This window comes from Lactuca sativa, chromosome 4 (genome assembly GCF_002870075.4).
Source record: "Lactuca sativa cultivar Salinas chromosome 4, Lsat_Salinas_v11, whole genome shotgun sequence".
NCBI classification, from domain to species: Eukaryota; Viridiplantae; Streptophyta; class Magnoliopsida; order Asterales; family Asteraceae; genus Lactuca; species Lactuca sativa.
Window position 1 is genome coordinate 319,134,745 of NC_056626.2, and position 72,089 is coordinate 319,206,833.

General features: G+C 36.9%; 1 protein-coding gene across 1 annotated transcript; it reads left to right on the plus strand.

Annotated features, from left to right (window-relative positions):
* The first annotated feature begins 29,338 nt into the window (after positions 1-29,338).
* On the plus strand, positions 29,339-31,548 carry LOC111899172 (protein EXPRESSION OF TERPENOIDS 1). The gene is made up of 2 exons (XM_023895056.3): positions 29,339-30,513; positions 31,044-31,548. The coding sequence occupies exons 1-2, from the start codon at positions 29,841-29,843 to the stop codon at positions 31,409-31,411; spliced, it is 1,041 nt and encodes a 346-aa protein (XP_023750824.1). The 5' UTR covers positions 29,339-29,840; the 3' UTR covers positions 31,412-31,548.
* Positions 31,549-72,089: the final 40,541 nt, after the last annotated feature.

The following is a 72,089-nucleotide window of genomic DNA, read 5'->3' on the forward strand; positions in this document are numbered from 1 at the left end:
CACAAATAGGAAACCCTAATATGTACCTAACATTTTCGAAAATCACATATGAAAGATTAGATCACATACCTTTTTTCTATATAGTAATAACAACTCAAACTTGAAGATCCTTGCTTTTGAGAACAAGTACCAAAATTGTAGTACCTCTAATCGCTCACAAACACACTAGGGAAAGAGGATCAATATGAGAGAGAATAAAGGGAGTGACTTGCTCCAAAAATTGACTCTTCTAGGGTTTCACAAGGTCTGGGACGAAATCAAGAGCCAAGGGGCCTATTTATACTTGAGGCTAGCTAGGGTTTTAAGGTGGAAACCCTAAATCCTTAGCTTAGGGCCTAAGCAAATCCATGGACTCCTATACCTTAGGGCTTGGATGGAAATACCTAGAACCTTCTAAGGATTTTTAGCCCTCCCTAATAAGGGTGATCCAATGGCCCAAAGCCTCAACTATCAAATAATTACAAGACAGCCCCTACACTTTTAGTCTGTTCCTTTAATCCCAAAATTAATTCCAAATTAATTTCTAACTAATTACTTATTAACAATATGAGTTCTAATTAATACATTATTCTTATAATTGATGAGTTTATAAAACTCTTTGATTGATTAGATCTTTAAAACAGGCGAATAAAGAAAGAAATAACAGTTAAACAAAAACACAAGTATGGATCTGAAAGAGTTGAATGATTCAATTAACTCAATCCCCAGCAGAGCTCGATAAAGAACTTCCGCTGTCGAGGATTCTAGGGTTACAGATCATAAGAACGTGTATGCTATAAAATCTCTATCAAAAACATTACGTTCCAGAATGCATGCAAGCATCTTTATATAATAAACCCTATACGAAACTCACGGATGGACAGGCCCCTACCGGAGACAAAACTTGGACTAGCTAACGAGCCCAAAGACGCAACACTAAATTGGACCTAACAATCTCCCCCTTTGCGTCAATTTGGAGTGAGACTATCATTTCTTCTTGCTCGGACCAGCTGCCGGAACCTTCTTAGTTGCATCAAACAGACGAGAGATAAGTGCGAGAATTGTCTGTCTGAAGCGAATGTACCATTGAATCATATCATCAAAGTACTTCTTGTCATCTGCTGAATTCTACTTGCACCGATGAATGATCCCTAAGACGTGTTCCAGACATGCAGTGGTGTAGAGATGTTTGTCAGCCAAAGCGAATAGGCATTTTTGGCCTTCGTTTCTGGTAAACATAATTGAATTTCTCTTCGGTTCTATCTTCCCCATCTGCATCATGTTGAGATCACTGGCAGAGCCAACAGGAGATATAGTAGGCTTCTTCTTGAATACACTCGCTATCTCCTGATCCATCTTGGCGACTTCCATGATGTAACAAGCAAGCATCCTCTTGAAGTGGTCGATGATCGGACCATATTCTGCTTCATTAGTAAGAAGGATGTTGTGCAAAATAATCTAGTCGTGTGGATTCAAGTTGGGAAGATCAGCAAGTGAGATGGCATGTTCAGTCTTGGCAGATCCTCTCAGCACCTTAAACCGAACGTTGGTGAAGTTTCCTTCCCTATACGGCTTTAAAACCCGAACATTGACAATCTTCTGAGCGCTCCATGTTTGATACTGTGGTTGAGCGGCCCTCAGATAGAATTCGACTAAGTCCCTGTCAACCTTTGGATGAGGATGAGGGAACTCAGGAATGTTGTCAAAGGCATTAAAGACAAACGCCTTTCGGGTCAGTGGCATGTCAAACTGAGAATCGACAGAATTATCACGATCAAGTGAGATCACCGGTTCTAGCCACAAGATGCTTGGAGTTTCTATGGCTTCTTTCAGCAACTTCTCAAGAGTCCAAGGAGGAAAAAGAGTTTTCCTGCTCTCGAGAAGGTCGTGAGCTTCTTTCTGTTTTCTCTCGGCTTCTTCAGCCTCTCTAGCCACACGAGCGCTGATGTCAGCATCGTTGTCTCGACCCTGTTTCTTCAAAAGATCGGCAATGGTCTATTTGTCATCATCGCTCTCTTCAGCAATTTTCTTGCCCTTGTATTTAACACCCGAACCTAAGGCTTGGCCTGTAGGAGGAGGTTCGGTTGTTTTGGTTGTTGTTGAAGTAGGAGGCGGTTGAGACACATTTTATTTTTCTCCCCCTTGTTTCGGAATGGACACGAAAGCAAGGAGCCCTTCAATCTTGCTCAGGAGAGAAAGGGCAGGAGCAAGCTTTTTTGCAAGATCACGCCTCACAGAATAGTTGAGTATCAGGTCATGTGCTTCCAGGATGTTTGAAATGGTTGCGTGGACATCCGAAACACACGAAGACACAATCTCTCTTTCAGATCGAAGAGACACAATCTCCTTTTGAGAATTGGAGAGTTGAAGACTCTTGACCTTTAGAGCAGTGCTCTTTCTGGCAAGAGCATCCATAAGAGATTTTTCAGCAGCAAGATCCTCTTGGAGCTTGGTCAGTCGTTCCTCAAGCGTCGCCTTAAACGCTGAATTGTCATCTGAGACAATTTGACGAAGAGCGGAAAATGACTTCAGTTCAGAGGCAACTGAGGTAGCCAGCTGGTGGACAATTGGTTCCAGCTTTGTTTTAGTGCTATCAGCAGTCTCCTATAAAGACTTCAACAAAGAGGAAGCGTCAGTAAATAGTTTTTCGACTTTTTCGGTGGCAGCCTCACAGGCTTTGGTGGATGCAGCAATGGCGGCAGTAGGTGAGCTAACGGAGGCGTCATGAGCCTTAGTAAAAGCATCGACTATCCTCTGAATAGCAGCTTCAGAGATAGAGGACTGTGATGAAGAAGAGGAGGCGATGAGCGAATCTATCTTTTCGTGAAGCTCCTTGAGATGCTTCTTGGTAATGGGAGCATCATCATCGTCATCACTCTGTACCTGAAATGGACTGTAATAGACCGAATTAAATGTCATATCCTCCCTGCCGAGGAATGGTTCTTCGTCCTCTGCTGCCTGAGCAGGAGATGAGGGTGGTGGTGAGGGTGTAGGCTCGATAGTTGTAGTAGGTTCGGGTTGGGAAGTAGGTTTGGTAGTTGGAGTGGATTCAGGTGTTGTAGTAGGAGCCCCCGTATCAGATACATTGGTTCTTACTTCAGCGGTTGTGGTGGTTGCTTCTGTAAAGATGGGTGGGGGTACTGGGATGGAGGTAGGTGGTATTTGAGTGGTGGAGGTTATGGGGGGAATGGAAAAAGGAATGGTAATGGGTGGAGAAGAGATAGGTCAAGTGGAAAAGTGAACTTCTGGGGTAGGCGATCGTGGAGGAGTGTTGCCACGAGGAGACTCATCAGAGTCTGAATTATCTTCCTCAGATTCTCTTGAGGAGGAAGCGATTATCAGCTTTCGCCTTGGTTGGGTTTTTCTCTTCTTCAGCGGAGGAGACTGAACAGTCTGTGTAGTTTTACGCTTCTTGGGAGAAGGGCCTTTCGCTCCCTTGCCAACCTGCTTGTCTTTGCCTTTGTCATTCTTCTTTCCCCTTGGAGCAGGCTTGTCGGCTTCATGGATGGACTTGAGCATCTCAGGAATAAGCTCTTGAGGACCAAAGCGACGAAACTCATTGTAGGTTTTAATGATCCGGCTGTCGGCAGGAACATCTCCATACATCGACTCAGGGATAGAGCCAATGAATTGAAACTTGGATGCGTCGGAGACAATGATCTTTGTGGTATGGAAATTACCAATCGAAGACATAGGAAAACCAACAACAATAGGGACGTGGTACTTGTCCATCACCCATTTTGTGACGAGAGTCCAGAAACGAGCATAGGAGATCTCGGAATGCCGAGAAGTAGAAGCCAGGCTCTGAATAAGCTGCTGCCATAGGACCGACCAATAGTCCAGGTTGATACCATTGTAGATCCCATAGAGAAGCGTGATGAACAGACAACTTGCACCGTCTGACCCAGCACTGCGTTCAGATAGACCCTTGAACAGTACAGTAAACAACCCATTCCACTGAGGAGGCAGGCACGATTTCTTGAACTTCGTGACTGTTGTCAGCACCTCAGTATACCCCATGTTGTAGAACATAGAGAACATGTGACCCACCGGAATCGATTCAGGGTTAACCCTAGATGAATCAGGTTCAAACCCTAAAATTGAGCAGAATCGCTGCTTGGAGATTGACGCCTTGTGATCAAGCACGTCGAAGAAGATCCTGTCGACTGACTTGTCGTAATGAGCAGTGGCGAAAATCTGAGATAAGAACTCCATAGGAACTGCTTCAGCTTTGGTGAGTGTAGGAGCAAGTGGCGAGTAATTAAGGCATTCGATTATCGGGAACATGAAGGCATCATAGACCTAAGGAGTAAGATCGATGATCAAACTCTGTTGGGGACGAATCAGCAGGATGTGGGAAGTGGCATGAACTGATGATGAATCTGCCATTGTTGTGAAGAAGTTGGGAGAGATGATGAACAGTAGAATACGTGAAGAATTTCATGCTCTCTGATTGTAGGGTGCAGTAAAGAGGTAAACAAGGGTTGAAGTTACCTTTTATACTGTGGGTAGAGGAGAGAGAAGAATTTGTCCCAAATCTTCGAGGGAAATACGAAGGGTTTTTCAGAAGTGATTGATGCGTGACAGTTGGTAGCACCGATGATTACGCATGAGAGAGAGTGTCAGTCCCGATTCACACGCCTTCCCATCAGACGCCGTTTGAAAATCAAATCGATTGGACTCCCACCTGAGTCAGTATCTTATCCTTTTAGATTAAACGTCATCTTAAAGCAAAATTGACCACGTGGATCAATATTAACCACAACTCCCTTATAACTGCAAATCCCATTTAAAAATTATGCCTTGTAACTAACGAAACCAGAATTTTGGAAAATCAAAAAGATTTTCGTGCTTAGTGTGTAAAAGAAAAAGAAATAAAGCAACACATATGAGGGATTTTGTGATGTCAGTAAAGACACGAAACAAAGGATCCCGGACACGAATCTCTTCCTTCAAAGTCAAGAGAGACTTTAAAGTGTTTTTATGGTTTCCCGTTGAATAACGATCAGACACTTATTGAGAAGTGTTAAAAGGCTTTTTTTAATCAGGCTAATTTGGGTGGCTTTCGCTTCAATTCAGAATTCCTGATCTTGATATAAGACAGAAATCGAACGAAGTACTTGTGAGACCAATGCAGTCTGTTGAACAAGTAGGTTGGAAATAATTTAAGTGGCTAGATAAAATAGTTTATGTAAAATATCAAAAAAAAATTAAAACTAGATTCCAAGGGAAGAAATGTTATAGGACTTAACAATTTCATAGGAATCACACAAAAGAAAATTAGAGATTTGACTTTCCATCCTCATTGATAAATCCGTCAATTCGTTAGTGAAAGCTTAGAGCAAAATTGATTGTTCACCGTCAATGCATAGTAGGTATTGAATTGTGGGTTTCACTTAGTATGTAGTGGCACGAAGCTAAGATCATAAACACAGAAATTGTGTAACCATAAACCTCAGTGGTAATTTCTGAGAGTCTCAAGGGTTACGTTGATGAAACGAATCAGATGGAGAAAAGTAGTGTAGATGGTGTAAAGAAACCAAAGTACCTCTGCTGTTAAAATAAGGACCAAGCAGAAAACTCTTATCTCATGTGAGAAGAGAGTCAGGTACCTCATGATTAGAATAAATATGAAAGCCTAATTAGGAAGACAATGTTTGTATGTACCAAGTCAGTAAGGCTATTATTCAGAATCAGGTGAGGCTTTGGACACATACAGCAACATGCTTCTAGGGACACTTAACTAATGAAATAATTCCCCACAAATATACACATAAAAATATAAGACACAAAAAAAAAATTATCGAACTAATAATAAAAATAAAAAAAATGTTTTTAGAGTTTTTGAAAAAAAAAAATAAAAAGATTTTAGAATTTTTGATTTAAAAAAAATTGAGACACAAAAAAAATTTTGGATCCGAACCCGAGCGTTCGGTCTATTTCGGTTGCAAAAAAAAATAAGTTTGAAAAAGAAAAGAACTTTGAAAATAAGTGAAATGAATTTGATAAAATGATACAAAAGGTTTACAACCCAAGAAACTACCTTTGAGTGATAAGCGAAAATCAGATCATAGGACCGAACCCGAGCGTTCGGTTCATTTCGGCACACATGTGAACCGAACCCGAACGTTCGGTTTATTTCGCTTCCGACTTTTAATTTTGAGAAGTAGTTTTTGGTACTGACTCTGATTCCATCATACCTAGCCCTTGTAGAATTTTATTGAAAGATGCTTCAGGAAGAGCATTGGTGAAGATGTCAGCCAGTTGATCAGTGGTTCGAACAAAGTGAATTTCGAAGTTCCCATCTTCCCCATGATCTTTAATGAAGTGATACCTCAGTGCTATAAGCTTTGTCTTGGAAAGTTGCATTGGGTTATGACAGATCCTAATTGCACTTTCTGAATTGCAATATAGTGGGATCTTTTTCATATTGAGTCGATAGTCCTGGAGCTGGCTTTGGATCCAAATCACTTGAGATGTACAGGAAACTGCTGCGATGTACTCTGCTTCGGTTGTAGACAGAGAAACACATGTCTGTTTCTTTGATTGCCAGCTAACCAACTTCCCGTCTAGGAATTGGCAGCCTCCGGTGGTGCTTTTCCTGTCTAAACCACAACCTCCAAGGTCTGCATCTGAGTAGGCTTGAACGAAGAAACCTGAGTTTGATGGATACCATAAACCGAGAGAGGTAGTTCATTTCAGATACCGAAGTATGTTTTTCACTGCAAGCATATGTTAATCACGAGGATTCGCCTGAAACCTAGCACAGTAACACACAGAAAACATTATATCAGGCCTGCTAGCATTAAGGTACATTAAAGACCCAATCATTTGTCGGTATAGCGTAATATCGACAGCAGGTTTTTCCAAGGAGGATGTGAGCTTGGTGCCGAATGCCATTGGAACTTTAACCTTTGAGTCTTCCATCATGCCGAATTTAGCAAGAAGAGTCTTCGTGTATGCTTCCTGGTTGATAAAGATGCCTTCAGGTCCCTGTCTAATATTTAAACCAAGGAAAAAGTTAATCGGACCCATTGAGCTCATTTCAAATTTAGTCTCCATCAGCTTTCTGAATTCAGCGGTTAAGCTAGGATTCGTTAAGCCAAAGATGATATCATCGACATAGATTTGAACAATCATAAGGTGGTTACCTTCCTTCTTACGAAAGAAGGTTGGGTCAACCGAACCTTGTTTGAATTTTGACATCTTTAAAAACTTGGTTAGCGTTTCATACCATGCCCTAGGTGCTTGTTTCAGACCGTAAACTGCCTTGTCCAGAATATAACAGTGATTTGGGTACTTTTCATTGACAAAACTAGGAGGTTGCTCCACGTAGACCGTTTCTTCAAGTTCTCCATTCAGAAAGGCGCATTTCACGTCCATTTGGTAGACCTCAAAGTTCTTGTATGCAGCATAGGCCAGAAATATTCAAACAGATTCCAGCCTCGCTACCGGAGCAAAAGTTTCCTCATAATCTATTCCTTCTTCCTGGCAATATCCTTTCACCACGAGACGAGCTTTGTTTCGAATCACATTGCCTTCCTTGTCCATTTTATTTCTGAACACCCATTTGAGACCGACAACTGAGGCATCTTTAGGAGTTGGAATGAGGCGCCATACTTTGTTTCTTTCGAACTCGTTGAGTTCATCTTGCATAGCTTGAACCCAGTCAGAATGATCAAGAGCCGTATTTACTGTCTTCGGTTCAACTTTTGATACGAAAGAATTATACATGCAGAACTCTACTTTGGAGAATAGAGATGCTTGCTTTGCCTTCAGTTGAGATCGGGTGAGGACCTTTTCAGAGATATTACCCACTATCTGAGATACAGGATGATCTATGGTCCATTTAACAAGAGGAGGGTAATTTGGATCATAGGATTGATCCAATTCAGCGTTGACCATTTCTTCCAATTCAGATTGACTATCGTCGTCGTAGAACATATCGGAGTTCTCCCCCTCGACTGATGAGCTTTCAGGTGTAGCTGGACTTTCTGGTGTTGTTGAGCTTTCGGGTGCTGAAGGGCTTTCGGGTGCAGTTGAGCTTTCAGGTGGAACTGGGATAGAATTCTCCCCCTCAATTTGTGAGCTCGGTTGTTTTGAAGAAGGTGGATTCTCCCCCTCAACTGAAGCACCTTGCTCAGGAGGTTCGTTTGGAACTTGTTCTCCTTCACCCATTCGTTTGGCGGTATCTTCGACAATTTGCTTCAGATGGTCGACTTTGTTGTCAGCTGCCTTGGCTTCCGAGAGAGTAGCTTTCTCAGGTTCATCGAATAATTCTACAAACTGATCGAACAGATTAGCAATTGAGGCCGTGACATGACCTGTTTGAGTGAAAATCTCTCCAATTGTTTCCTTAGTAGCTTTTAGCTTTTTGATGTAGTTATCATCGAAAGTCACATAATATGTTTCTTCGATCCTCCTAGAGCGCTTATTTAACACTCGGTAAGCTTTTGAAGTAAGAGAATATCCCAGAAAAATTCCTTCATCAGCTTTAACGTCAAACTTGTTACGATGTTCTTTGGAGTTGAAGATGAAGCATCGTGAGCCGAACACATGGAAGAATTTTACGTTCAGATTCTTGTTATTGATGATCTCATATGGAGTAAGAGAGAAACGCTTGTTGAGATAAGACCGGTTCTGTGTAAAACATGCTGCAGCAATAGCATCAGCCCAGAAATATAACGGAAGAGAAGCGAAACTTAGCATCGTTCAGGCTGCCTCACACAAGGATCGGTTTCGTCATTCGACAATTCCGTTCTGTTGAGGCGTATAGGGAGTTGAGAAGTTGTGACTGGTTCCTTTTTCTGCCAAAAAGTCTTCAAATTCTTTGTTCTTGAACTCGAGTCCATTATCGCGCCTGATGTTGCGAACGACTTCTCTCAGTTGCACTTCAACCTGCTTAATAAACATCTTTAGCTTAGGAGTAGCCTCAGATTTGTGCTTCAGAAAGAATACCCATGTAAAACGTGAGAAATCATCAACAATAACAAGAATATACTTGCTACCGCCAATGCTTTCGATAGATGATGGACCACACAAGTCAATGTGAAGCAACTCAAGTGGTTCAACAACTTTTGTGTTTATAATGGATGGGTGACTTTGACGACTTTGCTTCCCCATTTCACACACAGCACACAAATGTTCTCGATCAAACTTGAGCAATGGGAGACCCCGAACATGACCTCCTGTGACAAGCTTGTTGATGTCTTTGAAGTTGAGATGTGAGAGCCTTTGGTGCCACAACCAGCTTTCGTCAGAATGAGCTTTGGATAATAGGCATATAGCTGGATTTCCTTTGATTGGTTTGAGATTGAGAGGAAACATTTCGCCTTTGCGTTCTGATTTGAGAATTACCCTTTTTGATTTCTTCTCTATGATTTCTGAACCTTCATCATCAAATGAAACTTTGAGACCGGTGCCGCCTACCAGTTGAGACACACTGATGAGATTATGCTGTAGACCTTCAACATACGCCACCTTTCTTATTGTGAAGTCTCCATTGTTATCATCCCATAGCCCTTTATCGTTCCATAAGAATTGTTGCCGAACTTGACATTCCCACCATTCTGAAGAGATCAAAACTCCCTTAGCTCCTCCTTCCTCCCTGTCATGTGACGTGAGCAGCCACTGTCAATGTACCATTCTTCGTCGAACTGCTCGTCACTTATAACTTGCAAAAATTAAGCAGATTTAGGAACCCAAAATTTCTTGGGTCCACGTGAGCCTTTCACAGGAACAGGAATAGTAAGAGAAACATCAATAAGATATGTTCTTTTTATTAATGTTGTTTCATCTTTTCTTTTAATGGTAAACACTTTGATTTTGTTAGGATTAGCAACAATGGGTTTGGTTTCAGGTTTTGGTGTTTGGGCTTTAGACTGCTTCCGGTCTTCATGGACAGAGGAAATCTTCGATTTTCCTTTCAGGTTTGTTGACGATTTAGAATTTTGTGCATGAACAGAATTGGGTTTAGAAGAGAATTGAGAACTAGAAGAATTAGAATGGGAATTTCTTCTGACTTGCGGTTCGATATGACCCTTTTGTTTTTGGTCATTCGAGGGACCGAATCTGGACGTTCGGTAGCTATTGCTTTCGGGACTGAACCTGTCCTTTCGGTTGCTATTTGAACCGAACCTGTCCTTTCGGTTGTTGTTGCTCTATGAACCGAACCTGTCCTTTCGGTTATGTTCCTCATGTGGCCCGAAAGCCTTTTTCTCTGACTTTGAATTTCTATCATGATAAGAGAAATGATTGTTTTGAGAGCACCAAAACTGATTTCGCTCAGAGAGATTCTTTTTGTATCTTAGGTTTCTTTGCTGCTTCTGATCTTTCACTTGTTTCGGCTGTCTGTGGATGTTGGCCTTTTGTTTCAGCTTCTTGTCAGCCGGTTCACTTTTCACAGATGATGTTTCGCTTGTGGAAGTGACTTCTTCTATAGGTATTTCTTTTGTACCACTTGTGCTTGGCACGTCAAAGTTGCCAGGCTTGTTCAGCGGCTCTGGTACATATCTTCCTTTAGTTTTCTAGGATGTTCGCTCTGACAAACCAACTGTTTCGTCGGCATTGTCTATAGGAGCAGACCAAAAGAACTCATCACAGCCATCTGCGTTATCTTCGTTCACTATGGCAATGAGTTTGGCTGTTTGATGCTCGGTTACTCCTGTGACCTTATACACCTGATTTGGTGTTGTTCTCACCTTTTGGTACACAACAACCTTTTCTTCAAGAATCGGGGACTTATTTTGGGACAAACGAGCGAACTCCACAGAATTTTCAGAAATAAGATTTTTGTGGTTTTTGGGTTCGCTCTTGACAAACTAAGAACAGTCGACTACATCCTCTACAGAAATTTCACTCATATCATCGTCCTCATTAAGTTTAGATGCATTTTCAACATCAATTTTATCTTCTGAACTTAAATTAGCACTCAATGAGTCGAATTTTTGTATGGTTTCGGTCCTTAGTTTCAGCTTATCGTTTTCATCAAAAAGATTTTTCAGCATGTCCTTATGGTCTTTGGACTTTATGAAAGATTCTATTTTGTCCAGACCATACATGTAAGTGGGATTCACATCATCAGATGATACAACACTTTCACAGTTGTATGCCTCAGCATCGATTTCATCCTCCTTAAACTCAAGGAAGGGTAAAATCATGCGATGTATTTTCTGCCCTATTTCACAATTCAGATGCAGTTGAGTAATGTTAGCATAAAGTCTTTTAGCAATCAAACAGAAAACATTTCTTTGTTTTAAAAGTTTCAAATTGTCTCCTTGTAAATAAATGTTTTCATCCTTAGACTTAATCAGCTCCGATTCCTTCTGCTCAATCCACATCCTTCGCTCCTCACTCTTGGATGACACCCTGCTTATTTGGTCAGTTAGGTTAGAATTGGTTACCCGTGTTTGAGTTAAACAACTATCCAGATTTGAGATTCTTGAATTTAAGTTATTTAATTCCTTTTCATATGATTTCTGTGGAACTTTGAACAACATAAAAAGAGATTGTACCTTCTTGATCAATTCATCAAGCTCATTGATCTGCACACTGAGAGGTTTTGCTGTGAAGCATAAGTCCTCTCGCTCCTTGGTGTCCTCATTTCCACCATCTGTATTGTATCCCCTCATGTGAGATACGTCAGTCACCATCAAACACTTTTCGCCGCTTTCACCACCTCTTGCCACATACGCCTTTCCATGCGAAGGCTTTCTCACCTCATCATCTTCTGAGTCGGTTGACCACACCTGCACACCACCGAACTCGTCATCCTCTGTCAAACCCTGTATAATAAGAGCATTCATAGAAGGGTTAGTAGCAGCTTTCTTCCTCTTAACCTCTTCCAGCTTTTTCATCAAGAAAGCCTCTTCATCTTTCTCCTCATCCTTCTCTTCCATTTTCTTCAGAACACAATCTTTGGCATAATGGTTCTCTCCTCCACAGTAGTAGCAGTTCACACCAGAATCTCCATCAACCTTCGCCTCTTTCTTTGGTTCCTCAGTCTTCGGCTCCTCCCTTACCTTTTCTGAACTGTAGCTTCCCTGCCAATTTCGGTTCTTATTGGTAGGAAACCTCTTCTTGATGAACCTTTTTGGATTGGACACCATCATAGCATAATCTTCTGAAGTAAGATCGTAGTCCTCCAAGTTCAGATCTTCATCTTCTACTACATTCTTGCTTTTGGACAGGAATGCCAAGGACCCCAAACTTGAGACCACATTCTTCTCTTGCATGACAATCTTTTCTTGGGATTTTAGAATCCCCACCAGTTTAGCCAATGAATATGGCTTGAACTGCTCATGAGCTTTAACTATAGAAACGACAGCTCTCCATTCAGATCTTAGGCCATTCAAAAAGGTGACCTTCTGTTCAATCAGCTTCCTTTCGATATCATGTTTGATCATCTTGCTAAGAAGATGATTGAAGCGATCAAACGTCTATGTGACGGTCTCATCAGAATTTTGCTTGAATTCTCCAAACTCAAACAAAAGCAACGTCTGAATAGAGTGCTCTAAATCTTCATCTGTGGAATACAGCTCTCGCAACCTATCCCAGATTTCTTTAGCAGTACTGCAGGAACTCACCAACCTAAACGTGTCCGATTGAAGAGCGAATCGGATCAGTCTCAATGCTTTGATGTTGCATTGAAACTTCTCCTTTTCGTCTTGAGCAACGTCTTTTACATCTTTTAACAGATCATTATATTCTTTCTGAGTTTTAATGATCTTGGATGTTCTTGAGTGAGCAAATGGTCCAGACACAATGGCTTCCCAAATAAGATACCCATTATCTTCAGATCCGATGACATAGTCTTCAAAATGATGAGCCCAAACTTCGTAATCCTGGTTGTATAGAATAGGAATCTTCGTCGTTGATCCAATACTGTTTGAGATGTTGATAGGATTAGATTGAGAATCGTCCATGCTTGATCGTTTAACCTGTTTGAAAGATCAGACTTGTAATATGTAATATTAGGGAAAACGAATAAATAAAGAGATACGTCAATTATGGAGTGACGGCTCAATAAATATCAGTTAATGCGGAATAACCCTATCGCTTCTTTCACAGAAGAGATGTGTATGAATTACACAGCCTCCTGCTCTGATACCAATTGATGAGTTTATAAAACTCTTTGATCGATTAGATCTTTAAAACAGGAGAATAAAGAAAGCAATAACAGTTAAACAAAAACACAAGTATGGATCTGAAAGAGTTGAATGATTCAATTAACTCAATCCTCAGCAGAGCTCGATAAAGAACTTCCGTTGTCGAGGATTCTAGGGTTACAGATGATAAGAACGTGTACGCTATAAAATCTCTATCAAAAACATTACGTTCCAGAATGCATGCAAGCATCTTTATATAATAAATCCTATACGAAACTCATGGATGGACAGGCCCATACCGGAGACAAAACTTGGACTAGCTAACGAGCCCAAAGACGCAACACTAAACTGGACCTAACAATATTATATTAATAAATCATATTTATGCCCCAGTTTATTATTCTAAATAATAAACTCAATATCTCTCTCCAATAGCCATCCTGTTTAGTTGCTAGTGTGAAGGCAACCCAAAAGGACCATGCTACCATCAAATCAAGTACATACCAATTACAGTTATGGGCTTAGACACCTAATCCAACACACTTCCTGCCCTTAAAGTATCTAATTTAAGGGACCTATCCTAAGGATCATCATCGGGATACACAATACTGCTTAGGGGATTCCTCAGCAATATATATTAGTAAGGCAACCATGAGGGGGATGGAGTACACTGGTGAACACATCGTTCAGAAACACCTACAGGTTGCGAGCCAGCTAGCGTTCCACTAAACTGTCTAGAATAGTCCATGGTTATCATTTATACTCCACTAGATGATTGGGTTAGCTTTCAACATCGAGGCCTCTCATCATTTTATTTCATCTTTCATCATCTATTTCATCTACCCATCTTTTCCCAACATATTGATAGGTATAAAATACATATACAGTTTAAATCAAGTAAATCATGTATACATCATTCATCCAACATAAATATCAAGAACACATATAATATGTACGTATAGCACATAATATATATTAAATACTTCATACTTATGTGTAAGATGAAAGTAATTATGCACTCACTTGTAAAAGTAACGACTAGTAATTCGGGCAATGCTTCGCTTCTAACAATCGTCTTTTCCATTGACGAAACCTAGTATTATTATTACTAGATTTTAGTCTAATATTTATTGTAAATAATTATTAGTCTAGATTCATCATTAACTCAAAGTCTATGTCATGATCTATCAAGTAAGGATCAGCCAGGCAGGACAATTGGGAGGCAAGACCATTTTGGCATATAGCTTTTTTGAAATCTAAAGACCAAGCCCAATGTGACCATTCTAGACACCTCTCCCATAAGTAGTTCGATCGGTACAACAAATTTGAATCATTGATAAATCTGAGTTATAGGTTCATAATAACGATACTGAACTTAAACATAAACTCACTTACAAGGGGGTTTAGCGAGGAATCGGGCTCTGCTCAAGTAGAACTTCTGAGTCGAAAGTTCTTCTTCTTGGAGCCTTCTAGGGCTCCAGGACTCGCTCCTAACTCCTAAGAAGGGCTAGATAAAATACTTAAGGCTTTGGGGATTTGGGAGAGAATAGTTACAAAGGTGTGAAGAAATGGGGTGATTTGCGCCTCTATTTATAGGCTGGGAACTGACCAACACAGCGTGTTCTAAGCCTCTACACGTCTTGTTGAGGTGCCAAGTGTCACCATCTGGTGGCATGGCATGGGGAAGAAGTAGTGGCTTAGATCGAGCCACATGTCACTCGTTGGTCACTCCAAAACCTAATTGTCTTCTAAAATCTGTAACTTTCGCATATGAGCTCCGTTTTTGACGTTATTTATGTAGGTAGCAACGTGATCTACAACTTTCGTTTAGACTCTGTTGGCTAATTTTGAGTTTATTTTTAAAGTTATATTTTAAAAGGCTTAGACAGATAAAGTCCGTTAAAAGTTCATAAATTTGTCATCCGACGTCCATTTTCATCTGTCTTTATATCATTAAGTTCCCATTAATGAGATCTTCAACTCTAATTAAAGTTGTGTCAGCTAGAATTGGTCGCTCTAAAATTCAATTTCTAGGTTGTGCATTGCTATGCTAAATCTAAGAAAATCATAACTTCCTCAAACAAAGTCAGATTTGGACGTTCTTTTTATGCACGTTCTCTGTTTAACGTATACTATGACTTTTCTTTAGGTTATTAAGGCTAAAAAGTAGTTTACTTTTTACGATATACAGTGTCGTGCCGGTATTGTCACAAAACTTCGACGTGTCATAGCTTATTTGTTATAAGTCGGATTCCAACGTTCCTTATGTCCCCGAAATCCTTGTTACGACTACTTCAACTTTCTTTAAAGATATTGGATCAAATCTTCATTCTATTTTTTACGCATATTTTTTATTATTATTTTATTATATTGTTATAAGCACGTATATTGCACATAAATCACATAATACACAAATAATTCCTCTTCATTGCATCAGAGTAGGTTACAATTGTTGAGCCAAACTATTACATAATTATAATAATGTTTATATTAGAAACACGGGCATTACAAAACGTGATGCTTGATGTGGCGTCCTCGAATAGCCAACATCAATCCAGTCCCAATACACCAATGTGTACCCCAACCATGTTTCGATATGGTTATCTAAAAGACTATTTCACATCAACTTGGATTAAGCTCTTTTTCTCTAACAGTGTCCTTCCATTGCGATATCCTATAAGGGTATACAACTAAGTTAGGCTACTACCTTTTATCCCCACTATGTGTATTCCCCTTATATCTTATTAATTTGTATAATTAAATAATCCTCTCACATGGGCAAACACACGCCTGATTGGTATCATTATGTAGTCATGCTAGTGAATTATTGCCATAGTTAATCCATGACATACTACATCTAAAGTCACACATTAAATTTATATTCACATAAATACTACATAGTATTCAAGTTTAACAAAACATAAATATAACATGCATATCATCACAATTTAACCACACAAATAATCCTCACTTCTATCATGGTCCTAACTTTTCTTATTTTGCATCAAATGATTTATTTAAGAATTCTATCATACCATATATTACTAAAATCAATTGCATCAATATAAATTCACATGTCCACATTGCAACTATCTCATAACATGCAGTTTATAATATTACACAAAATCAATTAGATGAGAACATCATTATAGGTGCATGCTATATTTCCATACAAGTGCTTAACCACCACAAAAAATGACTCACCTCTAGTCTAAGTTATGTTGACTCACCTTTAGTCTAAGTTATGTGGAGCTATGAACAAAGGAAGAACACCTTTAAACCAGTAATCTAACAGTCCTAAAAAAACAAAGAGTTGATCAGAAATAGAACATGAAATAAAGATGATTTTGTCCAGAAAATTCCTCCATCGTGTCCGAAAGGGTGCCACGTCGTGCGCCAAGCATTCAACATGATCTGACCGATCATGTTTTGTCGTCATTTTGTGACACTTAGATGTCCATGTCGCAGTAAATTAGCAGTATGATTTAACCGGTCCACTCTCTTTCATCATCACGTGGCAACTTGACGTCCATATCATAGCTGAAGTTCAGATGCCTATTAGTCGATCAATGTCCCATCGCCACGATATGGAAAATGGATGCTCACGTCGTGCAAATTGATCAGTTTTTATAGATGATTATCGATTTATAACCCTAATTTACTTGGTTTGGGTCTAATCAAAACTTCTATTGGGATGATCGTAACCCCTTAAGACCATTTCCAAGTGACCAAATTGATTGGGAAAAGAAAGGGACTAACTAACACACCAAGAACCAAGGATTTCGCATCATCCAAGGTTCCTTCTTGTGTGTGACCCATAGGCAGCAAATGTACTAATAGAAATAGTTCATACATTTTGGAAATTCCAAAAGCAATCCCAAGAATAGGATTGCTAGGAGAGAGGCTTCAAGAGATTCACCAAAGTGTGTAAAAACAACTGTATGATCTATATGCATGATCAAATAACCATTTCTTACACTTAAACCGCAAGAGTTAACTTAAATGAATAGAAAACTAAGCTAACATGAAAAATATAATGAAACTAACCTCAATTGATGAGTGAGAAATTTCGGGTTGTTACACTATATTAAGTTATGATTTTAATGAATTGTTTGTTAAAATATGAATGCTTTATATATGACTATCTGTATTAATTTTGTTGTGAATATATTTTCTACTTTATAAATATATAACATGTATTAGTTTTTATAGTATATAAGCTATCAATTAATGATTTTATATACATATCTGATTTGTAATAAATAATGATTATAACGGTGTCACATATATGTTGTGGTGACATTAGGTAGTTAGTTTGGCTGTGTTAGAGTTTGGATTTGACTTATTTAAATATATGAATTAGTGTATAATATAATGTATTTTGTTATGTTGTGAATTTTATGTATTAAACTGAAAAAAAAATTGTATTTAGTTGTGTATTTTATATAAGTTTGTGTTCATATAAGAATAATAGTATGCATGAAAATATTAAATTTTGTATTAATTAATAAACTAATATGTTTATTACATTTTGAATGTATCTTATACACTGTATATTTTTTAAAGAAAAATCTACGATTTAAAAATAAATTAGGGAAGAATCCCCGCTTACGGGGTTCGATACGCAAAAAAAATGGACAAAACAGGAAAAACGACGGCAGGTAGAGATGAAATAATAGGCATTAATGGAGATTATTGAAATGTAGGGAAGTATTTGAGTTGGTGGTTATGAAAAGATTACAGAAGTGAAGCATCAATAGTTCACTATTTCACCATGTTGATGCAAATGTTTTTGTCATTCAATCCCACTTCAACAGGAACTGCTTCAAATTCAGCAAGTTCCTTTTCTTGAGCTCTTTCTTTGACAACTTCATATCAATGCCCTTTGGAGGCAAAACTTCTACAGGCTTTTCATACACGAACCCCTTTTTTTCCTCTATTAAACAGATGACTCCACAACCTCCTTCACATTTGACAACATTTGCTCTTCTGTATTCCCATCTATAACTCCATAACTGACCTGTATGTCATTACATTTATTTATTTTTATTTTTTAACCACCAAATTAAACCAACCGCATTTTCAATTGATCAATAAATATAAAACAAACCTCAATAGGCAGCTCAAATAGGAATAAGTTTATGCTACTGGGATTAAAATTGAAACCACTGCACAAGTAACAAGCTTGATTTTAAAAATTAGAATACAGAAAGTGGAAATTATGTGTGTTTTTTTTTTTAATTTACTGAATAAAAAAATATGGTTATATAGATAGATAGGCATACCTAATTGGGAGGGCGATCCTCCCGGTGAACCCTGGGGCCACGAGACCCTAACTCAAATACCTCAGCCGGTGCTGCTTAGCCTGTAGCCGGTCAAGCAAGCACTACTCCAAAAGCAGTGAGCTCCGCAACAAAAGCGAAGCGAGCCGCGGTAGCCTATTCGAGAGATTAGCGACTTCCAGACATATGGAATGAAAAAGTCTTATGGGTGGCTTTCTTGTTCATATGTGAAGAGCAAGTGGGTGGACATCTAAATTTACAACCTAACTTAAGCTACTCCACCTCACAATCAAGAAAAATTCCATGAAAAATGTATAAACAGAAAAAGCTTTAAGCACTTAAGCATATATTCACCTAGACATGTAGAATACAATCCCGACCGAAACATCAGACATTGGCTATAGAACTTGGATAGAAATAAGTGACCGTCTGCTTGAATTTAGAAAATTTAAGTAGAAGAGCAAATAAATATGAGTTAAACATCTAATATTGATAGCAAAACATTGTTATTTCTTTTTTACCTAATCAACATAGAATGTCTAATAGGTTATACAAACAAAAAGTTTAATGTATTCCGACACCAAACTTTACATATCCGGTCTCCGTTTTTCTCCCAGCTACTTTTACATGTGGGTAACATATGATTTCCAAGTGTAACACCAAAAAATAATGGAGTTAACATTGAAAGTAAATGTGAGAAACATATAATTTGCAAGTGTAAAACCAAAAACTATATACGTTCCTATCTCAGTTTTCCAAACAGTTTCGTACATAACTATAGATCCACGTGTTGCCCATAAAATCAATTGAACTACTCCTACAAAAATAAAAAAATTGAGATAAAGGTGAGTCACCTGATTAACTCCTTTTTGATCTTTAATTTCTCGAGTATGAGGTTTCTTGATATTCTTCCCAAATTTGTCCTACACGAGTAAAAACCTTGAAAAGTTAACAATGACATTGTTATTTTAGAGAAATATTAATTACAATTCTTAAAATTATTCCAATAACTTTAGATATTGTTGAAAACTCACAGCCATTTCAAATATTGTTCAAAAGTGTCAACTATTTCATAAAACATAAAGTCAACAAAAAATCACAAATTTAGATATTATGCATAATGTGTGTCTTTGTGTGTGTGTGTGTTTGAGAAATGGCAAATAAGAGTTGAGAAAAGACTAAAGTAACCTTGCGAACACCTGGTGCTTCCTAGCCACTGTTTGCGGTTTATCTTGAAAAAGAACTTTGTCGTTAATAATCTCTATATAAATCTCCACGGAAAATTATCAATTCAAATTCAAAAACCATCTTGTATGTAATGTTCTTTGCATTTGTTTAAGTTCCTATGACAAATAAAAATGCTCTGTCTATAATACATTTTCAAAACTATAATAAAATAGGAATGTTTTATAAATCGAACATAAATAATTAAACAAACAAAAAAGGAAATCATGCTTACAACGATCGTGAACCATTCATGTTCTATGCTACATTTTGTTAATATGTTCACATGATGTCACACCCCTGAACCAAGGATGGCGGAAACGTCCAGGGATGGAGGACTTCATGTGTAGTATCATAACAACAATGGTAATAGTGAAGAAAGTAAACACAACCAACATATATATAATTGAAAAAGTTACATCATTGTATGTATTACATGTTTCAAATTCAATTACAATATGTTGACAAAATAAGATAAGTTTGACGCCTCAACGTCCCATCCTCAAAAGTATTTGGTTACCTGTTTAGCGATTTCCTGAGAATACAAGCAGTTTGAAAAAAAATGTCAACACAATGGTTGGTGAGTTCATAAGAGATTTTATTGGAGAATTAGACCGTTTTCCTTGTAAAAATGATATGATATGTATTCAGAAAATCCGATATTTTCTTTATAAAGTTTATGTAATGTAGTCACATAACCAATGACCAAAATGTATAAGTAACCTTTCTTATTAAAGGAAAATGAAATGTGCTTAAATTGACATAAACGCACTTGAATTAAATGATGTTCCTGAAACTTCTATTGTTTGTTAATACTTGATGTATATGTAGTCCTAAGTCTTAGGACCGAGAAAATAACAAGTATCGTCTATACTTAAAGCTATAAATGTGGTTTCAAATGATGTGTAGCCATAAATACCAAAAACCGAGTGTAGACAGTAATATCGGTACTTATTGAGATCAAAGTGATTTTTTAAAAACCGACGTAAAAACCCATTAAAGTTTTATAGAAATCCCGTAAACTTTATGTATTGTTATATCCTTATGTGAGCCGCTATAATCATACTTAAGACTAAATGAACCTGCCACGACGTTTCTCAGGCGTCGAAGAACTGAAATGACAATTATCACCCGTAGACCTGCAGGTCCAACTGTAGCTAGCAGCAAGGTGTGGGGTGTCAAGCCCAATATAGATCTATATACAACTATCACGTTCTCCCTCCAGGAGACTCTGATTATAACGTACAGGATTTTATATTCCGCACTCGGACGTACGGAAAGAGAATGTCTCACAATTTAGGTTAACAAGTTTACAAGTTGTATGCGGGAGTGTAAACCCTTTCCGTATGAATGTACCCTTCTCGTACGTGTGTATTATGTGATGTATTGAAAACTATACCTATTATAGTTTTATCCAAAACGTTTGTAATATATAAGAACTTCTTTTATGAAAAGGTGTTAGGATTATAAAATCCATTAAACTATGCTTATTATAGTTTATATGTATGTATACGTGTTCTAAATGAATGAATAATCTTATCATGAGTGACTTATTTTCAGTTTAGGATGATAAAATTTACAACATATCACATTCAATACTTAGAACTTGACATTATACACTTTGCTCAACACAATACAAAGTGTAGTAAAAATTACAAGCTGTTAACAAATTTTCAGCCTTTCTACACTGTTTTTGAAAATTCATAGAAAAATCATACGAAGTAGAAAACTAAATCCGTAAATGTTGGGAGTTCCCAAAATGTGTCTAGTTTACCCATAATTTTTATCATGATTTTTAATGACCTGCAACTTAGGTAAAAAAGTCCATAATCACAGACTGGTTCGGATTGGTGTTTGAAATGATGGGCAGTTTTGTAAAAATCACCATAAATTGTAGAAAAATCGTATGGAGATGTGCAAGTAGTCATTTTAAAGCTAAGAAGTGGAACTACATGCACCTAAAACAGTTTTGAAAACTAAAATGTTTAAGATGTCCAAAACAGTCCGTGAATGGAGACCAACTTTTCTGATGAAAGCTGTTAGAAGAATTTAGATATGTTCTTGGTGTTTTGGCTTGTATCCCCCCCCCCCTAAAAACTTGAGAAAACATGAAAATGTAGGGGTATGAACTCACCTTGTGTGATTTCAGTAGATAAGTGTTGAAGAAAAGAAGTGTTCAATCCAAGAACACTAGAAGGATCGCTTGGAGATTCGAAGCTCTAACACAAATATAATGGAGTTTGTGTAAGACACTATGATTTGAGTGGAAATAATTGAGATAATCATAAAGGAAATGGATTATGCTTACCAAAGGTGGAGGAAACTCTCAAGATCAGCCCTTGAATCTCGGATTTCTAGAGAGAGAGAGAGTGAAAGAGAAAGGAGTTTGATCTTCTTGTGAAATGAGAACAAATGAGAGAAAATGAGGAGAGAGGGTGAATATCCAGCTCTCAAAGCATGGAGATGGCTTGTGAGGGAGGTAAAAAGTACAAGGTATGGTGGGGAGGAGTGTGGGTTGTCATGGAGTGGACATGGGGTTGCTTGCGTCATAACTAAGGTAAGGTCAACACTCTTCTTTTTGTACTTTACCAACTCCTTTTTAAATAAGATTTTATCCTTAAAATGTGATTAAATCATTAATTTAGGGGTCTTATAATTAAAAATAAAGTTTTGGGTGAAAATCCCATGTTAAAATAATGAAAAATGGGTTTAAAACGCAAAAACACGCAAAAATGGGCGAAATCCGAACTGCCCCAGCGAGACCCTTCGGATCTCAGCCGAGGCTCGGTCTCTGGGCCGAAGTTCGGTCAGATGGGGGCTCGGCTCGGACGCGGTAGGCTGAGGCGGGGAGGCGAAAGGCGAAGCGAGCTCGGTCCGAGGTGATGCAGTCCGAAGCGAAGTGGGAAGCGAAAGCAGGTTCGGTCCGAAGGGAAGCCAGAACCGAAGGTACTGTTATGAACAGTGATGAACAGTACTTTCGGTTCGGACCTTTCTTCCTTGCATGGTTCGGTTCGGACCTTTCTTCCTTGCAGGGTTCGGTTCGGATCTCCTCCATGGCCGGGTTCGGTTCGGATGAACAGTAACTTCGGTCCAGCTCATGAACAGTACTTTCGGTTCGAACCCTCATGAATAGTGCTTTCGGTTCGGTTCATGAATAGTACTTTCGGTTCAGAGGGTTCGTTTCCTTAAGTCCGTTTTTCGCGTAGACTTCCGTTCTTGGGCTATTTTTCGCCAAATTCGAGGGTCGGGATGCCCCGAGTGATTATAGAAACTTGGGGGAGATTTCGAGAGAGATTTGAGAGAGATTCCTCGTTCTCAGAGAGATTTGGGAGAGATTTGACGTACTCGGAGAGATTTCGCATACGAAGAGATACATGAGAGAGATTTCACATACTTAGAGAGATTTGGGAGAGATTTGACATACTTGGAGAGATTTGACATACTTGGAGAGATTTCACATACAAAGAGATATGTGGGAGAGATTTCACATTCTTAGAGAGATTTGGGAGAGATTTGACATACTTGGAGAGATTTGGGAGAGATTTGACATACTTGGAGAGATTTGGGAGAGATTTGACATACTTGGAGAGATTTCACATACAAAGAGATATGTGAGAGAGATTTCACATACTTAGAGAGATTTGGGAGAGATTTGACATACTTGGAGAGATCTGGGAGAGATTTGACATACTTGGAGAGATTTCACATACAAAGAGATATGTGGGAGAGATTTCACATTCTTAGAGAGATTTGGGAGAGATTTGACATACTTGGAGAGATTTGGGAGAGATTTGACATACTTGGAGAGATTTGGGAGAGATTTGACATACTTGGAGAGATTTCACATACAAAGAGATATGCGGGAGAGATTTCACATACTTAGAGAGATTTGGGAGAGATTTGACATACTTGGAGAGATTTGGGAGAGATTTGACATACTTGGAGAGATTTCACATACAAAGAGATATGTGAGAGAGATTTCACATTCTTAGAGAGATTTGGGAGAGATTTGACATACTTGGAGAGATTTGGGAGAGATTTGACATACTTGGAGAGATTTGGGAGAGATTTGACATACTTGGAGAGATTTCACATACAAAGAGATATGTGAGAGAGATTTCACATTCTTAGAGAGATTTGGGAGAGATTTGACATACTTGGAGAGATTTGGGAGAGATTTGACATACTTGGAGAGATTTGGGAGAGATTTCACATACAAAGAGATATGCGGGAGAGATTTCACATACTTAGAGAGATTTGGGAGAGATTTCACATACAGGGAGATAGAGTGAAAACGATTGAGAGTGTTTTTCGTGTGTGATGAATGAGAGTGTCCGGCTTCGCAATGCAAGGTCCTTAGACCCCGTTGTGCCATGTTTTAGGATCTTACGCACTCCCTATGAGTATGCAACATTGTTTTATTGTTTTTGTTCATTGTTTAGCACTAATGCTAAGGAAATTTAAACACATGAACTTTCCAAGTGGTGTTTTCTCATTAAAATAGTGAGTTATACAGTAATTACATAATATAAACCCTATCATACAAGGTTTTAATCGAGTTGACCGGTTTGACTCGTTGACCTTGTTCGGTTTAGACTTGACCCGAATTTGACTATTGTCACACATGATGTATGTCATTGTATCCAAAAAGAGGAGATGTTTTTTCATTATAGTTTATAGTGAATTATTGTTTTTTATAATTTAATAATGTATACTGATTTATCTACTACGGTATAACAGTATCCTGTTAAAGCTGGATCATGAGGATTTGTAGAAATCCATTTGTGATACATCTATTCCTCAATAATTTTGAATTTTGTCCCCAAGTTTTAATTAATATAAGTTGGTGCAGATGAATATGTTGAATTTCTAGAAGATTAGAAAGCTTCATGGGTATTTCTCTTTTAAAGTTATTGAAACCTAAGTAGCTCTAGACATATAGGTAAAGAATCCAATTGAAAGGTGTAATGCCCGCGTTTCTGGGCTTGCCATTTTTAGCAATGTAATAGTATGCGTTAACCTTTGTAACCCAATTTGAAATAATAAAAATGTATTATTTGTGAATTTTGCGAATTATGTGAGTTATGTGTTTATTTGCTTAATTATGTGATATAATTGAATTAAGAATAAAATGAGCGTCAAAATTTAAGTATAAAATAAACTTGATATCATTGGATAATGTTGTAGTAGTTGAAACGAGGTTTCCGAATATATATAGAACGCCTAAATCTGACTTCGTATGAGGAAGTTATGATTTTCTGAAGTTTCGACTGGGTAGTATGCAGCCCGAATACTCAATTTGAGATCGAGCGGTTTTTAGCCGAAGCAATCTAAACGAGAATCGAAGATCTCGTTGTTAGTAGTGAAACGATGAAAAGTTAGGCGAGAACGGACGTCGGACGCAGAAGTTATGAATTTATAACGAAGTTTTTCTGTCCCGGCCTCCTAAAAATAATTAATAAAAATAAAGACCAAATTAGCCGACGGAGTCTAAACGAAAGTTGTAGAGCGTAGTCTCACCTACGCGTGGATATAAAGAACGTTGAAAACGGAGTTCGTATGAGGGAGATATGAATTTTCAAAGTTTATTAAATATTTAATATTTAAATTTTAATTCAATTTTCGATATTATCCGAAGAGGAGTCAGCAGGCTCATCCGAAGTACGCCCAGTGTACCACTCGAGTGCTCCGGAGTCGTAAGCGATGACGTAAAGGGTCGGATGACGCAAGGGATGACGGCAACCGAGGCATTACGCCCCGCGTAACCCCGAAGTTACGCCCAGCGTAACCCCGAGGATCAGCCTATAAAAGGGGATGCGAAGACAGCTTCTTTTCTTTTACAACTTCTTCCATTTTCTCTCTAGTTTTTCCTTGTTTAGCGTGTTGTTTATACCCCGAAGCCCCGATAATATTCCCGAGCCCCGAAGCAAGATCCGAAGCCCCGAGGATCCCGAAGAGCGTTATTTCCGAGCCGAAGTTCTGCCCGCGAGGAGCCCGGTTTTTATGAAGATCTTCCAGATCTACGGAGAAACACTACTTCTGCAAGCCGTAGTGCTACCCGATCGTCTTCCGATCAAGTGAGTGTATAGTCCCTTTTCAATAAGCGATATTATACAAGTAATCGTTGAATGTATTTGAGAATACGGGAAGTGAGTGTGTAGTCATTTTCATTCCAACGCAATATTATGAAGTATTCTATATAAAATACGTGTTATGTGTACATATTTTGCTGTTATATGTGTGAATGTATATTCACTCTTTTCTATCTCATAGATCTGATATATTCTCTATGAAATACGTGTTATGTGTGTATGCCTCATCTGTTATGTGGAATATGTATTGATTAAAGTATGCTATACATGTTTTTAAACAATGTATAAAAATGTATATTTTTATCTACTAATATGTTGGGTAGAACATGGGTAGATAATTGGTGTGAAATAAACAGATGAGAGGCCTCGGTGTTATTGGTGTTATTCTAGTCATTCAGCAGAGTATGGATGACGACCACGGACTATTCTAGACTGTCCTGTGAAACACTAGCAGGCTCATTACCTGTAGGTGTTGTGAATGACGTGTTCACCGGTGTACTCTATCCCCCACATGGTTGCCTTTAGGGCACTTATTGTTGAGGAAGCCCCTCTGCAGTAATGTCCGTCCCGATGAAAATCCTGAATTAGGTTCCTTATAATAGATGTTATTTTAGGGACGTAAAGTGAGGATAACGGGAATGGTTAATCGGGTTTATTGTGGATTGTTGAAATTAAATATAATTATTGTGGGTTGAAAACCCTATATGCTCACCAGGCTCCCAAGCCTGACCCACTCAGTTTATTTGTATTACAGGAAGTGGCGCAAAGAGCTTAAGATGGGAGAATCATCAAGTTGTTTTGTTTACAAGTCTGTATATGTATATATTTGTTGAATGACTTGTAATGTTATCGTTTATGCTTTATGATCTGTATCGGAACATGACATCCCGACTTTTGATTATGAAATGAAATCATATTTCTATATGAAATGTTTTGATAAATATCTATTTTATCATGTTTTGTTTTTGGGAACAAATTCCGTATCTCTTTTAAAATTAAAAGGATTTACTCTGAAAATATTTTAAAAAGCATAAATGAAATCGGTCTTTTCTGGCCGAGATTTTGGGGATGTCACAAAAGTTCATCTCATACTTAGTTTATACAAAAACATATATCTTAAAAGGATAAAGAAAATACTTACATGTGTTTTAATTCCTCTTCCCTTAGCATGTGTAAGCAAAATGTTATTTTAGAAATTTGGAAAGTTGATGCCTTTGCTCACTTCATCATCTCATCAACAGCTGCAGCCAGTCTAAAGTCTAAGGTGTTCATTGTATGCAGGAATGATCAACATAATATATATTTTCGAAAAATCATATATAAGGACATTCAACCTCCAATAAATTTCTCAAGTGGAGTTAGTAGCTATTTTCAAATTACAATAAACATTGAAACATATGTAAGTGTGGATTTTCAATGAAATTGTAAGTATGAATTGAATAAGGAAATTAGGAAAAGGTAGGAGGTGGCTTCAAATGCCTTATATGTACGGTGGTTCATTTTCAAATGAGACGAACCAACAATTAACTATAGAAGCAATCTATCAAATACCTGGTGGACAAGGAAAATAGAACCCACTTTAGTGCTTGATTTAGCATCTCGAATCCCACATACATCTCCACCAATTCAATAATTCAAATTATTGCATAATACAGTAAGTAAACTCCAATAGGTGAAAGTTTCATTCAAAAATAAAACCAGAACAACAATCAATGAAAGCAATCTACAGTTCATATAAAGTTAAAAACGTACCTTTTAATGGTGATTGCATACACCACTCTAAAGGTAGGAGTTGTAACACTCTTAGCCATGTGCAAATAATAATTCAATTCTTTCCCAAGATTTTTTGCACAGGAAGACGCACCAATCCCCTTGCCTCCATTGGCGTGACTGACCAAGACCAACAACAACATAGTTGTTGTCTTCATTTCAATTTCATGGCCTCTTACTGATAGGTTTGGATGAGGAGCGGTGGAAGGAAGAAAGAGAAGAGAAGGCGGTGTAGAGGTGTTATCTGATTGAATAGGAGGATTCCAGAATCGGGAAGGTTCAAGAGAGAAACGGTGTCTTCTAGATAGGTTGAAGAGAGCATGACACAAATAAAGCAAAAGTGGCAGAGGCAAACACGTATACACTGATAGTGGATATCATAACACATAGAAACTATCAGCTCACATATACAAAAACAACCAAAAAAAAATCCACCAATGGGAACCATTTACTGCTCACAAAAGGGTATTAGAATTTATATATATATATATATATATATATATATATATATATATATATATATATATATATATATATATATATATATATATATATATATATATATATATATATATATATATATATATATAAGTGGCAACTAGTTTTCAGAAAAAAAAAAAAAAAAAAAACATTAAATATTGAATTAATGCGATAGAGGTTTGATAAAGATCCTACACCATTAAACAATAAAATAAGTGGCAACTAGTTTTCAATAAAAATAATTTTTTTTAATTAATAGTTTGATTTATTCAAAATTGCCTTAATAAAAAATAGATTTTAGAGTTTTAAAAATTTATGATATATATATATATATATATATATATATATATATATATATATATATATATATATATATATATATATATATATATATATATATATATATATATATATAAAAGAAGGAAAATTTTGGTAGGAAGGTAAGAAATTTTTTATATACATATTTTTTTAGGAAAAAAAAGAAATGAATCATTAGATGATTCAAAAATAAGATGATTCATAAGAAAAAAATCTGGAAAAACACTTTCATGATTCATTTTTAGGTAAATCAAGAAAAAAAATCATTTTTATGACAATTTTAGTGAATATCAACAAAATCATCGTAAAATGAATTATCGAAATGTTTTTTCGGGATTCTTTTTTGTGAATCATGTTATTATTAATTCATCTAATAATTCATTTGTTTTGTTCGTCAAAAAAATAAGTCGAAAAAAAATTTTCTTACATTCCTACCAAATTTTTTTTTACCGCTTATATATATATATATATATATATATATATATATATATATATATATATATATATATATATATATATATAGAGAGAGAGAGAGAGAGAGAGAGAGCGAGAGAGAGAGAGAGTAAATTACACGTATGGTCCCTATGGTTTTGGGTAATTTGCGCATTTGATCCTTAACTTATTCTTTTAACATGGAAAGTCCCTAATGTTTGTTTTTGTTACGCGCTTGGTTCCTACTTTTTGTTTTTGTTTCACGCTTGGTCCATGTCTTACCTAAAAAGATTATTATTTTAATAGAGAAAAATTGTATGTTAGGTAGGGTAATGTGAGGGACTTGGGTTTGGGGATGTATTTATTTAAATAAGTTAAAAAATCAAGGGCAAAATAGTCTTTATAGGTGAGATAGGGACCAAGCGTGTAACAAAAACAAATAGTAGGAACCTTCCGAATTAAAAAAATAAGTTAGAGCCCAAACACGTAAATTACTCTAAACCATAGGGATCATTCGTGTAATTTACTTTTATATATATATATATATATATATATATATATATATATATATATATATATATATAGAGAGAGAGAGAGAGAGAGAGAGAGAGAGAGAGAGAGAGAGAGAGAGAGAGAGAGAGAGAGAGAGAGAGAGAGAGAGAGAGAGAGAGAGAGAGAGAGAGAGAGAGAGAGAGAGAGAGAGATATGAAAGCCCCCAAAACAAACAGCGCCTATCAATGAAAGAATTAAAGGAAAGAAGAAACAGCAGTAACAGCAGCAGAGAAAGAAAGGGTTGCTTTAATGGCTATGGCGGCGTGGCAGACCTGAAAATTTTGGCTTCTTTAATGCTCACGTACAACCACACAATTGAATGACAGCTTCTTCTTTCGCTTCTTCAAACCAGATTTTCGAATTGAAGTATATCGGATTTCAATCAAACCCAGGAGTGAAAAGTCACAAAGCATTTATACTAACACAATTATCTGTTTTTTTCTGTATTTATCTTTAATAATTAAGCTATCTAGAAATAGGGTTAGGAGGGACGACATAAATAAAGTTTAGGTTTCATTTTCTTTTGCTATGGATTATTGTGAGTCACAATTGGTGTGTTGTAGGAGTACTTGTCATCCCACAAGCTTAAAGCTGCTGCAGAAGCTATGGCCGGCTTCTTCTCTTTAGGATCTGCAACTTACCATAGCCAACAAGACCCTATCTCTACCTCAAATCTCCCTTCAAATCCAACTCCTAATTCTAATCCTACTGAATCCAGCAGCTGGTTCTTATACGGTTCCACAAGAAGCACCCATGACCGCCCTTCCACCACCACCACCACCACCACTACCAAAGATTTCGAACTATGGCAGCAACCCACCCAAGCTGATGTTTCTCATAATTTGTTAGCTGGAGCTGCTTCTATGGGTGGCGGTGGTGGTGGTGGTGATGGTAGGCTCATAAATTTCTCAGACGAATCCACCTGGGGATCTGCGGCTTTTGTTATGATGGGGCATGGTGTCATCGGCGGCGGAAGTAGTGGTGGTAGCGGTGGTGTGAGCTGCCAGGATTGTGGAAACCAAGCCAAGAAAGATTGTCCTCATATGAGATGTAGAACTTGTTGCAAGAGCAGAGGGTTCCATTGCCAAACACACGTGAAAAGCACATGGGTTCCGGCCGCCAAACGCCGGGAGAGACAACAATATAGCTCCGGCACACAAGATCAGAGCCGCCGTCGTGTTCATCAAAACACCAAAAGAACAAGATCAACCCAAGATCATGAGAACCCTAATATGCTTAATCCGATTACTGGTGCTATTGCTTACAATTCCTCATCAGGTATACATAAATTATATATATCTGAATAAGCAACTACCTTTTTTATACAAAAATCAGGATCCTTTAGATTTGTTTTCTATAATTTTTGCTTCTTTGGTGCATTAGATTCTCATATTTCTTTTCAAGAAAACAAATTCTTTAACTCAGATCTTTTAATAAAATTTTATAATTTCATGAGCAGACTCTCTGAATCTTTAAAATTCTTGTGCTTTACTTTCTTTATTATTGATTGTTGTCTACACAATTAATTACAATATTATATTGTTTATCTAATAAGTGAACATCAATATTATATGAATGATTGAGTTCTTCGTTAATTGGACAACTTCCTATCCTAGCTATATATGTCCTCGTGAAGGAAAGTTGATGGTGATGATTAAGAATTTTAATATATTTTACACTTATAGTAGCAATTTTTTTTAATAAAAAAATACTTAAACGTGCATATAATATAATCACTACACCCTAATTCGAAATGTTCTTGAAAAATGAAATCTTTATTAATGATTATTTGTGTGTTGTGAAACTAGGGTTAGAGGTAGGTAATTTTCCCTCCGAAGTGACAACACAAGCGAATTTCAGATGTGTAAGAGTGAGTTCAATTGATGAAACCGATGACCAATTTGCATATCAAGCTGCAGTGAACATAGGAGGACATTTGTTTAAAGGAATTCTTTATGATCAAGGCCCTGAAGGGCAGCAATACATGGGCGGAGACACCTCTTCCGGTGGCAGTGCCGGCGGAATCCCACAACTAAATCTCACAACCACCACCACCACCTCCCCTGGTAATTCAACGGCGGCTGCAAATTATATCGGGCACTCGCTATACCCATCTCTTGGTGGCAACGATTACATGAGTAGTACGCAATTCTTCCATCAAATTTCAAGAGATTAATTAATTAAACCATCAAATTATTACGTAATAATTTCGATACACGAATTCATTCGCGACTTGTTAATTATTGTTGTTCTTATGTTACACTCCTACAATTACCTTGAAATTTTGAAGGTTGTGAGTTTGCTTTTTTTGCATTTTAGTTATGGTACACATTTCGATGCAAAGTTGAATTTAAGGTCCAATATTATATACTAATGTTCTAAAATTTTCTTTGATTTGCATAGGGTAATGGGTTGAGTAGGAGACAATACCTAGGAATTCTGTCCATATTGTTCTTTTTTTCCCTCTTGGTGTTTTCTTTGTTTCTTGTCTAATAAAATATTAATTTATTTGTTTTTTAATTCTAAAAATCTCTTCTTTTTCTTCCTTCATTTACGCCTTAAAGCTGGAAACCTCTCTCATTGTCACTTTGAGCCCTCCAGCCATGCAAGAAAAGTGTAACCCCAAAATTCTCTCTTTCTCTCTCTCTCTCTATCTCACTCACTCTCTCTCTCTACAGTTTTGTCCCATTACAGTTTGTAGAACTTACTTAGTATATGTGTACTTTTACAAAACAGATATTAACCAAGATTTTTCTTAAATACATTCTGAGCTACCCTTGTTACAATAAGACGAGCTTCTTTTAATCGTCTAAACGCCTTTTGTAAAGCTTACTCAACCGTGTTTAAAAGTTTGACTTTTTTTATCGAGCCACAAAAGAACAGCATCTCTCCTCGTGTTTTTGAGTTCTTAAAAGGATTAAATATACATTTTGCAAACGGAATATCACCTTATAGGGTTTCAGAGTTTGACTTCTCTTGATCTTAACAATGGTGGGTCGTGTCCTAAACATAAAAGTACACTGGAGAATATAGTAGGTTGTTGTTAATGTGCTCATAAATTTGTGATGAATTATTAACTTGACTTAATAACATACAAGAGTCGTCATTAATTTACAAAAATAATTTATATCGTTATTACACTTATTAAACTTCATACTGGTTGATATATATATAGTTACTGCTGTTCCCATATCAAGAAACACCCGGAATAGCATTCAAATCACCAATTTAGCTTATGAATCACATGTATTTGCTTTTTATAGTATTGATCATATAGGGATCTACTATTTTATACCGCTTTAGTTTCTAGGTTTGGTAATTTATTTATTTATTTTAACCATCCATTAAAGATTTGAAAAAGGAAATGAAACCTACAGAAAATAATGAGCCTTGGATCTTTATACTCCATATATTGAACCCTATATCTTTAGGTCAATATCTCAAAAGAGATTAGTTGTGGCTAAATTTAGCTTATGAATTGATTGAATTCTATAACCTACATTTACATCATGTAAAACTGATATTTTGAGAAACGAATTTATCTAATCTACTGTTCTTGTGGAGTTCTTACTTCTAATTTGAGATATTTTTTAATGTATATGCGTTAATCCTTGTAATATCAACTCGCAAAGTTACTTTAAGTTTTATAGTATTACTGTTGGTCTTATTTGTATTTACTTCTTCATAGGCTTTAGGTCAGGGAAAGCGACTATCACTGATCAACATGCACTTTGTCTCCATCGCTAGCTAAATTAATTTGTCAACGAGGTTGACATGCCCATAACAATTGTGAAACATGAGGTTTCATGACAATTATATATATCTATATTTATTTTCACTAAAATGAAAGCATTGCATATTAAGGAGCTAAATAAATTTTATCATGATTGATTGACAAGATATGTTGTGGACCGGTCTTTCATCACAACAAAATCATCTACAGTTGTGCACTGTTCTTTGGACATGAAATTTCATCTTTAACATATATCTCCTCCTGTGCCATATCCATATTTATGTAAGGGTCTGGATAATTCTAACAAAATCGTGCATTAATGTTTTATTTTTTCAAGTATTTTATTTAAAAAGATGATTTTAGACACGGATTATACAATCGTACTTTAATTTATTATCAAAGTATGCAACATTTTCGTTATAAATTTCCTTATGTGCTCCATGTCTTATTTTTTGTCATCTTCATCTTACGTGTGGGTAAATCGATGTGGACCTAATCACCAAGGGATAAAAAAAGAGATGGGTTACCCTGCGACAACTCACTAGAAAAAAGTTTCGAGTGATTATTGACTTCTAGTGGTTGTTTGTGGTTGAGGTGGGGGAGACGGATTCGAATAAGGTGGTGTTTGTTAGAAAGAGTAAATGCCATCGCAATAGCATCCCAAACAACCGGTCTTTTTGAACAATGGGGGTGGTGTCGATACTAATGAACATCTGAAAAATGGATAATAGTACTTGGGAGAACACGAACGGAAAGATTTTAAAATCGGGTTAAGTTAGTAGTCTATTCATTCTTCTTCACAAATTTCTCAACCGAGGAAAAACTCTCATGGTTTTTCGGAAAATATGGTGAAGTAGTGGAATTTTACATACCAAGAAGGAAAACAGGAATGAAAGAAATATGGTTTCATTAGATTTACAAAAGGTTGTATCGGTGTATAAAATCTTATCAAGAGTTAAAGGTGTGTGGCTAGGATCTTTCACGATATTTGTAAGCTTAGCTAGATTTAAGAGGGAAAAAAAACCTTGTTATAGCCCCGAAAGTTCGAAAAGAAGCCGAACATACAAGGAATAAAAACAGGCAGGAGTATGGCAACGTATATCACCCATTTCAAAGAAGGAATGAATACTCATATACAGATGGAGTTGTACATGTGAAAAAAGACGATTATACTACACACCTCTCCTCAGCTCATGGAAAACATGGATAAATATTTGATTAATGAGGCATCCTCTTTCCAAATTATACAAAACATTAATGCCATGAATTTTAGAATTAAATGGCCTAACACAAAAATCAACTTTTGGGTGCATTTCACATTTTTAATGAGTTCAACTCTACATCTAGAAGCCTCCAATTTAAATGGAACTAAAGGAATGCTAGAAACACAATTTGAATCGATCCTTTGGAAATATACACTACAAAAAAAATTTCATTAGCGACGATAAAACACACTGCTAAACCATCGAAAATCGTGGCTAAAGATAATAACAACGACAAATCGCCGGTAATGAGTTGCCGCTATTGCCCAAATCATCGCCGCTAAAGATATTTGTTGCCGGTAATAATGTTGTTGCCGCTAAAGGATGATATCGCCGGTAATAATGCAGGTTGCCGCCACTTTCAGGTACATAATGATACAGAATATAAAAATACATGAAACATTTAATGTAGAAAAATCGAAAGATAACAATATGTTAGCTTAAGTGCCAAAAGTGTTATAATTCCAAACATGCCAAAATATGTACCATATTCGTACCATAAGTGTTTAAATTCATATAAAGTCTAACAAAATATAAACCGGTCGATAGTGTCATCATCTTCGATCCCATCGTTTCCTCTTTGATCATCATTTGGTGGTTTCCTCGAATGAATAAATTCATAAAATTCTGCACTACACGTTGGGTCGTTGAACATTTCTGTAAGATTCTTCAACCACATACACAAAACTATCAAACTATCAAACTACCAAATTACAAAGTACCAAAAAAACCAATTATCAAAGTTTTCAACATCAATCATCACAAAATGAAATTACCAAATCAATAGGCATTTATTGTGTGTGTATATATATATATATATATATATATATATATATATATATATATATATATATAGAGAGAGAGAGAGAGAGAGAGAGAGAGAGAGGTGGGTTCAACATACAACCTATAATATTTATAGAACAATAAACCATTTTCTTGACCATTAGATCAATTTAAGACAAAATGTGTCTGATAATAAATTAAATATTTTAATTAAAAAAGAAAATAATAGTTTATTAATTATGTTATTAAATTATAGCATTTATGAACTTAATACCTTCATTTATGAACAATTTTACAAAAAACCATAAATTGAACTAATGTACACCTTAATGTTTATTGATGAATATTTATATACATTTCTCAAGTGTTCATAACTTAGTTACGTTCATACATGTTCATGACCGAATATTTATACAAAATTTCAGAAATTAGTAATGTTCATAACTGAATCATACATATTTATAACTGAACATTTATATAAAAATTATACATGTTGATACAAAATCATACATTTTCATAACTAAACATTTATAAAAAATCATAATTAAAACCACATTTGGAAACTATGTTCATCATTATTCATATGTTCAAAAATGAATAATGGTCGTACATTAAGACATGTTGAATCAACTGTTCTACACATCCTAAAAACATTACACATCAATCTACATCAATATATCAACATATGTTAAAAAAACAGTGAACATTAGGATTGCCATAAGGTTTTCTTATCGCTTTGTGGTTGCCACATTTCTCTCTTCACAGAGGATAAGGTTTATAAATCATCGTTGTTTTGTTACTATAGTGAACTTCAAGTGATATTGATGTTTCAATTCAACCCAAATGTCACAACACTATAGATCAACTGAGATCTCAGATGCTTCCAAATTGGGATAACACACTCTGGAGGAATGAATTGTAGTTATTACATTCGTAATTCTAGCTATTATCTCTACAACTTGCGTTAGACATGAATAATACATTTAGGTCTCCCATGAACTAACACCTGATGATTCTATCTTTTCAGATGAAATGTAAAATGTTTAATGTTCTGACCTCATGAAGTGGAAACTCTATAAACCTAAAATAGAAACGATCTGAATAAAAATTTCAAACGATTTGAATCTAATTTGAAAAAAAAAATGGAAATAGAACTATAACACTCAATGAGACCAAAAACAATCATGAAAACCGGTTACGGTTTTAGATTTAAGAACCCTAAGTCAGACACGATGAATAAGAGGGAAAAAAGAGACGAACATACCGAAGCCACCACAAATTATCATTGATTAATCAAGCCGTCAAAAGACCAAAACTGAGGTGGAAAGCTCCGTCAATGCGACAAAGAACTGTGTAGCTCAGTAAATGTTTCACTCACAGCCCCCAAAATCACGATTCCAAATATCACATCTGAGTTGTCGTCCACAACAATGGTTCAGGTGGTGGTGGTGACGAGAGAGAGAATGAGCAATGGTGACAAAAGTCTTGTTTGAGGTGGAACTAGTTTAATTTCAGACTAATCGATTTTGTTGAAGGGGAAGAATTTGGTGAGGGTGACAACAACTAGAAGATGACGTGATCTCGATCTCACGATAAGGCTTTAAGTCAAACCCATAATTATATAAATGAGCTAATTTTTTTTATTTAAATTAATTTTATTAAACAAAATATATGTAAAATCTTTATTATATCCCTTAATGTATTTGATTTTGTGGAGAAAGGTATACAATATTACTATGCACCATTTTGATCTAAATCATTGATTGATAAATCTAAAGGCTAAAACATTGGTTCTATAGTTCTATACATTTCTCATGGTTCTACATTTATCCTTCTTCTATATACATGAGACTTTGAAATTAAATATTCATGTTTCAAATGTGATGGCTGTGACTGTGGTGGTGGTTGTGATAACTGTGCAGTCGCTAGAAATGCAGAAGGTTTTCGTCTAATACCTCTAATATGGCTGTTAGATTAAGGTGTCTAAGCTCATAACTAAATCGGTAGAAACTTGCAAATAGAAGCAAAGTGCTTTTTGGGTTGCCCACATAACCAGAAATAGCTAGAAATGATATTAGGATAGAGAGAAAAAAATTAGTTAATATATTATGTGATTAATATATTAATTAGAAATAGATAATTGATCTGTTAATTTGTTATGCGGTTTCTAAATTAAAATGAGATCAATAGTTAAATAATTTATATGGTTAATAAATTAATAGGAAATCAATTAAAATTAATTAATTATTAATTAGAATTAATTTGGGATTAATTAGAATTAATTAAAGGTGCAATGGGTGAATTGTAATTGTTCAATAGTTGAACAAAAGAAGGCAATTCTAGAACCATCCAAGGGTGGACAGTTTTGGAGGCTGTTCTAGGGTTTCTGGAATCCCCCTGGATACAGATAAGAAAATTATTTGAATTAGGATTAAATCTATTATTTAATTTGAAACATCACAAAAACCACGATAAAATTTTCATTTTTCATTTAGATAAAAACCATTATTTTCATGAAACCTAAGTCACAAAACATAAGTGTTAAATACAAGCATCCCAAAATCAGCCTACCCAAAATAGGCCTAAATCACAAACTGCAAAGAATGTGTATGGCCAAGCCTTCACCTTTCCCCGATCATCTTAAATACCTAAAATAAGAAATCCACAACTATAAGCCCAAACTTAGTGAGTTTCCCAAAATAACCAACACAACGGAAATACAATTACATTGCATGCATATAGGCTTTTTGTTGGCCCATGGACTCAACCCAACCATCCTAGGTTTTTTTACATAGAGTCTCAACCTAACCATCCAGGTTGTTTGACATACACTCTCAAACCCAACCATCCGGGTTTGTTGGTCCACCACATGAAGCAGTACCTCAAACCAACCATCCGGTTTGTTCGCTTTCCACCTCAACCCAACCATCCAAATATGTCGACATATGCAAATAATAATTAATCATATTCTGGTCCTACATCAAGTACATAGGCATGAAAAAACTCATAGGCATAATGAAAAAACTCACCTCAAAACCAAGATGATAGTTGAAAAGAACGCAACGACAAATATCGACTCTATAGGTCACCTATATAACAAAATAAGGACAAACCTCAATACACAACCCAAATACTACCTAAATTACCCCAAATGACCTAAATTTAATCTTCGTCAAAATCAACGGTCAGCGGTCGAAGTCAATGGTCATGACCGGACCGAGTATGCCCTGCGTACTCCAACTCTACGCCCAGCGTAGAGGGTGGCTTGGCTTTTACTGGACACTTCAGGGCTATATGGTACATATTTAATCCAAAAACAAACCCTTTATTAAACACTTAACCCCGTAAGGCCTTTCACCCGAAACTCAGATCTAACCCCAAAATAGCATCCAAATTCATAAAATTTCAAGCTTTGTGATTTTGCATGGTTAGAAATTCTCGAAGTCCAAAACTCTTACTTATCACAAGATTCTAAGACCCATAACTCATGCATGGATGGAGAGAAAGGATCAAGATTGCATTTTTATGAATCCATGCACTCCAGAACGTCTAAAAAAGCTACTCATAAGGTCTGGAATAGCTTATACTCAACTAGACCAAGATTATGGGACCAAAATCCACAAGAAAACCTAGAACTAACAAGATCTAGCAAAGCATTCATCAATTTCAGAACTTTATACCTCATGGAGGATGCTAAGGAGATGTAAGGTCCAGATCCACAAGCATTGAAGCTTTCCAAGCACCACCACCAACTTCTTCTTCCTTCAAAAGAACTCAAAAACACACTCTTATGCTCACTATGCTAAAATATGGGATTATGGTTTCAATGTTGTTGTTTGGTGAAATGGAGGCTAAGAATGAAAATGCTTTATGACGGTTAAGGTGTTTAAATAGGGCACAAAACCCCGATTTTGGATTTTGGACCCTGGCCGAGAACCCCTTGTGTACTTCTTAGCTACTCCCTGCGTAGCTTATTAAGTCCTTGCAACATCTTTCCGTCTACGTAGATCGTAGTGGCCATCTACGACATATATAGAATTAAGTACCATATTTGATTTACAAATTAAGGAAAGGGAATTTTACTTGAAATGACTGGGTGCTACATAATTAATTCGAATCTTGCTTTACCTACAAGTTACTAAAACTAAAAATAAGACCCACTGGCTCATTATTTTCATTCATGACCTTTCTAAGAAGCATAAGAACGAAATTTCTATCTCTCCTCTCTCTCTCTCTCTCTCTCTCCTCATCATTCAAGGATTTCTAGGGTTTTGGCTACAAACCATTAGAGACATTAAACTTTTGGTGCTTGCTTTCTAATGTTTTCAAGAGGGAATTTTGTTTGGTTATTTAGTATAATAATAAAAATTTATGTAAAACCTAACTATGTGTTTATTTCGATTATTATCGAGTTCATTTAGGGTTTGTGATGTTCAAAGTTTATTGCTATCAATGGTGAAAACATAGATCCAAATAGGTTGCATGTGAACTTAGAGTTGATTATTTTTCCTCCACATGTATAGATTTATAACCTATAAAACCCATCACTGGTATCAGTATGACAACAGGCAAACTTGGAGACAAACCAAATCAAAAGATGTATTATGTATAAGTGAAAACCACATTGTAACTTTGTTACATTAAATCACCATTAGCCATGAGGGCATGTTTAGATATATGTTATCATGAATATATAAATTGAAAAACATGCTTATATAAGTTATATATAGGTACATATTGAAAACCATGCTGAAATAAACTAATACAAGTCAACACAAGTCAAGGAAGTAAATTAAAAACATGATTTACACCACATCATGGTGATTTCGGTTCTTGGAATCTTGGAACACTTTAGGACCGAAATCAATTGCTTTTAGGATTGCTAGGCCCGAAATCAAGTGCTTTATGGACGCTAGGACCAAAATCTCTTTCTTTGGATGAGGTTAAGACCGAAATCACCTTGCCTAAAGCCCAATAAAGCCGAAACCCTTCCTTAGTTGAAATCTAGGACCGAAAACTCCCTTGTGTTTGCTACCAAGGCCGAAAACTCTTTGATTTTGGCTAATCTATGGTCGAAATCACCATTAAAGTTGGCAAGTGGTGTCACTTGATTGGCAGATTTCATTTCCCAAGGTGATAAGTACACATTTCAATGTAAACATCAACTCATAACCTTATCATACCCTTCATATATAATACACAAATTGGATCCATTTCTCATTTACAGTTAACATATTCACTTCTATTATCTCTCAAATATCAAACCCCAAACTCAAAGAGCAAACATTCCCTGGAACTTATACTTCAAGCTTCTTCCTTAGGATACATTATAAGTTCTTATTATCTACTTTTCTTCTAATACTTTTCAACTCTAGTTTCATATTTTCACACATTAATATGTGTTTAAACAATTATGATACAATTAGCTTCCCGTATTCTAGCTCGAAGATCATCGTTTTCATCTCGTTATCTAGTCGCAAACGCAAATAAGGTGAGTTCATACCCCCACATTATCATGACTTTTTTTATGTTTTAGGGGGGAATACAAGTAACATACAAGAATATTTATGTTAAAACGCGAACCTTGAAATACGTTACTATACTATTTTACGAAAAGCTTAAAACACACAAAACAATTTTACTATCAATCGCGTATGATTTCACGAACAACCTTCTGATAAACATTACATTATTCATACAAATAAATATAAAACTATATATATTTCAAATACAAAACGTTCATTTCATTAAAGCTTTACAAATATAGTTTATGAAACTTTACCCCCTTTGTAACCCGTTTAGGAAAGGGTAAAATCATATAAAGTGCATATATATATAATTGTTTTACGACATTTTCGACGTTATCCTGGAAATATGGGGTAATGTCATTTACAAACGTTTTCATTTCAAAAACACGTACACTGGTTGAATGAATTTTTGAGACATTGTCTTCGTCGTACCTAACTGAGGTATATAGAAACTCTTGTATTTATAAGCAGAATCTACGATACAAGAGCATAATACTTGTGTATAGATCTATACAGGACTGATGATCCCATACCCTGACTACTAGTTATAGTCAGACCGGCAGGTTATGGGTGACAAATGTCATAAATAACTTGGCGCCTGAAGAACTAAGAGGCAGGCACTGCATCATAAAAGCACGGTTATGAAAACTCACATGGGTAAAGGATTATACGTTTATTTTACACGAAAACACATTCCTTGAAACGGTTTTATACATGATTAAAAATACATATTACTACTTTAACGTATGGAAAACACTGGTATATTTCGGAACATATACGGCTTACATTACATTTATTAGAAAACATAAGATTTTTTTGGAACAAACATTATCATTTTACAAGTGAACGGCGTACATTTCAATTATTAGAAAATATCGGATGTTCCGGAAATGAACACGATATCTTTTCATGAAAAGGCTTACTATTTTTCGTAACAAATTCTTATGAACTCACCAACTTAATTGTTGACACTTTTTCAAACAACTTGTATTATTAGGAAATCAGTAAAACAGGTAATCAACAGCTTTTGAGGATGGGGTGTTAAGGCGTCAAACAAATCTTTTGTCATCATATCTTAATTGACTTTTTGAAACATGTAACACTTACAATGATGTAACTTTTTCAATTATATATATATATATATATATATATATATATATATATATATATATATATATATATATATATATATATTGATGCGTGAAAATAGCTACACCTAATTTGTATTTATAACCTAACTAACTTAACTAACTAAATTGCACCTAGGCAGTGTACCTAGTCAAATTATAGAATAGTTGGGTAAGTCGTGTGTCGATCACAGGGAACGGTTTTGACTAATTAATCTATCTACTACTAAATTAACCTAATTACTAAAAAAGAAATGGGATTTAGATAATTTTGCAAGTTTAGATAAACTTAATTCTTTAACACAAATTCAATCAGTAAACAAAAAATTTCTGTTAGTTCGAATCCACTTTCCCTCAATGGTTTATAAATTAGCTATGACAAATACTGTTGGTTACCAATTAAGATAGTATTAGCAATTTAGTTCTAAATCTACTAACATTAATTAATTCATGTAAATCAAAGTATGTTCACACTTAATTAACACAGAATCAATTATTTAATGGATTGGAGCTATGTAAGATTGATTAATTAAACACACTTATGGTCATAATATGAGTTCTCTAGCATAGCCTAATTTAGTAGTTAATTGATTAACTAATATTAGTTTGATCCTGGCTCTAATAATTTAATGTTCACTAAATTACCAGGTATTCTAGTTCATGCAAATTAATGGTCATCAACTACACAGAATAAGAAATCAAAGCAATCAAATACTAAATCAAATATGCTAGGTTCAATCAATGTAACACAAGTCTTAACCAACAAGTAAATCAAAGCTAAAGTATTACACCATGAGTTCCAGCTTCATCTAGTTAACAGAAGCAGCTAGATTTAGCTGGACATCCTAGCTAACAAACACAAATAACTCGTATTCAAAGACATATTTAAGGTGTACCAAATTCTTAAATTAATATGAACTTCTCCTCTCCTTAGATTCTAATAGCCAATTCCAGAACTTTCTCCTTCTGAAAATGGTCTCCAGGAACCCTCTAGGCTGCCAAAAAGTCCCTTAAATCATAATGAGCAAGAGTATATATAATTGTCGATTTTTCCATACTCATGTCATGAATAAATAAGACTCACGACGTGAATAGTAGGTTTCCGTGTTGGCTAAGGACTCTTCTTCGCGATGTCTATATTCTGGAAGATTCGTGTTCACGTTGGGAATCTATAAGCCTCGCGACGTGAAGTCAGCAGATTATGTAAGCTGCTTCTTCTTTTAATCTCCAAGCCTCCAAAGTTCCATGTTTTGACATTTTTAGTCATTTTCTCCAAAAATGATTCTCTTTGGCTGCAAAATATAATTTAAGCTTGTAAGTACCTTTATTCAATGCAAATATCCAAAATACTAACAAAAATATAAGTAAATATTGCCTAAAAACATGTATAACTATGGCAATATCATATATATATATATATATATATATATATATATATATATATATGATGGTTATGTTTGCTTTCTTTACTATTATCCAATTTTATGATACAACACATGAAAGTCATCCACTCCCGGACGTTTTCGCCATCCTGGTTTGAAGTTGTGACAGATTGGTACTGGAGCATTGTTTATAGTAAACTAAGTATATCAAACTAGATAAGATATACAAAATATAAATACAATGGGACAAAAACTCTCTAACGTAACATTCTCGTACAAGTATACTTTAAAATATTATGATATTTTTATAAAAGTATAAGTACAAGCATACTTACTAGTTTGGTGTCGTAACAATAATAAAACAATAAGTATTAAGATAAGTTGAACACTATCAGTAAGGCTCGGGGTATGTAATCAGATCTAGGATGAATATTGCCTGATCAACTATATTTATCCAGGATGTGACTAATGTATGCCGAGGAATGGTTGTAGTGAACGACGAGTCTAAACTTACCAAAAAAACATACAAAGAAGCTCTAAACTTAAAATAATATTGGCGTATTTTGTAATACATTAAACTTACACACTTAAATTCTCTATGTACGTCTTATCCCTATTCTCGAATAGACTCTATGACAGTATTCCACTTACCTGGGATCCCTACCCTCCTAACCAAGGAAACGAAGGTTGGATAGTGGAAGATCCAGAGGAGTATTATAAAGAGATTTAAGAAAAAGAAGAGGACGAAGAAGAAGTCGAGGAGGACACTGACTTAGAACCCGAAGTGTACAACCCACCACAAGTTGTCCAAAACCCCGGACGGAACTTCCAGGGCTCGGTGCCCCGATGGGCTGTAGACTTGAAGAGATGGAGCCAAGAATAGGGACAATACCCACCCTATGGTGTGGAACGAGGTTTCTACAACCTTGATAAAGGGGGTTCAGCAGACAGGGCTCTTCCTGTCATGGTCTGTCGCATCGCCTGTCATGGCGAGCAAGCAAGGGCATTCGCCAACTAAATCATGAAGGTTGGTGCTACTGTCGAGGTTATTGCATTTTGTCTTCGTCGTCTGGACGAAGATCATGATCGGACCCAGGATCATACCGAGGCACTTCAAAGGGAAGTTATCGCGACTCAGGCTGAGATGAGAGAATATCTGGAACGTCAGGCCATAATGGAGAGGCGTGTATTTGAGGCTGAGCATTGAGTGAAGGAAATGTAGACCTTCATAACTTCATCTCAGAGCCCAAGGAGGACCGACTACCACGAGTAGTTTCCTATACTACTCATGCTTTATTATAGATTAGGTGTTTTCTTTCCATATGTAAGTCTGGCCCTACAAATAAGTGATTACACTATTCCTAGGAGTCGGTATGCTGTCAAATTTTCCATTACATTGATGTATTGTAGACCTACTTAAAGGTCAAAATTTCCAACACTATGTATTAAAATATATCAATGAAATTGACAAGCATTTTATTCCATTGGAATGTCACTACTTAATTTCATATACTTTAATCGCTCAATTTATAATAGTCGACTTCCTTCACGATTTGCTTACACAAAACACTAAAGTCGGAACATAAGACAAATGGAACTAAAATAACCTAGTTTGTTAGCACTTAACTTATAATCACTATTGTAAACTCGTCATCGTTTCATCTTTAAACTTTATAGTAGAAAAATGCCTCCATGCAAATCCAACAAACGTCTCAATAACACAACAACAGTACTGAGACCACCCCCACCACCAGAACCCCCACTGATGGATACTACTGTCTTTCAAGCTACTATGACAGCCGCTGTAACCGCTACCATAGCATAGATTAGCTCCAACGGTGCTTCTAGGGCTGGAATTGGTACTAACAATTCTAACCAAGGCGATAACCATGGCCGACCAAGAGGATGCTCCTATAAGGACTTCTCGAACTGCAAACCCAAAGCATTCTATGGCGACAGAGGTGTCATCGCCATAACAAGGTGGTTAGAGAAAGCTGAGACGGTATTTCAAATATGTGCTTGTCCGGAAGAAAGTAAACTCAAATTCGCAGCCTGCACATTCACCGATAGGGCCCTCTCTTGGTGGAACGACCATGTCAAATCATTAACACTCCATATGGCCAACACCTTAAGATGGGAAGACTTGAAATTTTTGATGTTAGCAGAATACTGCCCGAGGGGCGAGGTTCAAAAACTAGAACAAGAACTCTGGAACCTCAAAATGGAGGGTTCCGATATAATAGCATATACCAGTAGGTTTAGTGACTTTGCAATGCTTTGTCCCGGGATGGTCACCCCGGAAAGTAAAAAGGTTGAGCAATACATCTGGGGACTATCCAGTTGGATTAGGTATCTAAGCCCATAACTATAATTGGTATGTATTTGACCCGATAGTAGCATGGCCCTTTTGGGTTGCCTTCACCAGAGCAATTTTATAGGATGGATATTTGAGAAAGAGGTTACTTATGATTTATTAATATATTATAAGAATAATATATTTAACTGAGAAATCATATTATTCAATTGGCATTGATCAAGAATTAATTTGGTGATCAAATGTCACAACTAGAAATTTTGTGCCTTGTAACTACAACACTTAAGTAAAAATTTTGAATCAAAAACTTAAGAGTATGTAAGATGCTTACTTTATGACAGCAAAATTTCAATCAAATACACCATACAAGCATTACAAATAGTTAACAAGTAATTGGAAACCCTAGTAGTTCTTGTTTAGGTCCATTTTGGACTAGGACTTCCTTATTGGACCCAATGGACCAATAAGCTTCCAATTTGACTATCTTGGGCTTAGAACCCTTAAAAGGGCTCTAATTGGACCCACTTCCATTTTTTCAACATTTTGGGCCATATTGGGCCTAGAATGAAATAAATTAAATATTATGAACCATTATGGACCATAATTAACCTAATCTAGCCTAATAAAGCATAAAAATCACACTTATATTTTATAGGGCCAACAATCATTCAACCTAACTCTAATATGGGATTAGGGGCAATAAAGCCCAAAAATCTGCTTTTCCTCTCCAAATCTCGGCCCAAGCCCAAACTCAAGGGATGAAGAGTTGACTTGTGAGATTGCCACCTCATTTATACATCCCATACCTCCATGCATGGACCAACATGCATCTAGGTTAGTCATCTCAACTCTCTCTTTCTTCTTCTTCTTGATTCTCAGCCGAGAGCTCCCAAACACACATACTTCATCCACTTTTTGTTTAGCAAACTCTCTCAAGGAACACCCTCACCTTTCTTCATCAAATTTTCGAGACTTACGAGCTTTTCAAAGAGATTTTCCACAAGAATCATCGTCTAAGGTAAGTTTATACTTAAATCTATGATCTAGGTTCCTTGTTATATCAAACATCTCATCTTAACTCATGTAAATTTATGGTCTAACTCCCTAGAACCGTCTAAGTTCGAAAACCTCCTCAAGAAGTTGCTAGAGCCGAAAACAACATCAAACTTCTTCCAAACTCCTCCAAAACCTAAACCCAACTCAAGGTGAGCTTCATACCTCCTATTTTTCAGTTTTATAAGTTTTGTGTGGGGGGGGGGGGGAATACAAGCAAATGTCTAGATCTATGTGTATATGTATGCTTTGTGTGATTTCTATGTTTATATTTATGTTCTTATGTGATTGTGGTGTTGGATCTAGTCAAAAAGTCCTTAAAACCGAGATTTACATTAGGTTTTATGAAATTAGTATAAATGATATTATTACATACAAACCATTTCTAGAAAAATAACCAAGTTGGTTAATATGAACACCTTTGGGCTAAAAACCCATTTTTGGACTCAAAATGTTAAAAATATAAAATTAAAGGGCCCAAAATGACAAAATACAAATTCTGATGGTTGAAATGAGTCAAAATAGTTTCAACAATGTATTTTCTGGAAATATACTCTTTTGAAGGATTAAAATGTAAAATTTTAAGCATAATGGGCCAAAAATGAACTTTTCGGCCCAATAAAGCCCAAATTGTGAGATTTTCAAAATTGAGGGGCTGGAACTGTACTTTTCTGTAAAACAGGGGACTACTAGTGCTCCAAGTCCATTTCAAGGGTCAAAAATGCTTTTCATATATAAAAAGGAACAAAGATGCAAAAATTTTCTATTGTGGGCCAAAAGTGTAAAAATTGCGAAAAATGAGGTTTCAGCCGAGAAAATTTCATTTTGAGGGACTAAAACTGTTTTTCAAATAAATTTGAGCTGAAAAATACCTTTTCAACAAGTTTTGATACTAAAGTGTCAAGAAAAATGGTTTAAGGACTAAAATGGAAATTCTATTATACAAAGGGCCAATATTGTAATTTATCCAAAAGAAAGGGGTTGCAAAAGAAAAATTCTAGTGTTTTTAAACAATAAATCTGTTATGATAAAATACTAGTACCACGACTACCGGCGAAATATAATACACCTTCAACACCAAAATCGTTATCAAACGAACTGATTCGGTCTCGAATCAACAACAAATCCAAAATTAATAACACGATGATACTTCAATACACACGCGGAAATTTCGGGAAGTCAATACACACGTGGGAATACACCAGACGTCGATACACCATCTTTGGGCCAGAAAGTTTCAAATCGTGCTTGTTGGGGCTAGCTAGCCCAATGACATGATCTTTAGGCCCGAAGGAAACTCGCTTACATGTTGTTGGGTCTTATATGACCTAATTCCGTGTAAAAGGACTTTCAATGGCATCTGTGCTGTTGGGCCCCAAGGGTCCTTTGGTACTGCTAGTAAAGTCGAGAATTCACAAATGCGAGTCGGGCCAAGGGCCCTTCGCATTCACGATAGCCTTGAACGACTTATGGAAATATCGAGGGCTTTGCACCCTCTTTTCTCCTCGGTTGTGGGGCTATGAGAAGTCAGGGTGGTTGGATTAAGTGAATAGTACGGATGACGCCTAAGGGATCGTTTGTATAGTTGTAAACTAGTCGTTTTCATTAATGCGTGTTTATAACAATTCACAACCCATAATTAATCCGATGTCACCTGGAATTATCTACACACGTCGCAACGGTATAACAACCATATAAAATGCGTAATTCAAAGTATTTGGAAAACATCGGGTTTTCCTAGGGTTCTCAATTCATACACCTACGAGATGCATACCAAGTATAACAATTTTTTTTACCCTTATAGAAACAAACAAGCATACTTACGGATCTTCACACTTTTTATACAATACTCTTTTCAGAAAATATCAAATTTTCTGGTGGTTTTCAAAACAATACAAAACATTATATTTCAAACATTACTTATGAACTCACCAACATTTCACATGTTGACGTTTTTTAAAATGCTTGTATTCTCAGGTAACAGGTAAATCGAAGAGAAAAATGTACTCAGTGATACCTTGTTGTTTATTTAACTAGTATCGAACAATCTACTTTTTGGGAATGTAATGTTTTGAAACAATGTACTAAATGTAAACACTACCAGTTGTACTATTCCAATGCATGGTGATGAATGATGTTATGTTTCATGTATATTCACTGTGATGGTATTCAATTAAGTCACAACAGCCCTCGGACGTTTTCGCCGTCTGGTTAGGGGGTGTGACATCAAAAGAGACTGATTAAATTTACAGGGACTGATGAGGTAAATCAGTAATACATATAGTTTGGGCTAATGATCCATGTTGATTAGTGATGGACTAAATCTATGTGAGAGTACATGAAGAGTTAGTCCAAAGGGCCTATCATATAGATTATAGGAATACTTAAATGCTTAAGTAAATTTGGGTTTTATGTACGAAACCCTAAGGATTCCACACTATAAATTGAACCCCTAGCCTTCACAAAATCGTCCAAGAGTTCCAAGGTGAAACCCTAGCCGATTTTTGTCACACCCCCATACCAAAACGGCAGAAACGTTCGGGGTGGAGGACATCATGTATAGTATTACAACAATTGCATCATAGTAATCAAAGTAAACATGACCATTACATTGAATATATAAGGTATTTACATCAGTTTGATTCATTTTTGTATACATCAAAAGTATAGCAAAATATAAAAGACGTGACTCTATACACTCCGTCTTCTCAAAAGCTGCAGAAGTACCTGTCTACTGATTTCCTGAGAATACAAGCGATTTTGAAAGAGTAACAACGTTAAATAGTTGAGTTTATAAGCATGTTTTTGTAATGAAAAACTGTTAATGAATCTGTGAAAATGTTTGTATGTTTCCAAGAAAATCCAATATTTTTTTAATAATGAAAAGTATTAGCATGTATGCCTGGTTACCACCAGCTGTATTGTATTGTATTGTTTTGTATGAAATTCCCTGGGTACCACCAGTAATGTATAGTAACACATTGTATGAAAACCCTGGCTAACGCTAGTATGTGTGGTATGTTCTTATATGAAAACCCTGGCTAACACCAGTATGTATAATATGTTTTATTACTTAAAATAAAAACCATGAGTAGAAATCCTTAGAATCCCCCAGTTGTAGTATGTAGTAGTTCTATTAATGAAAATAAAACTATTAAAGAATGCAATCCCGTAAACAGAGGTTAATTTATACTGTTATGAATTCATATAACCATGCTTGATATGACCTAGTGATCCCTACGACGTTCTTCAGGCGTCAGATGTTATGACATTTGTCACCCCAGGCACGCCTGCCTAACTGTAGCTAGCAGTTTAGGTGTGGGATAGTCAATCCTGAATAGATCTATTCACAAATCTCACGCTCTCCCTCCAGGAGACTGTGGTTATACTATGATGGGATTTAGCCCGCACCCCGAAGCATACAATTGAAGTGATGTCTCATAACCCTGTATTAACTAGTTTACGTATAGTGTAATGTTCTTTTGTACTTAATTATGTGTGTATGTCTTGTATAGTAAAAATAATTATACTTAAATAATTATTTAGTAATGTACTCTTGTTATCCAAAAAATAACATCGTATACCATAAACTAGTTCTACCATAGTTTATATGTTTGTTATACGATGTATGATTATTAAATTTGTAAAACGATGTATTGAATTCCAAACTATACCTATTATAGTTTTGTATGTATGTTTACTCGTATGTACTGAATTATGTAAAAGTTCGATGATGCTTCCAAAGTATATCAACTTAGTTTGAATGTATGGCATGTATGGTACTGAAAATCTTGCAATTATCATTGTATTTTGAAAACTACCCTCATGCTCAGCATGTTACATATAGGATTAAAATATCTAAATATTTTTATAAACAATAGTGATTTCTTGGTTTGTATCAATTACAAGTATGACAACCCGAAACTTCTACCTAGTACATCTAGTCAGTTTGTCTAAGTGAAACTCATTTCTGTTAACTCCTAGCACTGATTAAGGGTTCGTTTAAGTGTTTTAAGCTTGATTACAACCAAGGTCGAGATTAGGAATGAGTTAGCTAGTCGTATAGGGACAAAATTCGGCCATACAACCCTTTTGGAGGAGTGTGCGGCCGCACACATGGGTGTACGGCCGTACACACCCCTCATGGCCACACACCCACCCCTATATAAAGGGTACACCCCTTCCTTCATTCTTTTCCTCTTTTGGATGCACACTACTTTCTCTCTCTAGAATCTTCATCTAAGGACCCTCCAAAGGCTTCAAAAACTTGAGTATTCCATCACCTAGCTTGTTATACTTGTAAGAGCTCTTGATCTAAGCCTTAATTCATCAAGTTTCATCATGATCTTCATCCCTTGAAGGTGTACGGCTACACACCTTCATAAGGTTGGCCGTACACACCTTAAAGGCCCTCCAAAGTGAGAATTTGGCCCCTATATTCAAATTGGACATGACCTTAGCCCTGATGCACCTAAAAATCGACATTTTGAGCATGAATGGGAAGAGTGCACGGCCACAAACTCCTCTGTATGGCCGCACATCTCTCTGTACGGTCGTACACCCCTCTGTATGGCCGCACACCTCTCTGTACGGTCGCACACCCCTCTATACGGCCACACACACACACACCATTAGGTTCGTACACCCACTTTGATGCTCATATTTGACCTCAAACTTGCAATACCACTCAGTGTGGGACCTAGAACCACTCCTTGTATGCTTGTAGGACCTTGGAATCATGTCAAAAACACTCCCCTTCATGAGTGTACGACCGGACACTCATGATCCGCACACCCATGGCCGCACACACCTTTAAGTTGGCCATACACCTCCCTCATGCAATCCTTTAAGGTCCTAGCACTTAGTGTAAGTAGTCCTGAGTTCTTAGAGTGGTTTTCCATTGCAATTAGTAAGGAAATGCCTTCATTTGACTCCTTTATGTGTCATTACATATTAATTAGGATCAAATCGTGTTCAAGGCTTCACTTAAACATCACGCTTTCTGTATCGATCCTTCATTCAAATCGCCCGAGGTGAGTTCATACCCCGATGCTTTTTCCAAGTTTTTCATGTTTTCAGGGGGAATACAAGAAAAAGTACAAGGAAACTTGTCTCAAAGTATATTATTTTGTATAAGATAATTATATTTTCAGTATGCTTTTAACATGGAAACAGTTTTACCAAACGATTAAGAAATCAACTCGTAGAAACAGTTTTCAAAACTAGAGCGATGAACTTATGAACCATGTAGTATAATGTATCCTTTTATAAAGGATTTCATGTTAATCATAAAAGGATTTTTTTTATATTATTACTTGTAAATTTGTTAGTCTAAGTTGGAGACACGTCCTTGGTAACACTCCCACAGAATCCGAGTGTAGGACTAGCTCTTATGACCAAAATCTCTTGTAAGGAGAGCGTGACTGCTGTGTATAGATCTATACGGGACTGTTTATCCTGCATCTCGCTGCTAGCTATAGTAGGACCGGCAGGTCAACGGGTGACAAAGTCATAAAGGATATTGGCCCCGATACGCGCCATAACAAGTTAATGTATGGTTATAAAACTCACAACCTAGATAGCAGAGATTTACTTTTGTAATAATGAATCAAGTGAACTAACCACAAAGTAATAACCATTTTGATTACTAGACGATATTATAATACCTTCAGGATTTAGTTTACCACATATGTATTAGTTTTATTTATGTAATAAGGCTAATATACCTCACTGAGAGTAACCAGAATTTTTAAAAGAAAACTACATTTATCAATATATGTATGGTAGATACTTGTACACCTCAGTTTAGAACGGATAACCAACCATCAGCTTTTAGGGAAAATATAGGATTTTCCCTGGATAACTCATCTTTTCATAAACATATTTATTTTTGCATGTGACTAATGGATATTCATATTCATTCCACGAATCCTTGGGATGTACATACCTCGTATGAATCGGGAAGTCATGGAAGGAATGGGTTTTCAAACACGCTTTTCATAAGAAAATATAGGGTTTTGTTGAGGAACAATAGCAACAGCTTAATACTGGTTAACGTTGTAGGTACCTAGCGAATACTTCAAGATTATGTACATGAGAATCTTACAACCAGTACAATGTGTTGTCTCCGTCTCTTTTCTTGTTCCTTGTTTGGTTGTGGGCTTGGGGCAGAACCATACAATCAATTATTTGTTCGATTTGGATTGTATATGATTTGTATACTCTATGTACTCGCAGGAAGAACTAGTAGAAATCATTTTTACCTAACTCTTACCATATTTGAAAATGTAAGGTTTTCTAGAGAAGAATAATGTACTTTTCGAAAGAACAAAGAATAGATTTTTTTTCAAAACTAAATGCTTATGAACTTACCAGCTTTATGCTGATATTCTTTCAAAACTGCTTGTATTCTCAGGGATTTAATAGACAGGTACTTCTAGGACTTTGGAGAAGTCGGCGTGTTAGAGTCAAGTCTTTCCATTTTACTTTGATAAGAACAAAACTTTGTATTAAGACAATGTAAACCTATTTCATAAATGTATTAAACGTTTGGTTGTGTTTACTATGCTTGCTATGATACAACTGTTGTGATACTACGCATGACGTCCTCCACCCCGGAACGATTCCGTCGTTCCGGTTTCGAGGTGTGACAGATTGGTATCAGAGCCCTTGTTTATAGCGAACTAAGTATACCGAACCTTACATGGTATACAACTATAAATACTAAGGGGCCTAAGTGCTCTAAACTAAAAGTATACTTTCAAAATATAAGTATTTTTATAAAAAGTATACAAGTATACATAAGTACCTGAATCAGTGTCATAAGTAGAACAAAACAAAAGTATTTGGATGTTGGACATCGCGGTTAAACCTGGGCAGTTATGTAATCATGTCTAGGATCAATATAGCCTGATCAACTATATTCATTCGAGACATGACCAACATGTGCTTGGGAGTGACTGTGGTGTTGCAGGAAGCCTAAAACTTACTTAGATACCAAAAGAATTCTAGAATCAAACATAAGGGTTAAAATACTATAGGAGTATTTTTGGATGCTATAGCGACCGAACCGGAAACTTACCCAAGAATCCATTCTTCAAGAATCAATCTTGTAGCTATAATACATTGGAAGTATTATTAGTGTCGATGTCTGTTAACTATCCCTTTACCATCACCTCGCATAGATAGCATGGAGGGATTTCATCTTCCCGATGACTCGTACTTTCCCAACCAAGGAAATGCTGGATGGCTCGAGCCAATGCCAGAAGAAAATCATGAAATTCCCTTGGACGATGACTTCGCAGAACAATTCCCCAAAGAGGCCGACTCAGAACCTGAAGTCGAGAACCTACCCTAAGTAGCCCCGATACCAAATCCTAACCCTCGACTTGAGTTCGAAGGCCCAACGCCTATGTGGGTCGGAAGCCTGGATAGGTGGAGTCACGAGCAAGGCCAACCTCGCCCGTACGATGGGGATCGCCGCTTCTACAAGGTGAACAAGGGAGGTTCCACAGATAGAACCCTTCCAATCATAGTCCGCCGAGTGGCCCGCAATGTTGCACAAAACATGATGGCCATTCAAGAAACTATGGAGCTTGAGGAAGACTTGGATGCCAACACAAACCGCATTCGCAATATCGAAGTTGCTCATGGGATAACTATGAGAGACAATGAGGCTCTGCAACGAGAGCTAGCTACCACTCAAGCTGAGGTAATAGACCTCCGAGCCCACCAGTCAGTATACGAGAGCCACCTGCTTGAAATGGGGCGCCAGCTGGATAACTTAAGGATCCGTCCGAGGAGTGCCTGTCGCCGATAGGAGAATACTCTACTCATCTTTCCTTTTGGGTCTAATGAATAACTTTTGTATTTATGTTCTAGGTAGTTCTTTTCCATAAACATCTTTTTCCTTCATGTTGCCAAGATTCTTTCCCTGTTAGAATGACTTTGACCTATTTTTAGGTCAAGGGTTCCGAAATATGTGTAATCTCAGTTTTAGTTATGATGGCAACAATCAAATTTCAATTAAAGATTATCTTTGTCAAAAGTATACCTTAGATCGGTATCATGCAAATTAAACAACCTTATCAAAGTCGTATTACTATTTTTTCTTAAAAACAAGTATCATAGGATGTACTTAGACGACCATTCCTTTTCCCCATCGATTTCATATCAGTCTCCATGAAAAGCTTTGATATCCTAATCGGCACGGGATGGTTAAGCCCTAAATCGTGCTGATATCCTTTTCTTCGAGAAAGCGATTTGTCTCAACCTTTCCCTCTTACGTAACCCTCACTGGTTATAGTGATAAAATTTGTTTGGACCTTTGTATCATTTACTGTGCCAAAGCCCGGAAGTATCTGCGAAAGGGATGCCATGCATTCCTGGCTAATGTTGTCGATGGGACACAAAAGTTAAGGGCCTCGAGAGCATCTTCGAAGTCTGCAACTTTCCTGATATCTTCCCCAAAGACATTCCAAGGATTTTTTCCGAGTGTCAAGCTGAATCCCGTAGTGACTTGATCCCCGGAACTACCCTTATAGCTAAAAAACAAGGAGTTCGTAAGTTTATTATATGTGAACTTTATTGCATTCAAATCTTTTCTATTCTTGCTACGACCACATCATGGGAATGTGGGTCGAATCAACGAGAGTCAGATAGAAAATCGGGGAATCTTAATGCATAGATAAACATTTAGGATACATCCAGTGGCAATCATTGTTGCTCACAAGCTTCTTTTCTTGACATGTAGCAGAATCATGCCTCCGAAGAAACATAACCAACCCACAAGTAAGACGCCAATCCTCCAGATGGACTCAGCTACGTTCGAAGCTACTATCACAGCATCGGTGGCAGCCGCCCTAGCTGTTCTTAACGCTAACAACACAAATGTGGCTGGAAGTGTTAATGGCAATCCAATTTTTGGTGTTAACCAATCTTAGCAACAAGTACCCACTAGAAAGGACACACTTGATCTCCATCCTAACATCCTAAAATGAAAGTTCAAAGGTAGTTGTTCAACCCAAAGGCCTACTGAGAGGCAACGAATTAGGACAGTCAGTACCCCAGCCATCCCTGTTGTTCCAACGACAACCATACCTTACTGCAGAAATCTCCCACACTGCAGAAAATGCAACTACCATCATCATGGAGTCTGCTGAGTGCTGCATTGCACTAGATGCAACTGGAAGGGGCACACCGCCCGCAGTTGTAGAACCCTAGTCAAGTTCATCACTCCGACTACCAATGTTGGGAAGTCCAACCTGTTACCTTTGTGGAAGTGTAGGACATTTCAAAAAAGACTGTCGAACAGAGAAGAACAATGAAGAAATAGGAGGAGCCTGACCTCAGAGAATGAGGAAGCATCGAAGGACCCTGCCATATTTTGGTATGTTTTCGAACACCCCGATAATTGTTCATAATTGTGATTACTTTTTCTTCCACACTAAATCACAAAATCCTTATAAGGTTTAAAAGCCCTAATGATCAAATTATGATAGCTCAATGAATACACTAGGGTCAGTCGCAATTATACACGGGTTGTGTAAACCAAACGATCATAGAGAGATCTAGTAAGAATCATTTCATGAAAGTTCATTGTTTCAAAACATCAGAACCCTCGTGTTAGTAGTAACTTTTAACTTCGAGTCAAACACAAAAAAACACCAGAGACATTCACCCAGGGGTATCAATGTCCTAACAAAACAATCCTTCCAAACTAACTTAACATGCTACTCTACGATGTCATCCCGCTTAGTCTGACTGAGTTTATGTTATACCAAACCCTTTTGTCTTAAATCGTTCAATCACAAAACTCTCGTCGCTCGTAACGTCAAACTAGATGCGAGCTTCGCAAATTCATCTCTCTTCGAAACTCGAAGGTATTCATGCGAATAGTATGAATCAGAACTAACGGATACAACAGTGAAGATCCGCTGAAACATCCAACAAGAGTCCGAATACAAAAAGGGGAGACTCACCTGTGTATACCTTCGAGAAGTAATCCGTTTTCTTGGGATACCCGTAGTCATTACCTCCAACCGGGTTAGCAAGTTTACCACGAAAATCAGGCAATTGTTGCAAAAGGCTTTTAGAACTAAGTTAGATATGAGCACGACTTATCGTCCACGAAGAGATGGATAGAGTAATAGGGCTATCCGGACAATTGTAAATACATTGTGGGACACTCATCTACCCTTAGTTGAACTTTCTCATAACAACGACGACCTCTCCAGCATTAAGGTTGCGTCATTCGAAGCCCTCTATAGCCGTAAATATAGATCCCCTTTGTGTTGGGCTGAGGTGGGCAACACGCAACTAGTCAAGAGTCAAGTCCACGACAGTACTCTCACAAGTCCTAAAATCATCCGAGAGGCAACTGAAAAGGGTCGTACAAAAAGCGCTACGCAAATAAGATACAAAAACCCTTGGAATTCCAAGTTGGTGACCGTGTCCTTTTACAGGTCTCACCCTGGAAAGGCCTGATACGCTTCGGAAAGCGTAGAAAGCTAAATCCAAGATACATTAGACCGTCTGAGATCCTTGCTAGGATCGGTCCCGTAGCGTACAAACTCCAGTTATCTCGAGCGCTTAGTAACATACATCCCGCCTTTCATGTGTAGGACCTAGATAAGTGTCTGTCCGATGAGACACTTGTGATTCTCCTCGAAAATATCAATTTAAATGAGAATCCACACTTCATGTAGGAATCATTTGAACTCATGGACCAGGAAGATTTAGCGCACGAAACGAACGTCTTATCCCGATAGTGAAGGTCCGCTAGAATGCCAAGCGGGAACCTTAATTCACTTGGGAGCATGAGAATCCAAGGAAACAGGAGTACCCCCATCTTTTTTGGGTCCACGAGTCGTATCATTATTCTTGAATTTCGGGACGAAATTCCCTCTAACGGGGGGATGATGTGACAACCCGAAACTTCTACCTGGTACATCTAGTCAGTTACTCTAAGTTAAACTCATTTCTGTTAACTCCTAGCACTAATTAAGGGTTCGTTTATGATGGGTTTGAGCAACAAGAACTTTCCTATGTGCACATGCAAACCCTAATTGCTTGGATCTAGGTTTCTCTAATTGAACATGCATTGAATCCAAGACTTACAATACAAGATCTAATGTAAACAAGTGATTCTAATCATATGAATTAGGATCTAGAACAATACCTTGGATTACTTGCTTGATACTTCTTCTTTCTTGGAGCTTAGAGTCACAATTTTCACTCCTCTAATGGCTTACAAACACCAACTAGCAAGAAGATGAATTGAGAGAGAGAGAGAGAGGAGGATGAGAAATCAGCCCTAGGGTTTCTTGCCTTGCATGAGTGGGGATTTCCCTCACCCTAGGGTCCTATTTATACTATGAGCTACTAGGGTTTCACCTTTAACCCTAATTGAATAACTTAGGCCCTAAGCAATCCAAGATCCTCCTAGATACTATGCTTGGATGAATTTAAGGTTCCCAAACCCTAAATTTTGTCCACCTCATTATCTATAAGGATACATAACACAAAACACAACTATCACACATTTGACAGTTTATGCCCCTTTATTCAATTAACCTCTTTAAGTCACCAAATTAATTCTTAATTAATATATGACTTATATTAATCAAATAACAATATTATTCTTTTAATATATTATTCTCATAATATATTGACAATAATATCTCTTCTCACTTAACAAATCATCCTGTCAAGTTGCTATGGTGAAGGCAACCCAAAAGGACCATGCATAACCGGGTCAAGTACTTACCAAATATAGTTACAGCCTTAGACACTAATCCAACAGTCTCCCACTTGGATAAGTCTAGTAACTATATATGCAAACACAAACGGATTAGCAATTGTAGCTCTCAAAGACGCTGTCAACTCTGATCTTATCAATCTCCTGTCCTTTAGATAAGGGATCGTACAGTCCTCTCTTTAGATATTATGTGGACAATCTTATGGAACTTATTGTCCAACATTTTGGTTTCTCGATCTCAGATTCATTTGACATAGAACTTAATTAAACACATCAATTCAGTCCTGACCAGGCCCGATACATAAGTCAAATCAAATCATCGAGCGGCCGTGATATCGCTTTTATTCTCTCAGGATAAAAGTAACAGATAAACTTCGACTTATATGCATTTACTATTCACTAATCAACTATACACAACAATGCATTTTATGACATCAATTTACTGATGCAGTTTCGCATTGTCAATGCACAATCAATTAATAAACAATAAACCATATATCTTGGTTTTAAGACCATATGATATTATCGTCTTGCGATCACTTTTGTCACATTCCATAAAGTGATTCCAGCAAGCGCGGGTTTATTCCAATGCTCAAAACTTGTTCATAAGCACTCATGAACGTTGCAGCAAACCTTTGCTATGTCTAATACCTTTTAGACACTCTACACACCAATTTATGACAATATTCATTCATACCTACTTCCAACATATGAACGATTGTGGACCATTCGAATAATTCGATTATTCTTAATAACTTAATTATTCAGGAAGTCAAAACATGCAAAGTGAAACAATAGTTAAACAATTAACATAAGACAGTATCTTTACTCATAAATAATACTCCTTTATTTAATCATCAAATGTCAATCACATTTATCTATTACATGTTTCAAAACTATCTAATCTAAACTAATATCGTCTTTCAGCCCAATGCTCCTAGTGTGCTGCAAATGCTTAACCCTACTCAGTCCCTTCATAAGCGGATCTGCTGGGTTATCCTCTGACGATACCCTCTTCACTACGAGGTGTCCTTCTTCTACTCGATGTCTAATAAAGTGATATTTTCTGTCGATATGCCGAGATTTACCATGATCCCTCGGTTCCTTGGTCAAGGCAACCGCTCCCTCATTATCACAGAAAATTTCCATAGGCTCCTTTATGGCAGGCACAACTCCAAGATCACCAATGAAGTTCTTCAACCACATCGCCTCCTTTGACGCTTCGCTCGCTGCAATGTACTCTAATTTGCACGTTGAATCAGCTACGGTTTCTTGTTTGGAACTTTTCCAAGTCACTTCTCCTCCATTCAGGGTAAAGACCCAGCCCGACTGCGAACGGTAGTTGTCGCCGTCGGTCTGGAAGCTGGCGTCACTATACCCTCGCACCTTTAAGTCATCACTCCCTCCGAGGACTAAGAACCATTCTTTGGTCCTTCGAAGGTACTTAAGTATATTCTTGACTGCAATCCAATGATCTTTGCCAGGGTTCCCTTGATATTTACTGACCATGCTCAAAGCAAAGGCCACATCAGGGTGAGTACAAGTCATAGCGTACATGATTGAGCCAACCGCGGAAGCGTAAGGTACTCGGCTCATCTCAGCTATCTCGGCTTCGGTACTCGGAATTTGAGTCTTACTCAACTTGGCATTACTTTGTATCGGTGGTTCTCCCTTCTTAGAGTTTTCCATACTAAAACGTTATAGTACCTTATCTAAGTAAGTATTCTGATTAAGTCCTATTAGTCTCTTGCTTCTTTCTCTCACTATCCTTATTCCCAAAATATAGGAAGCCTCTCCGAGGTCCTTCATAGCGAAGCACTTACCGAGCTAGGACTTAACCTCCTGCAAAGTCGGGACGTCGTTTCCTATGAGCAGTATGTCATCGACATACAAAACGAGGAAGCTAACTATACTCCAACTGGCCTTGACATATACACATGATTCATCTTCATTTCGTACAAATCCAAACTCTTTGAGTTTCTCATCGAAGCAAAGATTCCATCTGCGAGACGCTTGCTTAAGTCCATAAATGGACTTCTCAAGCTTGCACACTCTATTAGGATGCTTCGGATCAACAAAACCCTCTGGCTGAGCCATGTAAACATCCTCAGCCAACTTCCCATTAAGGAAAGCGGTCTTGACATCCATCTGCCATATCTCATAATCATGAAATGCAGCAATGGCAAGCATCACCCTAATAGATTTTATCTTAGCAACTGGTGAGAAGGTCTCATCATAGTCAACTCCGGGAGTTTGAGTAAAGCCCTTCGCCACTAGTCGTGCCTTATATGTGTGCACTTTCCCATCCACGTCGGTCTTCTTCTTGAAGATCCATTTGCACCCAACCGTCTTACGTTCGGGCACATTGTCAACCAAATTCCAAACTTGGTTGTCATACATGGACTGAATCTCGTTGTCTATTGCCTCTTTCTATTTTACAGACTCTGAGCCTGCCATGGCTTCCTTATAGCTATTAGGTTCATCTAGATTTATTAGTGTACCATCACTAATATACATATCCCCTTCGGTAGTAATATGAAAACCATAAAACTGGGGTTGAACTCTAACTCTTTCGGAACGTCTAAGAGGTAAGGACTCGTCAATTGGTTCAACCGAAGTTTCCTCCTCGGGTTGAGCGCCAGCATTAACGGTTCCTTCATCGCTCGACTCTTGAATCTCTTCAAGATTGATTTTCCTCCCACTGTCTCCCTGGCTTATGAGTTGTCGCTATCAGAAAATCCCTCTCCTCACAACGAAGACAATATTGTCACTCGTTTTATAAAAGAGATATCCAAAGGATTTATGCGGGTAGCCGATGAAAATACATTGCTCACTTCGAGGTTCGAGTTTGTCGTGAGTCTCTCGTCTTACGAAAACCTCACAACCCCAAACCTTGATATGTGCCAACGAGGGAGCTTTCCCTGTCCACATCTCGTGAGGTGTTTTGGCAACCTTATTTGTAGGGACTCGGTTAAGGATATGGGCGGCAATCTCTAAGGAATACCCCTAGAATGAGATAGGTAGTGAATCACGACTCATCATAGAACGAACCATGTCTAACAGGTTTCGATTACGCCTTTCTGCCACACCATTCAACTGCGGTGTCCTAGGTGGCGTCAATTGCGAAACTATTCCGCATTCCTTGAGATAGTCGTGGAATTCAAGACTTAGGTACTCTCCTCCTCGATCAGATCGAAGCATCTTGATTTTCCTGTTCAATTGATTCTCCACTTCATGTTTGAATTCTTTGAACTTTTCAAACGTTTCTGACTTGTGCTTGATTAAGTAGATATACCCATATCTACTATAATCATCGGTGAAAGTCACGTAGAAGCGGTTCCCATCCTTTGTGGTGGATCTAAAGGGCCCACATACATCGGTATGTATGAGATCCAATAAACCCTCACCCCTCTCACAACTGTTGGTGAAGGGTGACTTGGTCATCTTTCCAAGCAAACATGATTCGCACGTGTCATCTTCCCTAAGGTCGAATGACTCCAACACTCCATCCTTTTGAAGTTTGGCTATACGCTTCTTGTTGACATGTCCAAGACGACAATGCCACAAGGATGCTCTATCCATACTATTGGAAGAATCCATACACAACACATCATTTCCTAGGTTATCTACAACCATAACAGTTTCATAAATTCCATTACAAGGCATTGCTTCAAAATATAAAACACCATTTAGATAAGCATAAATCGAAACATTCTTATTATTAAACGAATATCTAAATCCTTGTTTAAACAAACCATGAAAAGAAATGATGTTTCTTGCCATATCTGGCGAGTAGCAACAATTATTTAAATCTAAACTCAATCCATTACTAAGAACTAAATAATACACTCCAATCTTGGTAACAGGCGACGATCTTCTGTTCCCCATGATTAGATTTATTCTTCCAAGCTCCACATCCCTATTTCTTCCTAGTCCCTACAAATCAGAACAAATGTGGTAACCACACCCTATATCAAGAACCCAAGAAATAGCATGGGATGAATCATTAGATTTAATTGTGTATATACCTGTAAAAGACGGCTTGATCATTCCATCCTTGATGGCTTGCAGATATTCTGGGCAGCTTCTCTTCCAATGCCCTATTTTGTGGCAATGATGGCACTCTGCCTCTTTTGGGTTAGGGTTGGGCTTAGCAGGATCAACCTTGGTCCCATTAGAAGAGGAACCATATTGGGACTTTCCCTTGCGGTGGTTCTTTGAAGAAGCCTTCCTCTTCTTTCCCCTTCCCTGCTCAATAGCCAAAACAGGAGCAGCAGATGGATTGGGAGATGGTGCAACAGACTTGTCCTTTAGGTTGCTCTCAGCAGTCCTTAGGAGACCTTGGAGTTTGCTTAGGGTGACATCTTCCTTTTTCATGTGGTAGGTCATCCTAAATTGATTGTAGCATGAGGGCAAGGAGTGAAGAACAATGTCGATAGCCAAATCTTCCCCAAAGTTGACATTCAACTTGCGAAGACGATCGACATACCTTTGCATCTTTTGCAAGTGCACGGCAAGAGATTCTCCACTTCCCATTTTAGCAGTGATCATATTTGTTATGATCTCATAGCGTTCTTGCCTCGCTCTTTCGTGGTATCGCTCCATCAAGTCCAGATGCATCTCATAAGGATACATGCCCTCATAGGACTTTTGGAATTCGGAGTTCATAGTGGCAATCATGATGCAATGGACTTTCGTTGCATCACGCTCATTTGTTTCAAACACAACCATTTCTTCAGGAGTAGCAATTTCTGGATTGATCTTTTCGAGCTTCTCATCTAGAACATACTCCTTGTCCTCGTAACGAGCGATCGTGCGAATGTATCTTATCCATTCGCTAAAGTTCGATCCATAGAAAGTTACTTTTTAACAAAGGCTCATTAGCGTGAATGAGCTCGCAGCAGCGTTGTTTGCGTTAGACATCTACAATTAGAAAGGAACAAAGTTGATTAGAGTTAAGTCCCTAATTAACACCCAAAATGGAAATTTAGGGCTAGGACCCAACAACATTATTTACACATTAGAAAAGGGATACCGTAATCCAACATGCAAATAATTTGGAGGTAAGTGAATGACGATTCACTAATTCTTCACCACGAAAAACATAATCTTTAAGTTTTAAATGTATTGAGAATTCCTAGATTTTGAGATTCAATGAACTTTTTAATGGCATTTTTAAATCTCGATATGCCCCTCTAGTTTGTGACTGTGATACCGAGGATCACAAAGCGGGTGTGAATAACCATGCAAATCCACATGGTGCCTTCATTGTTACAATCACCTATTTGATGTGCCGGTAAACCACACACGCTCCACCGAACTAAGACAAACAATGAATCGCCCTTTGCCACCTTTTCTTAGAACCAATTAGTGTGCCGGTTAACCACACAAGCTCCACAAATATCTAAACAAGGGTACAAAGTGTATTTTCATGGGATTACATCAATTCACTTTTCCTAAAGTAACTAAGATTAGGAATTTTATAAAATAGTTTAGTTACTTTATAGTTTCATTATACTTATTAATGAGAAGAGGTTTGCCCTATCCTACCTGTTCGGCTAACGACCCTCCACCAGTCAAGCAAGTGGTGGGTGTGAGTGTACACCCATTAAGCCCCATTTTATAGGCAGCAACCTTATCCCCACCTTATAGACTGGCTTCATGAATGAGGCCTACTAACGGTAAGACTAGCATATTTTAACTCATATATATATATATATATATATATATATATATATATATATATATATATATATATATATATATTAAGCATGTAATAATATATAATTATAGTGTTGAATTTTAAACTTGTAAAATTCTAGGGTTTGAAATTTATATTATTAAACTTTTAATCACAAACTTAAATTTCAAGACTTGAGGATAAGTTTTAAACTTTTCAAAACATGAGGATCAAATAGCAAATAATGTAAATCAACAATTAAATTATCTCAATTTGATCTTATTCAATATTACTTGCAAGACAATTCACCAATACAATTCAAATAACCAATTATTATCATATAAGGAAATTATTATTCAACTAATTGGTAATTATCTTTTGTTTGGTCAAGAATATACTCATATATATGGTTGAGATCGGATTTTAATGACCCAAAACAGTTAAGGCAAGTTTCTTCAAGAAAAACAGCAAGAAATCCTGACACTACCTCTTTCTGACGCTCGAACTCGCCGAGTTCCCACTATGGACTCGCCGAGTTGGAGCTACTCGCCGAGTCCACAGTGGAACTCGCCAAGTTCATCAGGAAGAAGCATAAAAATCAAAATTTTCAAGCAACAAGCAATCAATCAATGCATCAATTCAATAGAAATCAATCAAAGCTCTGATACCACTGATGGGTTTGAGTAACAAGAACTTTCCTATGTGCACATGCAAACCCTAAGTGCTTGGATCTAGGTTTCTCTAATTGAACATGCATTGAATCCAAGACTTACAATACTGGATCTAATGTAAACAAGTGATTCTAATCATATGAATTAGGATCTAGAACAATACCTTGGATTACTTGCTTGATACTTCTTCTTTCTTGGAGCTTAGAGTCACAATTGTCACTCCTCTAATGGTTTACAAACACCAAATAGCAAGAAAATGATTTGAGAGAGAGAGGAGGATGAGAAATCGGCCCTAGGGTTTCTTGCCTTGCATGAGTGCCGATTTCCCTCACCCTAGGGTCCTATTTATACTATGAGCTACTAGGGTTTCACCTTTAACCCTAATTGAATAACTTAGGCCCTAAGCAATCCAAGATCCTCCTAGATACTAGGCTTGGACGAATTTAAGGTTTCCAAACCCTAAATTTCGTCCACCTCATTATCTATAAGGATACATAGCCGAAAACACAACTATCACACATTTGACAGTTTATGCCCCTTTATTCAATTAACCTCTTTACGTCACCAAATTAATTCTTAATTAATATATGACTTATATTAATCAAATAACAATATTATTCTTTTAATATATTATTCTCATAATATGTTAACAACAATATCTCTTCTCTCTTAAAAATCATCCTGTTAAGTTGCTATGGTGAAGGCAACCCAAAAGGACCATGCATAACCGGGTCAAGTACTTACCAAATATAGTTACAGCCTTAGACACTAATCCAACAGTTTAAGCATTCTAAGCTTGAGTACAACCAAGGTCGAGATTAGGAATGAGTCAGCTAGTCGTATAGGGACGAAATTCGGCCATACACCCCTTTTGGAGAAGTGTGCGGCCGCACACATGGGTGTACGGCCGTACACACTCCTCATGTCCACACACCCACCCTTATATAAAGGGTAGACCCCTTCCTTCATTCATTTCCTCTTTTGGCTGCACACTACTTTCTCTCTCTAGAATCTTCATCTAAGGACCGTCCAAAGGCTTCAAAAACGTGAGTATTCCATCACCTAGCTTGTCATAATTGTAAGCCCTCTTGATCTAAGCCTTAATTCACCAAGTTTCATCATGATCTTCATCCCTTGAAGGTGTACGGTCGCACACCTTCATAAGGTTGGCTGTAAACACATTAAAGGCCCTCCAAAGTGAGAATTTGGCCCTTATATTCAAGTTGGACATGACCTTAGCCCTGATGCACCTAAAAATTGACATTTTGAGCATGAATGGGAAGAGTGTACGGCCGCACACATCTCTGTACGGCCGCACACCCTTCTATACGGCCGCACACACACCTTTAGGGTCGTACACCCACTGTGATGCTAATATTTGACATCAAACTTGCAATACCACTCAGTATGGGACCTAGAACCACTCCTTGTATGCTTGTAGGACCTTGGAATCACGTCAAAAACACTCCCCTTCATGAGTGTACGGCCGTACATTCATGAGCCGCACACCCATGGCCGCACACATCTTTAAGGTGGCAATACACCTCCCTCATGCAATCCTTTAAGGTCCTGGCACTTAGTGTAAGTAGTCCTGAGTTCTTAGAGTGGTTCTCCATCACATTTAGTAAGGAAATACCTTCATTTGACTCCTGTATGTGTCATTACATGTTAATTAGGATCAAAACGTGTTCAAGGCTTCACTTGAACATCCTGCATTTTGATCGATCCTTCATTCAAATCGCCCAAGGTTAGTTCATACCCCTATGCTTTTTTCGAGTTTTTCATGTTTTCAGGGGGAAATACAAGCAAAAGTACAAGGAAACTTGTGCTTATAGTATATTATTTTGTATAAGATAATTATATTTTCAGTATGCTTTTAACACGGAAACAGTTTTACTAAACGATTAAGAAATCAACTCGTAGAAACAGTTTTCAAAACTAGAGCAATGAACTTATGAATCATGTAGTAAAATGTGTCCTTTTATAAAGGATTTCATGTTAATCATAAAAGGATTTTCTATATTGTTACTTGTAAGTTTGTTAGTCTAAGTTGGAGACACGTCCTTGGTAACACTCCTACGGAATCCGAGTGTAGGACTAGCACTTATGATTAGAATCTCTTTTAGGGAGAGCGTGACTATTGTGTATAGATTTATACGGGACTGAATATCCCGCACCTCGCTGCTAGCTACAGTGGGATCGACAGGTCTACGGGCGACAAAGTCATAAAGGATACTGGGCCCGATACGTTTCATATCAAGTTAATGTATGGTTATAAAACTCACAACCTAGATAGCAGAGATTTACTTTGTAATAATGAATCAAGTGAACTAACATCAAAGTAATAACCATTTTGATTACTAGAGGGTATTAATAATACCTTCAGGATTTAGTTCACCACATATTTATTAGTTTTATTTATGTAATAAGGCTAATATACCTCACTGAGAGTAACCAAAGTTTTTAAAAGAAAACTACGTTTATTAATATAAGTGTGGAAGATACTTGTACACCTTAGTTTAGAATAGATAACCAACCATCAGCTTTTAGGGAAAATATAGGATTTTCCCGGGATAACTCGGCTTTTCATAAACATATTTATTTTTACATGTGACTAATGGATATTCATATTCATTCCACGACTCCTTGGGTTGTACATACTTCATATGAATGGGGAAGTCATGGAAGGAATGGGTTTTCAAACACACTTTTCATAAGAAAATATAGGGTTTTCTTGAGGAATAATAGCAACAGATCAATACTGGTTAACGTTGTAAGTACCTAGTGAATAGTTCAAGATTATGTGCATAAGAATCTGACAACCAGTGGAATGTGTGGTCTCTGCCTCTTTTCCTGTTCCTTGTTTGGTTGTGGGCTTCGGGCAGAACCACACAATCAATTATTTGTTCGATTTGGATTGTATATGATTTTTATACACTAAGTACTCGTAGGAAGAACTAGCAAAAATCATTTTTACCTAACTCTTACCATATCAGAAAATGTAAGGTTTTTCTGGAGAAGAATAATGTACTTTTCGAAAGAACAAAGAATAGATCTTTTTTCAAAACTAAATGCGTATCAACTCACCAGCTTTATGCTGATATTCTTTCAAAACTGCTTGTATTCTCAGGGATTTAATAAACAGGTACTTCTAGGACTTAGGTGAAGTCGGCGCGTTAGAGTCACGTCTTTCCATTTTACTTTGATAAGAACAAAACTTTGTATTAAGACAATGTTAACCTATTTCATAAATCTTTTCAATGTTTGGTTGTGGTTACTATGCTTGCTATGATACAACTGTTGTGATACTACGCATGACGTCCTCCACCCCGGAATGATTCCGTCATTCCGGTTTCGGGGTGTGACAACAAGGTTTTTAAATTCGTTTGTAATCATGTAACAACCCGAAGTTGTTCATCGCCGATAGCCCATTCTACCCGTATAACTCGCCGTATATCGAAACGTTCCGATGTCGTTTTTGAGTTTAGTTAATTAAACTTATATGTTTAATTGATTCTAATGAGTTTCCAAACCTCTTAGAAACTCATGAATTTAGCCCAAAATGTTTATTTCATAAATTTTAGAAATGTCCTCGCCGGATTACGGAAACTTAATCGGGTGCGACCAAAAGCCCCGTTTAATGCCGGTATCGGGTAGAATTCCACCGTGTCCAAGTTTTGTGATCTATTTAAACATGTTTAAACATTCATTTGAAGCTTTTGCTTCCTCTCTCTACTCTCTCTCTACTCTCTCTCCTAAATCTAAGTTCAAGGGTCCAAAATCCAAATTTAAGGCTTCAAATCTTTGAGGTAACTTCCCTAACTTGCTATACAACCCCTCTAGCCTTCAAATTGGAGTTTAAACCATGGATTAGGACCATTATCATGGGTTTACGGCCCTAGAACAATACTAGGCCGTAAACTCATTTAAAAGAGGTTTTTGAGCAGCAAAACCCTTCCAAATCACAACTAGACTCTAGATATGGCTAAATGACTTCATGGAATGGACTTAGAATAATTTAGACATGGATTTTGATGGATTTGAATGATTTTACGGCAAGGGCACAAGCTTGGGCCGTAAACCCCTCAAACATGAGTGTGAACTCATTTCCAACATGTTAGAAAGCCATATACCTTCACCAAAAGCCTTGGAATAAATCATAGAACCAACTAAAAATGGTTTAAGGGCCTTAAACATATATTTTGAGGGACAAATGAGAGTTTACGGCCAAGGCTTATGCTTGGGCCGTAAACTCCATATCATGGGAAGTAAACTCAATGTAAAGTGTTAAAATGCCACTTTAACACACCTAAAGCCTTGGGATAAATTCTAAAAGTGTTTACAAGCAAGTATTGGAGTTCACGGCCATGAGGGTGTTCATGGGCCATAAACTCCAAAATCTAGGCCAAAAGTCCCTTAAAAATCCATACAAGGCTAGGAAAAATCATTAGAATCACATGTGATTGAGTAAAGGACGAAAACATTAAGGATTTGATGTGAGGGGGGAGTTTACGGCCGTAAACTCCATGTTTACAACTGTAAACTCCAATAAATGGTCCTTAATTATGTTAAATCCATTCCAAGGCCCTAGAATTGATCCTAGCAAATTTCCCCAAGTAGAATAAGGCCATTTTGCACCATAAACCACCCCACCATGAGTTTACGGCCGTAAACTCATGGGGAATGGGTGTTATATGGCCGAAAAATCTTGTATGAGTTTACTCTTGAAGAGTAAACTCCATTTCCCGGTCATTCAAGTCCTTAAACGCCACCCGGGTCCCTCCAAACACTTGTAATGGGGTGTTTCCGCGACTAAAAGTGTTTGTCCCTAACAATTAAATAATCTAAGTCCTAATTAGATACAAATGTGTATCTTTGCATTATACTTAGGAACCTCGTGCGTTTGCAAGCCCCGAACCAACGTTTAGCATCCTAAATCGTCACGTTACTCGTCCGGTGAGTTCATACCCCTACGCTTTTTCCATGTTTTTCAATGTTTTCAAGGGGGGGGGGGGGGAATACAAGGAAACGATAATTATTTTCGAATTATAACATTGATATGTTTCAAATAATATCTGGCAAACTTATAAACACTTTTACCCCCTTATGTATTATGTTGAGCATAAGGGATGATTTATCAACTACAACTAAATGAATTTTAGTTAAGAAAATAACCAAACTAATCAAATTATTATGGGAATAATTTGTGGTTCGTTAGTTTTCGTTTTATCATGTACTGATATGTGTATAAAGTTATTAGATAAACTATGTCTGATTCAGTTTATCTCCGCATCATTTGAATGTATTGCTAGATAGTTTCATTTTATGTATCTATATTCACTGTATTATGTTTCATAATCTTTTATATGTTTGATATCGTATGAAAACCCTGTGAATAGTTTAGTACTAGTTTGTGAGTTCGTCACTACCCTTTATGGATGATCAAAAAATCCTCCCTGGAAGTGTAACCAGAGTCTCCTGGAGGGAGAGGGAGGAATTTGTAAATAGATCTATTCGGGACCGACAATCCCACACCTTAACTACTGGCTACAGTTAGGCGGGCACGCCTGGGGTGACAAATTCTGGATGTCGTTCGACGTCTGACAAGCGTCAAGGAGGTCTCGTTGTCGTATCAGCATGGTTACCCGACTCACAATACGTATTAATATAAGTTTATTCACGGCTTTGGTTTTGGATTTGATTTTATATCAATCTTCTATCTTTAGATCTTATATCTAGTACGGGACGGTAATCCCATGATTTTTAGTCTATAGGATTCATATCTATTTCAGGATGTTATTCCTATGGTTAAAATCTATATCTAGTTTGGGATAGTGATCCCATGGTTTTATCAAACTATCTTATATCTAGTACGGGATAGTAATCCCATGGTTTTGAATCTATATTTTCATGTATATCAAACTATCTTGTATCTAGTCCGGGATGATAGTCCCATGGTATTATATATATATATATATATATATATATATATATATATATATATATATATATATATATATATATATATATATATAGTACAGGATGTTAGTCCCAAGGTTTTCAAACTACTTTCTATCTACATTTCACGTATAATTAAATTATTTTATACCTAATTCTGGATAGTAATCCCATGATTTTCAATATATAGTTTTGTGTATTAAAATATACATTGTAATATTCAATCAGTCTTGTATTAGGAAAATATGGTATTTTCCTGGGGTAACATATAACGCATAATTGAACTGTAATGAAAGATAACTAAACTGTTTTACATAAGAAAATATGGGATTTTCTTGGATAACAAACCTTTTCAGAAAACTAAAGGAAACTGGCACATTTTTCAGAAAACAAACATCTTATGAACTCACCAGCTTTATGTTGATTTTCAAACCGCTTGTATTCTCAGGTCCACGTTAGACAGGTACCCGGCGATATCTTTTGGTGAAGACGGAGTGCTCAGAAGACTCGTCTCAACTTTTGTTCATATGATAAATGTATAACACTTGTACAATTTACTTTTGAAACATATGTAAACTTTCAAATATATGTAATGTAATGGTTGTTTACTGTGATTACTATGTACATTGGATTTGATACTCAACGTGGAGTCAACCCCGAAAATGTTTCCGCCTTTGGTTTTTGGGGTGTGACAAATCATTTGTACAAAAACACAAAAGATTCAATTACAAAGGGTCCACATACAATAATGTGAAGTAACTTTAGTGATTTGTTAATTTGCGTATCAACAGTCATTGGATGCCCTTAATTGGTATGTTCTCTTTGTACACATAAAGTATCATTATGACACTTCAGAACAAGAGGTCATCATATCGAATGTTTAGAAGAAACTTTATTGAGATTTTTGATGATAAGATGTGAAAATGTGTGATACCGTAACCAACTCAAATCCAAAGTTGATTTTGATATCATTCAAATTAAATTGCTCCAACAATAGGCTTTTTATCCAGGGCATAAACCTTCCATTTTTTGTTTGACTTTAGTAAAATTTATTTAGTATTATTGCTAGTAATCAAATTCCCATATTCATCAAACATAATTTCATTTCTTGTTCTAGAAAAAGTTGTAAGCATTGATGAAAGTTTGGTTGAGAGTTAAAACTTAATTTATTCCCTGATACTTTTGGGTCTTTATGTCTCTAGATAATGTTGTTCATGGATAATTTTAAAGACTGGTGTTGAAATTGCAGGGGAGCTCTTAAATGATTTGGGGAACATATAAATTACTTGGAAATTTGATTTCGAAGTGGGTTTTTTTGATGGATTTGGACCTGAGTTTCTTAATTTTGGAATCGATCAGAGCTTCACTACTAGAATATTAGCTTTTAATTATATATAAACCGTGACGCGTAGTGATTTATGATATTCAAAATTCTATGCCCTAAAAATAATTTCATCTCTCCCAAATTTTAAAGGATTTAGGACAATCATTTTTGCATGCCATAAATTTAGTGTTTAAAAAACATGGAAGGAACCTATGATAAGATGTGTGTTTTCAAAGGATTTCATTTTATAAACTTTAACAGAACGTGTGTTCCATCCTTTA

Bases quoted from the DNA above. Each gene is read 5' to 3' on its own strand.
- LOC111899172 (XM_023895056.3), top strand. From the start codon at position 29,841: ATGGCCGGCTTCTTCTCTTTAGGATCTGCAACTTACCATAGCCAACAA. The intron at 30,514-31,043 runs GTATACATAAAT...TTGTGAAACTAG, and splicing joins TGCTTACAATTCCTCATCAG to GGTTAGAGGTAGGTAATTTT.